The 57,528-nt window shown below is 39.9% G+C and overlaps 2 protein-coding genes across 4 annotated transcripts; one reads left to right on the plus strand and one right to left on the minus strand.

The window, feature by feature from the left end:
• Positions 1–27,599: 27,599 nt before the first annotated feature.
• Positions 27,600–35,256, plus strand: tbpl1 (TBP-like 1). Its single transcript, XM_058410232.1, has 7 exons — positions 27,600–27,799; positions 29,276–29,466; positions 31,050–31,132; positions 31,239–31,302; positions 31,404–31,507; positions 33,771–33,865; positions 34,747–35,256. The coding sequence occupies exons 2-7, from the start codon at positions 29,332–29,334 to the stop codon at positions 34,824–34,826; spliced, it is 561 nt and encodes a 186-aa protein (XP_058266215.1). The 5' UTR covers positions 27,600–27,799; positions 29,276–29,331; the 3' UTR covers positions 34,827–35,256.
• An 878-nt stretch (positions 35,257–36,134) lies between these two features.
• On the minus strand, positions 36,135–51,264 carry slc2a12 (solute carrier family 2 member 12). 3 transcript variants are annotated; one of them, XM_058410230.1, is made up of 6 exons: positions 50,939–51,264; positions 49,466–49,600; positions 44,947–46,320; positions 42,804–42,926; positions 39,076–39,208; positions 36,135–37,988 (listed from the first exon to the last, which is right to left on the minus strand). In XM_058410230.1, exons 2-6 carry the CDS (start codon positions 49,575–49,577, stop codon positions 37,895–37,897), a joined length of 1,836 nt encoding a protein of 611 aa, XP_058266213.1. In that variant the 5' UTR covers positions 49,578–49,600; positions 50,939–51,264; the 3' UTR covers positions 36,135–37,894. The 3 variants fall into 3 exon arrangements, with proteins under 3 accessions (XP_058266213.1, XP_058266214.1, XP_058266211.1); XM_058410231.1 differs by having other exon boundaries at positions 49,466–49,620; positions 50,932–51,264; XM_058410228.1 differs by having other exon boundaries at positions 50,932–51,262.
• Positions 51,265–57,528: the final 6,264 nt, after the last annotated feature.

The following is a 57,528-nucleotide window of genomic DNA, read 5'->3' on the forward strand; positions in this document are numbered from 1 at the left end:
ACAGATCTGTCCTAAAAAAGACCCTAAAGACCCTGATAACCCTGATAAATGAGTTCTTTTTTAGTGCCAGTATATTTGCTATTTGGCTCAGGCACAATAAGATGCTGAAGACAAGAAACAGCAACCTAGATACTAGATACTAGCTTTGTTGCTCACCCACAGTGACGTGAACAAACATTTTCACAACAAAGCGACTAAACCGAATCTCTGTTTTACTAACGTGATCTCCGCTCTCTCTTTCTCTTTCTCAAGGGTGGGCTTGTAAAAGGAAAATAAAAAGGAGAGATGAAAGATTAATAGTCGTAGTTCAGTGTTAAAGCAATAGCTTAAAATAGCCCCAGTATTCCCGGACCACAAATCCAGTCACAGATCTGGCTCACACTCATCTTCAACTCCAAATCCCTGTGAGAGAAAGAGCGGTCAGTTTATTAACTATGATCTTCGTAGTGCTTGACCCAATCTACACAAAGGTCACATCTTTCCAGCATCATCGCATGTAGGGATATGTGAAAGAGTTGGTCCATTTCTACATGACTGTAGCATCTAATATGAGGAAGATAGGCTGTCCTTCAGCGCTTCCTCTCACAGATAAAAGTCACAAGCAAGTAGCAAAAAGTCATTTATTTTTAAATTTTCCCTTTACCCCAAATGTCTGTTTTCTGACCTTTGCTTCGTTGGCAAAACATGGAACTCAGATAAGAACTAATGGAAGTCGGTCTCAAAACCCAAATCCATTCTGTAAACATAACGTACACCTCAAACAACATCCAGTCCTTAAAGCATCATCCCACAGATTTGCTAAAACAAAGCATGACTTACATGAGCAAAACTTTCCTGTGTAGCAAAATGCTGTAATGTTGTTGGGCAGCCATCTTGGATTCCATTTCCATCATTGGGGGTTGATTTTTATGCTAATGGCAAACATTTTTAAAACATCTGCTGAAATAATCAATTCATGTAGACCAAAAGGTGACAGTCACAACATCAAATGGACACATTTAGCTAGCGAAAATGCAAATTATACACCTCAAATTAGCAAAACTGCTATAACTACTGAAAAAGTCTGACACAAAACAACAACCTTAAAGTTATTAGCAAAAAAAAAATAAGACAATAATTAAACAAAACAGAAAGAGGTGACTAGCAAAATACTGACATTTCTGAGCTAAACTAATATTGCCGATTAGCAAAAAAAACTGACATGAATTAGCTAAACTGATAGAGCCGATTGACATAATTTAGCTAAACTGGAATGGCTGATTAGCACAAAACTGACTTAGATCGGGAAAACTAGTGTTGGTCAATTATCAAAAACCTGACATGAATTAGCAAAACTGATAGCATTGATTAGCAAAACAACAAACTGGCTTGAATTAGCAAAGCTGATATAGCTGATTAGCACAAAACTGACAGGAATCAACAAAGCTCCTGTAGTTGTTTAGTACTAACCTGATAGGAATTAGTTAACTAGTACAACTAACTAGCACAACAACTTAGTTTGTGGTGCTTATTTGCCTTGGAGTGGATTTGAGCTTTAGCTTTGTTTTTAGCACCAAATGTTTTGCCTTGATTCAGCGGAAAGGAAATTATGGAGTTTCCACTAATGATGATTTACACAGTGATGCTGTACTTGGCAACAGAAACGCATCAACACAACAAAAAGGTCTGCTCCAAGCTAGCTTTCGGTCAACAATAGCGAACAATCCATGACGGCTTTCTCTCCGTAATGGCAGCGTGTAGACGCAGAGGAACAGGTGAGGGGTGAAGCTGAGGTTAACATTCGAAATGAACGCAGCATGATGAAGGAACTCTTGGAGTAAACTTAAGCTTTAAGGGAATACTGCTAATTAGCCTGACAAGGTCAAAGGGTATTGAAACTAGACACTAACTAGCTAGCATCCGAAGAAGAGCTGAAACATGCCCACACACACTAAACGAGCAAGATGACAGACCGGGGCAACTGCTCACACACTCCATCTTAACACTGTCCAACCGTGATCACGTACTTTTAAGAAATGACTACGATTAATTTGTAATATTACAGCTGTGATGTTAAATCTTCTAAGGTCAGCTATTTCATAAACATCAGTCAGCTCTCAGCTGGATAAAGACTGATGGTAGTGTGTTGCATCACGTCTTCACTCCTACTTTAATGAGGAAGTTTGGTAAAGTGCACGTTGTCTGACCACAGCGGGTTTGTTCCTGACCTTCGAAGGCCGCAGAATTCTCCAGAAGGGACACTCGCTGACAGGGAGGAGAGGGCGAGCGCTGTGTGACGGGGTGATCGGTTGTTGGATATTACCGTGACGCCTCGCAGCTGTGCCCTGTGTGTTGAGTGTGTGTTTGTGTAGGGTACTCCTCTGCATAGGAACTGCTCATTGTCAAGGTCAGTGTCCACTCAAGGAATGTCTGAACGTCCTCAGGGAGGTGACAAAACACCGGATGGGATTGTTTTTTCAAGAAGTGTAAATGCTGCTTCATTAAAAGAACCTAATGAATCTTTTCATCTATCATGTCTGCATTGTATGCGTAATTTCTGATTAGAATTTCGACATGTTTTCCTGTGGAGAAAATCTCACTTAGAAGAAGAGTCTAAGGGCAATTGTTATGCAGCATCAAATGTTTATTTATGTTTAATTTCTTGAAATCCTGATGAACGAATCTCTAAATCTTCAACGAATAGAATTTAGTCGCCTCAAACCTCAGAGAAAGCACAAGTGTGCACAATTTTTTTACTAATCCAGTGTGTTAAAGGTTAATAAACATACACCAGCTTTGCTTCGAGATTCTCTAACGTCTGTCTCATCATAAGACGGATATATTATTATACAGCTGAATATTTTATGCGGCAGCTGCCCTTCCTCTATAAGCTGGTTTTGCGTTAAAGGGTTTTCTCTCCTTGCTCAGATTAGCTTTAACTTCTGAGAAAAATTTTTTTTAGCATTTAGCAAAATGTGTACCCTGAGTAGTATAAAACGAATAAGAAAACAGAAAAAAGCAAACCTAACATAGCTAGCAATAGTTAGCTAAACTGATAGAGTTGGCTAGCTAAATACTGACATGCCTGAGCTAAGCGAATATCGTTGATTAGCGTAAAACATCTTTTCTCTCCTTTTCTCAATACAATGAAAATCCTTGTCCATAGTAATCCCACTACAGTACAAATGTGATAGATAGCGCTCTGGTTGGAAAATACTGAGTAGCACTTTAATAAGGCCCGAATTTGCCCTTCTTTCCCTTTTCTCTTCTGAAAACACACTTGTCCGGCGTTTTCCCGTCTCCCTCAGGACCCTCTCCTTTAAGCGAGACAACGTTCACGACACTTGCGTCAAAGGTGTCTAGTCTTTCCCTTTCACTATGTCTCTCTCAAACACAGATGTGGGTTCATCCCAAAGTTGTGTTTATGTTCCGCGGTGTGCGAGATCCAGCTGAGCGTCTGATTAATCTATAATGAAAGGCTGAGATTATTTACACTCGAGCCTCACTCGTCCAGAAATAAACGACTCTCAGCTTCACTCACTCACCCTGCTGTACCTCTCTTCATCGGTCATACCCCTCAGACACACACACACACACACACACATATATATATATATATATATATATATATATATATATATATATATATATATATATATATATATATATATATACACACACAATCCAGGTGCATGAGACTATGAGACTATACACCACATGCAATTGTGAGACAGTGAGAGACCTAAAGTGTGCAGATGAGATGAGCTCATTAATGACTCACTTCTGGTTCCTATCAGTCTGCTTTCTCAGAGAAAAAGAGGAGGGATCCTATCAGTGTCTGTGTGCCGTGGGAGTCAATCACTCGAGACTTCATATCTACACACACACACAATGCCAGATTGGACTATTAAACAAAGTGATTACACTCCCATAGTGCAACTCCAAATTCATTTCCAGTTTAAGCCTGATGCACGTCCAACAGCATTTCTCATCTCCACAAACACTACGACTTTGCTGTCCCCTTTATGGCTAAAATGCAATGCTTGGTTAAATTTGGTTAAATTAGATCTGGTCCAGGTTTAATCTTTTTCTGTAATAGTGCCTTCATTATGCTACAGGGGCAGTGGTAGTTCAAGTGGTTATGGCTCTGGGTTGTTGATCGGGAGGTCAGGGTTCAAGCCAAGCTGTCGCTGTTGGACAATTGAGCAAGGCCCTTAACCCTCTCTGCTTTAGGGGTGCTGTATCATATCTGCCCCTGCGCTCTGACCTCAACTGGGATATGTCGAAGGAAAGAATTCCACTGCTCTGTAATGTATGTGTGGTGATAATAAAGGCTTCTTCATTAGCAGGACCAGACGTCAACATTTTAGGATCAGAAACATTCATTAAATGGTTTACTCAGTAAAAAAAAATAGTTTCCTGTATTCCATTGTTTCATGTATCACTTGGCATTCTGGATCCATTCCAGAAAATGTCACTTGATCATCATCAGTCTCCATCACTGGACGTTTGATAACGTCACCAGAAAAGACTTCATGTTAAAACTAGGTTGAATTCAGAAATTATGCCCATGCTTATATTGATAAGTTGCTCAAAAGCTCCTGGTTATACAGTTGCACTTGACTAAATATTGTGAAGCTATAGACAGGAAATTATATATATATATATATATATTATAATCACACTCTCCGGTGGGTGAGGATGGATTCAGGGCCACCAAGCTGGCTCTACAAGGCCCTAGAGCAAGGCCCTTAACCCCCAGTTGTTCATTTGTATAAAATGAGATAAAGTTGTTCTGAATAAGGATGTCTTACAAATGCTAGGAATGTAAATATAAGAAGAATATTGTGTGCTATATGAGATTATATGTGTGTGTGTGTGTGTGTATAATGAAGCACTTCTTCACATTAATCCCAGTTCAGAGTCAGTCTCATCCTTCAGTAATCTGTGATGCTGCATTATATCACTCTTTCCATCACCTGGTGACCAATACCAAAGTCTTTCAGGTCAGATCACAAACATTCACTAGACAGAGAATCCGGTGTATAAAACATGGCCCAAAATATTTTTTACAAATAGCGGCATATCAGGTGACTAACCATAAAACTTTTTTTTCCATACCCTGTTTATAAACGCTTGATTTCTTGTGAATCCCAATAAGGGTGCAAATTTGTCCGACTCTGTCTCTGACAGCAACACAAGCCAATCATGTGAATATATGAGTTCATGTATGTGGTAGAGGGCAGATAGCTCTTGCCTCCGAGTGTGTTACTCTGCCCTGTGATGCAGTTTGTATTGATGGGGATGTCTGGTGTCACATTTCTCTGTTGTGGAATGCTTAAACAACTCTACAGGGGGTTTGGAAAAGGTTTCACATAGCACTCTTCAAAACTAAGAAGCCATAACTATCCACTTTAAGATTTCAGGAGTTTAGTGTATTAAAAAGATAGGATGTTAAATTAATCTAGCACAATTAGTTCTCTTCATATAGAAGGCTACTTCTTAGAATTGCTAAAACCTACTGAATACAACAAAAAAACATGGAACAATTTGTTTCTTCGGCTGCTTTATACGGAGGCCAAGAAGTATTTTGTTTTCCAGGATTTGTTGTTTTTGTTTTCTGATATGTTATTTTGTTTACTGATATGTTTTGTTTATTGATATATTATTTTGTTTATTGATATGTTATTTTGTTTACTCATATGTTTTGTTTACTGATATGTTGTTTTGTTTTCTGATTTGTTATTTTGTTTTCTGATTTGTTTTGTTTACTGATATGTTGTTTTGTTTTCTGATATGTTGTTTTGTTTACTGATATGTTGTTTTGTTTTCTGATATGTTGTTTTGTTTACTGATATGTTGTTTTGTTTTCTGATTTGTTATTTTGTTTACTGATGTTTTGTTTATTGATATATTATTTTGTTTATTGATATGTTATTTTGTTTACTCATATGTTTTGTTTACTGATATGTTGTTTTGTTTTCTGATTTGTTATTTTGTTTTCTGATTTGTTAGTTTGTTTACTTATATGTTGTTTTGTTTTCTGATTTGTTATTTTGTTTACTGATGTTGTTTTGTTTACTGATATGTTGTTTTGTTTTCTGATATGTTGTTTTGTTTTCTGATATGTTGTTTTGTTTACTGATATGTTGTTTTGTTTTCTGATTTATTTTGTTTTCTGATTTGTTATTTTGTTGACTTATGTTGTTTTGTTTACTGATATGTTGTTTTGTTTACTGATGTTGTTTTGTTTTCTGATGTTTTGTTTACTGATATGTTATTTTGTTTACTGATATGTTTTGTTTTCTGATTTGTTCATTTGTTTCCAGATTTCTTTTTCTTGGGTTTTTGTTGTTATTTTATTTTTCGGGGCTTTGTTATTTTTGTTTTGGGGTTTTTGTTATTTTGTTTTCGGGGATTTATTTTGTTTTCTGATTTGTTATTTTGTTTTCTGATTTGTTGTTTTGTTTTTGGATTTGTTATTTTGTTTTTGAGCATGTTATTTTGTTTTGCACTTCTCTGCCATCATAGAGGCTTTATGTCCATTTGCATAAAAACCAAATGGCAAGTAAAAGTTTAATTACTTGTTGTTGTTCCCATTTACCTTTAACATTAACATTACATGAGCGAACTCTGCTCTCACAGGAGTGTGTACATGACCAGAAATGGACACAGTTCTCCATCAGGGTTCTGTATATCATACTGGTATTCTGTCCAAAGAGCAAGAGCTCGTAGATGCATGCATTCCTCATCCTTCATGCTGTACTTCATTTTTATTCATAAAAATTCAACTAAATTCCTGTTATTCTTCCTAACTGGCTTAACTCCACAATATAAATTTACACAAAAAACCCTCTGCATTTATGACTTTATTCAATTACTTAAATAAACAAACAAACAAACAAATAAATAAACAAATAAATAAAAATTATTTTGGGGTTTTTTTTGCCATTATAAATGCTAAACGCTTTTTTTAATAGCATATAATCAATTTCATTTTTATCTCGTTTTAAAATCTTACTGAAAAGTAATAACTTGTTACTGTGGAGCCAGGACATATAGGCTTCAAAGCTTCTTTTGTTGTTTATTTTTGTTGCGTCTTCATTTTGAAAATCCTTCCAAATAAACCATTTTTTAGGATGTTAAGAAACTTTTTTCTCCTGACTTTTAAAATCAAAATTTTATTTTGTACTTTTGTTCATTTTTTTTTATTCTAGAACACCCGTTTGGCCAGTCCAAAATATTCCATTTGGTTAAATCGGACAGATTAACATATTAAATAATAAATAAAGATTAATAAATTTAAAAATGTTAAGATATGCAGAAAGTGTGTTTAAATTCCAGGATTGCCCCAAAAAATTGGTATTGTTTTTTTTTTTCACTCCTAGAAAAGGAATCTGCTCTGAATTCTTAGACATTTTGGACATAAACATCTCTAAAAAAAATGGCTGTCCATCATAGAGGACACTACAGTCAGCGGTGTAACACACTCACTATCCTCAGTGGTAACTTTAGCGAAGCTTGCAGCAGTAGCCAGACTCCTGCCAGACAGCGCATTAGACAAATCATAAAAAGAAAAGAGCTGGCTGTGGGCTCGGGTGTCGTAACCCCACATCTGCGACACACACACACACACATACACATGTACACACAAAACTTCAACATTACACTCTCATCACTCTGTTTGACAAGGATGACACCAGTGTTTAAATCTAAAAACTGGAATTAAGATAGTTTTTAGGAGTGAGAGAGAAAAGGACAGGGTGTGAAGATTTTTTAGTTATTTCATACTCACACACACACACACACTTCTCCTAGCTCTTATCTTCAGCTATGTGTGTCCAATGTGAGAGGTAGGCGTTTGGCTATGATCTCCACCCAGGAAGCTTAGATACCGACTGGTCTCAGAAGACCATCTCTGGACCGCACCGAGTCCGAGGTCTGGAGCCGATAAGCAGGAGGATAAATGAAGCTGGAGCCTGAAACTGTGCATCCAGTTGGATAACCGAGACTGCAAAGGAACAGAGCAGGAGGAGAGGAATCCAGATAGCATGCAATCAGGGGACGCGATGACTGTCTGCAATCTCCAACTCCTGCAGTATGATATTACGCATGCCTTGACTCCCTGTTCGGGATGATGATGATGTCGTTCACAGCTCCCTAATATTCTCAGCAGTAAAGACACTTCGAAATCGCACATGCAGACACGTAAATACACACATTTATAAAGCAGAATATGAACAAACTGATTAGTAAATGGTTAAGAGCTTAGGAAATGTGTTGATTATGAAAATTAAACTTAAATATAATCATAACATGAACTTCTGTATTTATATAATTTATGTGACTAACAGCAATTTGACTACAGAAACTCAGTCGATTCAGATTGACGACTTGAGAGCAATGAATTAAACCTTTTGGTTCAATTAGGAGTGCTGTATGAAAGGAGGAAGAGTTATGCTGCATTCGATGTACCACAGAAGTAGGAAGTCTTGCAACAGACTTGGAATTTCGTTATGATGTCATGTGAGACCCATTCCCCAAAATTTATCATTTCTGAGCAACAAGCCAGGCAGCTATCTGTAATGAGTGATGTATATTAACCTCCTCAAAATGGTGAACTGTAGAGTCAGTATTATAGATGCTTCAGACTTGATCGAAAGCAAATACATGTACAGTGGAACCTGGAATTGGAATTGTTTCTTGAGGCGAGTTCTTAAGGTGAAAGTCTGTATTGCGAAATGAGTTTCCCCATAAGAAATAAAGTAAATGAAGATAATCCGTTCCAGCCGCCCAAAAATATGACCAATATTCTCAATACGAAGCGTATGGAAACTGTATAGCCGCTTACTAAGGACTGACCCAAGCCAAGCATTCCATGTCAAGGGTCCTAACAGGAAGTCATGCCACCAAGCTTGGGCTAAAAATAGAACAGATCATCCACGCCACCGATCGGTCAACAAAAAATAATCACCTAGCTTTTGAACGCATGTTGAAGGCAACATTGGTATCGTGGGTTGAATCTTTCCAAACAGCTTTCGCTGACTGAAAAAAAAATTGTACAATTCTCTTCACTTGGCTTTCCACTGATTTAGCATTGAGTTTGGTTCGTTCGGATGCTGGACATGCTTCATATGCCGATGCAAATTTCTTGCAAAATTTCAATTCTCAAGGTGGAAAATTCATAAGTGAGGGCATTCATATGCCGAGGTTCCGCTGTATATAGAGATCAAGTTCTACTGTTGTTTATGATGCCCTGAGCAGCCATTTTGAGCCGATTTTTAATTTTGTTCACTTACAGTTGAACATTTCATCCCCACTTTGGTAAAGTTACAAGATAATTCGAATGCACTATTAGATTTCGCTCAACAACGAGCCTATTTTTTTCCAAATAAGGCAATATTATGGTTAAAAAGGTCTCTATACAGAAACCCTCAGTATATTAATGATTATGCAGCTTTTTTGAGCACAACTTTTTTTAGCTAGCTGATGGACTTCACAATAATGTTAAATAATACATGTACATGATGTATGGAGGTGAGCTGCGGACTAAAAGTTTGCTTATGGCTGGATTCCATCGTCCAGACTTCATAGCTGACCTGTGCTGTTAGAATGAAAGACCATTTCTATACGTAAAATGCTTTCACACATATTAACCTTTTGGGGGAGTGCAGCCTGCATTAGGATGTGTCTCCAGGAAGGAACACAGGGGATAAGGAATGCTCCCTAGAGAGAGAGGGTGTGTGTGTGTGTGTGTGTGAGAAGGGATACTTCAGAGAGGTGTTGAGTTGTGCACTTGTGTATCAATCACTGCCATGCCTCATTATGTACTGACATGAACACTCAAAGATATTCTCTCTCTCTCTCTTTCTCTCTCGCTCTCTCTCTTTTTCTCTCTCTCTCTCTCTCTCTCTCTGTGTCTCTTTGTCTCTCTGTCTGTCTTTTCTGTTTGATGCCAAAGGCGTGAATGTGAATCTATCATAAATTTAGCTAACAAGTGGAAATTTTTCCACTCTTGTGGAAACAAACACAAATCCTTGTATACCTCCTCTAAATAACGGTGTTCAGCTTCATAATCTCAGCTTGACTGTGTCAAATAGCAGGATAGCCTTTTAGTTACAACAAATTAAGCTCCATGAGGAAATGTAGTATGATCGTTAGTAGTAGTACTGAGCTTCCTATACAAAAGGTGTGTAGTATGAGGACATAGTGCCACTTTTACTGTCTTACGACTTATAATAACAAGTCGTCTCAGAGAGCGATTCATTCATTTTGTATTGTATTGACCACACATGTGCAACATCCTATAGGTTCTGTATGGGAAACATCTCCCGTTCATCATGTGACAGCCTCATAGGCTTCGGCTATGTGATTTGTTCAACCTCGGAGTATTTGTGTCCTAGTTGTTCCACTTCCTTCCAGGGTTTTTAAGCTATGCAGTCTGTTAGTTTACCTCACCTTCCAGTCTTTCAGTCTGCAGTCACATTCTCATAGGCTGAAACCATGCGATTTGTATCAGAAAAAGAGATAAGTTCATCTCCTGAGTCTGATACGAACTGCATGGTTTCAGCCTATGAGAATGTGATGTAACAGAAGACCATAAGAAGGTGAGGTATACTAACAGACTGCATAGCTTAAAGACCCTGCCTAAGCAATGAATTCATCATTTCAATTTGGCCTTGGTTAATTTATACTTTTGCTTTTTCTAAATATGATCAACGTTTGCATAAGTAGAGGTTTCGAGGTAATTGGCTATTAACACTTAATTATATTGTCCCGAAATGACTCAAATATCCATCAGTAAAATGATCCGAACTTCCCATCACCTTCAATGTGACCAAATCCTGTCTCTTGTCTCTGTCCCTAACCTGGCTTCTCATCCAGGGCATATTCCTGCCTGGATTCATTATGTCCATGACCAGGATAAAATGTAAAGATTTTGTGAGGAAAAGAACGCTCCTTTAAAAGCAGTTTATTCAAATAATGTCATAGTGTGTATTTTTTGGCCTTGTAATTTTAATAATATCTTGTGTGCTGCACCTGGATATAATATGTCTGTATTTTCGGTGTATTTTTAACCGTATTACGACATTCCCGATTTGTCATAACAGTAAACCGTTCCATGAAACCCAGTGTGTAGTAAAGCAAATTCATTTTTCAAACTCAATTTGTCCTTGTGTTCACGGCTAAAGCAGAAAGCCACAGATTTCCTAAACAACTTCAGCATTCTCCAAACTCTGTGTGTGTGTTTGTGTAGTCTGGACCGAAGTATCTATAGGAAAGGAAAAACACAGAAGCTGTTTGTTTGCATTGGGGATCCTTTCACTGTTTCTTGCTTTCTCTTTTTCTAAGATAGACCTTTTCTTTTCTTATCACTTGTTTTCCCCCAGTATCTTTCTCCTGGTGTGTATGAAATTATCTTATCGCAGACATTTATATGACTGCAGTAAATATGAATGAAGTTTGGGTTTGAAAATGAAGTAGAAGGTTAGGGGGGTGAGAAATAGTGGTAAGGTGTGTGTGTGTGTGTGTGTGTGTGTGTCTTAGCGCAATCCATCACCTTAATGGTAGTAAGGTGGTCCTTATCTCTCCTCCTCTTAATTAAAGATAATAAACCTGCACACTCTCTTCTCTTTGCCTCTACACTTATACACTCTCATTCATTTCTCTCTCTCTCTCTCTCTCTCTCTCTCTCACACACACACACACTCAGAACAGTGGGCTTAATGCATATATGTATACTGACTCATAAGAAGTAGTTCACCAGTACATGCACAAACGCACGCACACACACACACAAAAGATGACCAACTTATACTGTATGTATTGTTTTACTTTAGCATACAACTATCAACTTTATGAGAAAGAAAGAAAGAAAGAAACAAAGACTAGGGATAAGGTCCAATCTTAATCATTACATTGAGAAAACAATGGCATCCAAGAATATATATATATATGTATTTTATTTTAAGAGAACACACACACATACACACACACACACACACACACACACACACACACACTACAAATCCAAAAACAGCATGAATTCTTCTAGGTACACTTGCACACAGTTTTCGAAGGAACTCGGCAGGCAGCTTGTTCCAAACATCTTGATGAACTAAGCACAGACCTTCTGTGGATGTAGGCTGCTTCAAATCCTCCTGTCTCCTCATGTAATCCCAGACAGACTTGATGATGTTGGGATCAGAGCTCTGTGGGGGTCTCTACGCTGAGGATAGTTCATTGGCTGTATGTTTGGGGTCATTGTCCTGCTGCAGAATACATTTGGGGATGCCTCTCTGATGGTATTGAACAATGGATAAGTATCTACCTGAATTTCTCAGCATTGAGGAATCCTGACCAAATCTCCAACACCATTTGGCAAAAAAATACAGCCCCAAACTTGCAAGGAACCTCCACCATGCTTCACCTTTGGCTGCAGACACCCAGCCTCCTGCTACAGCCAAATATTTCACATTTTGACTCATCAGTCCAGAGCATCTGCTGCCATTGTTCTGCACCCCAGTTCCTATGTTCCTATCATGCCACTTAAGTCTCTTAGCCTTGTTTCCACATCAGAGGTATGGCTTTTTAGTTGCAGTTCTTCCATGCAGACAGTCTCCGGACAGTATATGGGTGTACCTGGATCCTGCTGGTTTCCTCTAGTTCTTTGCTGAAGAAAACTGCTGGACATCTTCTGATGTCGAAGGGAAGTAAGCATGGTGTGCCTTTCATCTACTGAATTAAGTTTCCTTGGCTGACTGCTCGACTGATTCTCAAAATAGCTTGAAGAGAACATTTTTAAAACCCTTTGAAATCTTTGCCTGGGAGAGATGTTGCAGATGCAGTAGAACTACCTTGTGTCTTGGAGCTGTGGCTCAGTCTCGCCGTGGTGTATGACCTGTGACCTGGTCTTCCACAACCTCATCTTAGTAGCAGAGCTTGGCTGTTCCTCACCCAGGTTTAAGCTCCTACACAGCTATGTCTGTTTCAGTTAATGACTGTGTTTCAATGGACATATGAAATATGGTATAATTGGTTAATCATACACTTGACTCACTTATATATAAGTTTTTATAATTACAAAAAATATATATTTTCGAAGCATTCTTACTTTACAGCATTTCTTATCAGAATCAGAATCAAGAATTCAACAGTACTGTGGTCGATGAACATTCTTTTGATTGCCATCAGTATTTGCCATCTAAATGGATATAAAACATATAAAAACCATAATATATGAGTTAAAATAAATGACATTTTTATCCAAATATGTCAGCATCAAATACACAGACAGACACACCAGCCATTCTTTATTATAAACCAATACCTTAATGAATGACTTTTTGAGTTGGAGTAGCTGTAGCCGTTGCCATGGTAACACAAATATTTTATTACTGACTCCTAGCCTGTGCTGTCAATTGTTTTTTGGTTTCAAAGAAGATAAATGCTCCAGTTTAGGTGGAGTTTTGGCTTGTTGGGGAAAAAAAAGAGCTCAGACTCCTACTCACACATCCCATCTCTGAAGACGAACCGTCGCTTTAAAAAATAAATAAATAAATAAATAAATAAAGTAATCAAGCTCTGGGAACATTTAGGGTGCTCTTCCTTTTTGGAAAACAGCCCTAGTTTCAACTGCATGAGACAAACCTTCCTGAAAAGGACCTGTCTGTCCTCTAAACAATGGATATGATTCCTAGAAGGACGGCAGTAGAGTCATATAAACCTGACGGAGGGGAGGAAGACCTACTGATAAGATACCGTCTTTGACAGAAGTTTGACAAAATGGAAGAAGAGCTTGGCTGCAGCTATGAAAACATTTTACAATCAAAATCAGCAGAGTTTCCATTCACACAGCAAGATGGAGCACATAAACTTCTTCATCTGTCTATCTTTTATTCTCTCGACTACTCACACACTCAAAAATCATACTGTTTTTGCATTAATTCAATTCCATTTTATTTTTTTTTTGGACATTGTCTCAAAGCAGCTTTGCAGATCATAAGAAATATAGTACAAAAAGTTCAAGATTAATATTAGACTTACATTAAATTTATTTGTATTTATTCCTAAAAAGCAAGACTGAGGTGACTGTGGCGAGGAAAAACTCCCTTAGATAGTAAGAGGAAGAAACCTTGAAAGGAACCAGACTCAAAAGGGAACCTATCATCCCCATCTGGGTGACACCGGAGAGTGTGATTATAAATTATTATAAACTCCAGAGTGTGTGATTATGAATAATGTCCTTTCTACAGACATATACAGACAGTTGGAGTTGTGTAACCAGGAGCTCCTGAGCAACTCATACATTAGCTCACCATCTGAGTTCATTATAGATTCAACTCCAGCTCCTCCATGCTGAAGCTTTCAAATGCTCAACGATGCAGATACACCATATGCAGAAGGTTATTTTGTGTATTGATAAGAAGGTTGTTGTTCTCCTCCCTAAAGTCCATATAGGGTTGGCATTAACATGTGAATCTGTCTAACAGCTCATGTACTAATGAACACCCTTTTCTCCCATGTGAAATATTTGGACTATTCCAACTATTAAGTCACATGATCAACAGAAAAGATCATGAGAAGATGATCTAGAAGAAAAGTTTCCTTTTCTTTTCAGTGTTATTGTAAATTTGAGGTTCAGTGTCACCTTGAGTATGTAAACCTGTCACCCAAATGATAGATTAAATGCATGTTATTAATAAAAAATGAAGTAAGTCATAGATGGCTTGATGGAATTAGCATGGTTGCTAGAGATCGGCTGCTCCGTTTGGTGTCGAAACATCGGATCTGCACGTTTTTGACTTTGGCACAGGTTATACGTCGTATGACGCAACCGTCCCTTTTTTACCAGGTTTAGGGACCAGTGCTGAGTTTTAACCCATCAGTTGCTGGGTTGGTTTCCTGGCCGGGAATCAAACCCAGACCACGGTGGTGAGAGCACACAGGATCTCGTCACTGGAGCACCAAGGAGAACTTTTTTTGTATTGGTAAATAAAAGCTTCGTTAAAAAAATTTAAATGAAGCCAATTAAAACGAAATATTACTGTATAAAATGATTTCACATTTTTGAATGGGTGTTTAAATAAATGAATTTTAGATTGAAGTTTGTTTTTAAAATGTCATTTTTAGGCATTAAAATGCCAGCAGGGCAGCACTTTCATGAAAGATTTTCCAAAATATTAAAAGATTTTACACGTACAGATAAATCACATGCACCTCAGCAACAGAAGTGGTTTCATTTTTGATTAATGAATGGATAAATTGCGCTTTGTTTGAGAATGTCGTGGCAAATTATGACGCATTATGACATGTATGAAGTGTTTGGACTTTACCTTTATACCATCCAATGGGAAATACATCATTGTTAGTGGTTGCCACGGTGACAAAATTATATATATATATATATATATATATATATATATATATATATATATATATATATATATATATATATATATATATATATATATATATATATATAAATGTAAATTATAACCTGTAGTATCACTTTGTTGGATTCAGAGAAGTAAGATGGGTCCAGTTTAGGTGAAGTTTTAGCTTGCTGAAAGGAAAAAAGGGCTCAGATTGAAAAGATGGAGACTCAGAATGGAAGCCATTTTACATCGGATCATGCGATGTCTGCATGCTAAAATTAGTGATGAACTATTGTGTGTGTGTGTGTAAATATTCTGATTGCCAAGATTTTTTGCTTCATTTCCAATAATTCCTAAGAATATGACAAAAACTATCGAAGCCTATTTACTAGTTCTACCGGATGCTAGTCTGCTAGCAGCACCAGTTAGCAAATAATAGAGAACAAATTATTTCTTAATGAGAATGTCTTGATGTTTCTGATCAGATTTGTCTCTTAATCTCTGAGAATATGATAATAATCTAAGCTCCACTGAAATCCTTGGTGTAAGAAGTGCAAGCTAGTGTTCTAGCATTTAGTGCACTAGCTAGCTAGTATAAAGAATGTCAGAAGGCGATAGGAGCGTTTCCAAATCACACACATTCATACAGAGTGCCTTTTATAATAGAAAGTGTTTTTAATTTTAGTTTTTTAGGCACTCAAGCTTAAGGAACAACACATTAAACGATTTACTGCTGCTCATAGAATCTCCTAATGGTTTCAAAATGAAATCTTATTGCATGATTTGGTTTTTAATGGCTGAGTAGGAGTAAAATATGATTGTTCCTAACACACCGAAGCACACAGCCAGCGAGAGAGAGAGAGAAAAGGAGAAAGAGGGAGAAAGAGAGGGAGAGAGCAAGGGGGGTGCGAGAGAGAGAGTGAGACAGAGAGATGGAGAAAGAGAGAGAGAGTGAGGTAGAGAGAGAAGAGAGTGAGACAGAGAGAGGGAGAAAGAGAGAGAGATGGAGAGAGCGAGGGGGAGAGAGAGGAGAGAGAGAGATGGAGAAAGAGAGGGAGAGAGCAAGGGAGAGTGAGGGGGAGAGAGTGGGAGAAAGAGAGAATGGAACTAGAGGGAGAGAGAGGGAGGGAGGTGGGGGAGAGAGAGAGAGCGAGGGAGAGAGAGAGTAGTGAGTGAGAGAGAGAGAGAGAGAGAGAGGAATAGGGAGAAAGAGAGGGAGAGAGCAAGGGAGATAGAGGGGGAGAGCAAGGGAGAGAGACAGGAGAAAGAGACACTTGTAATGTTCTGAACAATGTAGGGAAGTAGGGAGTTCTCTGTACTGTAGATGTATAGATGAATCAGATCTGTGTGTGTGTGTGTGCATGTGTGTGTAGAAATAGGGAGAAATAGGGAGAAAGAGAGGGAGAGAACAATGGAGATAGACGGGGGAGAGCAAGGGAGAGAGACAGGAGGTAGACAGAGAGATGGGGTAGGGTGGGTTGAGAGTGAGAGAGACAGAGAAGACTGACCCATGCTTTCTAACAGGAAACTCCAGAGATTCTTCCACACTCGGGTCAGTTGTATATTTGACACGTCTCCACTGCTGTTTGTCGTGAGCTAATTAACGCTCTCAGGTTTGAGGAGCAGTGATGTTGTGCCAGTGATGAAAAGTCGGACGGAGAACATTACGTCTTTAAGCTCATGGCTCCTTCCTTCATCATGGTTACTAATGAGTGCTGCTGTGGTGATGATGAAGGATCTTTTCCTGGGAATCTTTTCCCCCCAGTGTCTAAACCTCTGGCTGACTCCCACAGAGCAGCAGCAGTACACACACACACACACTCACTCACTCTCACACACACACACACACACTCACAGAGTGTTCAAGGCTGAAAAAGGTCATATACTGGGATAGTGACCAAAAATAGTCGTATAAAAATGTAAGAAATTTCTCATGTTCAGCAGGCTATTAAAGACACAAGTTTTGGTAGAAATATATACTCCTTACATGCTCTCTCTCTCTCTCTCTCTCACTCACACCCACACACACAGATCTGATTCATCTATATATCTACAGTACAGAGAACTCCCTACTTCCCTACATTGTTCAGAACATTACAAGTGTCCATAAGACATGGAGGACTAATTCTCCACAGAGTCTTAAATCACAAAGAATTATTTTCTCTCCAAACATGAAATGCGTCAGTCTGTTGAGTGTGTAATAGTACTCACTTTCCTAACACTTACTTACACACACACACACACACACACACACACACACTGGCCAGTTCACCACCGACAGTGACGCATGTGCATGAGGTCAAAACCTCATCTACTATCTTTATCTGACAGAGGATCTCATCTTTATCTGTGCACACACACACACACACACACACACTGGTTGTTGGTTTCTACATTTAAGTGGTCGAAGAGGAATTAAACACTACTGTTATTTAAAAAAATATATAAAAATGATCAACTTTAGGGCTTCATGGTCTATAACAGTAAAGTTTGTATTTATTTTCCTCTGAGAGGGTTTTATTGCTTAACTACTGACTCTGGTGTAAAGTCTATGTAGAATTTCTTTTACAATAAACTAAAAAATATAAACATATTTCCTAAGCATGTTTTTCTTATTTCAAGCTTCTACACTGTTTCTATAGCAACAGCTCACACACTCGAAGACTAATAAAGGAGTGCATTGTGATTGTTGCAGCCAAAAATGCTTGATTTTTTTGGGAAAAACTACTCAAATTAGTGAAATTGCAAGCACAGGATACTTCTTTGACACGTACTGGTGAAGATACATATTTAATGACTTTCTGTACTCATCTTCCACACATGTGAATGGAAGAGATCTTTGGCTGAATTTGTGTTGTGATGACATGACATGACACGTCTCGGCCCAAATCAGCAGAAAACTTGTGCAAGTTTTGAAAACTTGAGTTTGCTTCATTCTGTGTGAAATCCTGGGGGATTTCAAGGATTTTGAGTACAGAGTAAAACAGTGAACTATTGAAGTGGTGACGTTTTTTAGTGTAAGAGACATTTACACCAATCAGGCACAACATTATGACCACCTGCCTAATATTGTGTTGTTCCCCCTTATGCAGCCAAACCAGCCCTGACCTGTCGAGGCATGGACTCCACTAGATCCCTGAAGGTGTGCTGTGGTATCTGGCACCAAGATGTTGCTCAGATACCTACTGGACTCAAAGGACACTTAAAGGAAACTTTTGCAGACCGGGAACACCCCACAAGAGCTGCAGTTTTGGAGATGCTCTGATCCAGTGGTCTAGACATCACAATTTGGCCCTTCATCAAACTCACTCAAATCCTTACGCTTGTCCATTTTTCCTGCTTCTAATCAACTTTGAGGACAAAATGTTCACTTGCTGCCTAATATATCCCACCCACTAACAGGTGCCATGATGAGGAGATCATCAGTCTTATTCACTTCACCTCTCGGTGGTCATAATGTTATGGCTGATCGTTGTATAGAAGGATAGAGGTCTGTGCTTTATGTAACAGTCACGGTGCTTCGCCAAGTTTCCCAGAGAAAGATAAAGGAGTTAACTGTGGGTTTTTGAGAGAGAGAGAGAGAGAGAGAGAGAGAGTGGCTATAGCGTAAGTGAGTACATAAAGTACCTTGTCTCATGGATGTTCCACAACATTAAATTAGACTATACTGTATAACTCACTTCAGACTGTGTTGCATCGTCTGTTGTGTGATATTCCTTACTGAGAATGATCTAATAATAAGAAATATAGTTTCACTTTAAAAAATAGATTATTTATTATTACAGAAATATTGTTTTAAATGTCCCATTGCCCACTGATATTTTCGCACTCTCCAGTGTCACCCAGATGAGGATGATAGGAAATAGGGATAAATACAAATTATTTATTTAAATATTCTAATATTAATATTAATATTAGAATATATAATATAATATAATATAATATAATATAATATAATATAATATAATATAATATAATATAATATAATATAATATAATATATATCAATATTAATATTAATTAAGTCTAATATTAATCTTGAACTTTTTGTACTATATTTCTTATCCTCTCTAAAGCTGCTGTCAGACAATGTCCATTGTTAAAAGTGAATAAAATTAAATAAATATAAATTACAAATTGAATTGAATTTAATTGATTTTCTTTTTATTGTCTGGACCTTGCACATTACACATGTTCTTGTATTAAACTTTTTTGTATTTAACTTCCTGTCTAATTCATACATTTAGCGAATTCTGATTCTGACATCTTACGGAAAGTCCTCGATCTGAGCTTTAATGCACTTCAGTGTACACAAAAAACAAATACAAACACAAACACATACTCTTTACTCTGGAGACAGGAAGTGCTGTGACATCACTGTGTGGTCCAGCTGACATCACCAGCACAGATACACTACTACAGGATCTGCCATCCTCCCTCCTGCTATCAGCTTATTTATCTGAGCAGTGGAGATAAGAGAGAGAGAGAGAGAGAGAGAGACAGAGAGAGAGAGGTGTTTGTGAGGACAAAGATTCATCTCTATAAACATTGCTCTCTCTCTCTCTCTCTCTCTCTCTCTCTCTTTCTCTCTATCTCTCTGTGTCTCTCTTTACATCCTGACATTGCTCAGACTTACTGCCGTGTGTGTGTGTGTGTGTGTGTGTGGTTTTGTCACAGGCTTCATCACCGTAAGGTGCTTTGTAAAGTCAAGTTGTATGTGTGTTTGAGGAGGTGGGTGTGTGAGAGTGTGTAAATCCTGTGATTATTTTTGGTTGAAGTGTGTGGGCATAATGCTAGAATTAGGTGTGTGTGTGTGTGTGTGTGTTTGTGTTGGGTGGCAGGGTTTGTTTGTCTGTTTGGAATTTGGTTAGTTAGTTGGTGTGTGTATATGGGTGTAACGTGTGTGTGTGTGTGTGTGTGGTAGATTATAAGTGACGGAGGTGCTGCTGACTGCTCGGGGAAGAATGGCTGATGTAAACACATGGAGGTTCCCAGTTCTATGTTTATGAATATAAGTGAGTCTGCTCTCTCAACACAGACACACACACACACACACACATTTATCGTAAACATACACACATAATTCCTTATCTCTCACATATCCCTGTTTACCATAATACACGCACACACACACACACGCGCGCACACACACACACACGCGCACACACGCACACACACACACAGTTAAACTGAGTGCACTGAGAGGCCTCCAGACTTTGCCACCATAAATCTTCAGCTTCTAAATCAGACAGAGAGGAAACCATTACACACACACTGCAGGTGTGTATATTACTGCTGTCAAATTCCTTTAAACGCGAATTCAACTGCTAATTGCTTCAAAACGTTAGCATTTAAATGCTTTAATTATTAAACTGGAAGAGACAGAATGAAGAGTAACAGCAGCTACACTGTGAATTCATCTCACACAAAAACCACTGGAGATCTATCCAGGGTGTATTCCAACCTCACACCCAGCGGCTCCGGATCCACTCTGACGCTAACCAGGATAACACGCTTACTGAAGGAATATTTACACACAGATTTGATGCATGAATCATTTTTAAACTCCAAATCAAGTCACACCACTTTGTCATTCAACAAAGAATAAAGATATCCAGATATTTCCATTCTTTTCAAATATAAATTTGAGGAGTAATACGTTTGATAGATTGCTGTCTGCCCCATACAGCTCCATAGAGTTATGGAGGATGTGGGGTGGGGTGGACCAGTTGGTGCTACTGACCAGAAGGTTGTGAGTTTGAATCCCAGGTCCACCAAGCTGCCACTGCTGGGCAAATATCAATTGCTCAGTTGTGTAAAATAAGATAAGTTGTAAGTCAGTCTCTGAATAAGGATGTATGCCAAATGCCAGAAATGTAAATGTGACTGCCTCTAGTGGCCAACAATGGGAACTGCATCAAGAGTTAACAGAAGCCCATCGGGAAAAGACTCACGCTGCCCCAAGCTCTGTGGAATAACAGTGAACAGGAGGGGTAATAACAAGGGTACGAAAAAAATACTGTAAGGATTTGGTTGAAAATTGTAAACGCTGGTTAATGATATGATCTCATCCACACTTAAAGATCTAAACCTGAGCTGCAGGAGCGTCTTCTTATCTGCAAATTGCTGGTGCAGGTTTTTATTTCAAAGGAACATCTGATTCCTCCTGTTTAATCAGCTGATCTTGGATTTCAGGGGTGGCTTCTGCTTGGCTCCCAAACCAACACCGGCCCTTTCTGTTCATCTTCTAGTTAGCTTTGTTTGATGTCATTGTTAATATCATCCTGCTCTTGCTAACAAAATAAAAGCTTTGGTCATGAGCCACTGCTGATGAATATATTCTCTCTCTCTCTCTCTCTCTCTCTCTCTCTCTATCTATCTATCTATCTATGCATATACACTATATTGCCAAAAGTATTCGCTCACCCATCCAAATAATCAGAATCAGGTGTTCCAATCACTTCCATGGCCACAGGTGTATAAAATCAAGCACCTAGGCATGCAGACTGTTTTTACAAACATTTGTGAAAGAATGGGTCGCTCTCAGGAGCTCAGTGAATTCCAGCGTGGAACTGTGATAGGATGCCACCTGTGCAACAAATCCAGTCGTGAAATTTCCTCGCTCCTAAATATTCCACAGTCAACTGTCAGCTGTATTATAAGAACGTGGAAGTGTTTGGGAACGACAGCAACTCAGCCACGAAGTGGTAGGCCACGTAAACTGACGGAGCGGGGTCAGCGGATGCTGAGGCGCATAGTGCGAAGAGGTCGCCAACTTTCTGCAGAGTCATTCGCTACAGAACTCCAAAATTCATGTGGCCTTCAGATTAGCTCAAGAACAGTGCGCAGAGAGCTTCATGGAATGGGTTTCCATGGCCGAGCAGCTGCATCCAAGCCGTACATCACCAAGTGCAATGCAAAGCGTCGGATGCAGTGGTGTAAAGCACGCCGCCACTGGACTCTAGAGCAGTGGAGACGCGTTCTCTGGAGTGACGAATCGTGCTTCTCCATCTGGCAATCTGATGGACGAGTCTGGGTTTGGCGGTTGCCAGGAGAACGGTACTTGTCTGACTGCATTGTGCCAAGTGTAAAGTTTGGTGGAGGGGGGATTATGGTGTGGGGTTGTTTTTCAGGAGCTGGGCTTGGCCCCTTAGTTCCAGTGAAAGGAACTCTGAATGCTTCAGCATACCAAGACATTTTGGACAATTCCATGTTCCCAACTTTGTGGGAACAGTTTGGAGCTGGCCCCTTCCTCTTCCAACATGACTGTACACCAGTGCACAAAGCAAGGTCCATAAAGACATGGATGACAGAGTCTGGTGTGGATGAACTTGACTGGCCTGCACAGAGTCCTGACCTCAACCCGATAGAACACCTTTGGGATGAATTAGAGCGGAGACTGAGAGCCAGGCCTTCTCGTCCAACATCAGTGTGTGACCTCACAAATGCGCTTCTGGAAGAATGGTCAAAAATTCCCATAAACACACTCCTAAACCTTGTGGACAGCCTTCCCAGAAGAGTTGAAGCTGTTATAGCTGCAAAGGGTGGACCGACGTCATATTGAACCCTATGGATTAGGAATGGGATGTCACTTAAGTTCATATGCGAGTCAAGGCAGGTGAGCGAATACTTTTGGCAATATAGTGTATATATATATATATATATATATATATATATATATATATATATATATATATATATATATATATAAGTTACATGTGTGTTTCACTTTTAGGAAAGTCTATGTCCTCTCTCTCTCTCTCTCTCTCTCTCTCAAACACACACACACACACACACACAGTGTCTCAACGTCTCTGTCACACACTATCTCACTCATTGGCTTACTTGCTGACTCAAACTTTTCCTCCTTATCTTGCTCTCTTTCCTCTTTCCCAGATGTAAGAAAGACAAGATGCAGAGCTCTGAAACTCCCCTGCACTGCTGCGCTGTGTCCCTTTTTTTTTTCCACCGCTGCCTGCAATCCTGAGACAGTCGAGTTTTCATGTATTAAGACTTGTATAAAAACCACATATAAACAATGGACGGCTCTTCAGTACTAATACGTTCCCAGAATGCACTATTGCTGTTTTCCCAGCATTGGAGTTTTGTGTGATGTCTGACCAAAGTAAACATGATGGCCATGTCGTGCTCCGCCTTTCTCTGTTTACAGCTCGTGCCATTACCTCAGAACACGTTTATCAGACCAAACAACCTTTAATACGTCATGGCATCTAAACGTCTCCGCTCTCATGCTGGATATCAGGACGTCCAGATGCAAATGATTTTGCTTTTAAAAAAGGGTTCAAAGCGTTTTTCCTGAAACTCAAACGCTCCTCTCTGAGAGCTGCCAAGTACTCGTTTCTCCTGCGCCTCTCCGCTAACCCTAAACACTCCTCTCCAAGTGCGGGATTGTAAGACCTCTGCTTCCAGCCTGGATTGACCCCATGCCCCTCTTTACAAGAATGGTATGCACACAGAGCAGTTTCCAGATGATGATATATGTTTGTTTTCTTGCAAAGTGAGTAACAGCTCCAGAACTTCCTTATTCTGACCCGCAAAATGACTCAACTAACCAGCACTCAACATGAGAGGAGAGACGACAAGAGGAGGGGAAGAGAGAAAAAAGAAAAGGAGTTGAGACTAGAGATTAAATGAGATGATATTAGCTGGAGTGAAGAGAAGAGAAGAGAAGAGAAGAGAAGAGAAGAGAAGAGAAGAGAAGAGAAGAGAAGAGAAGAGAAGAGAAGAGAAGATGAAATGAGATTCATAAGAAGAAGTGAGAGGAGAAAGAAAGAAACATAGCGAAGTGAAGAGAAGAGAAGAGAAGAGAAGAGAAGAGAAGAGAAGAGAAGAGAAGAGAAGAGAAGATGAAATGAGATTCATAAGAAGAAGTGAAAGGAGATAGAAATAAATAAAGAAAGAAAGATAGCGAAGAGTGGAGAAGAGAAGAGACGAGACGAGACGAAGACATGTTCTCAGGCTGACCTCTCTCAGGACTAAAGGGAGTGATGGAGAATGTGTTTATTCTCTCTGCTGCCTGTTTATGTATCTTCTATCTCAATGAGCACTGCATTATTTCTCTCAGGAAGAGAATTTCAATGACATTAAGTTCTATTTTATAGTCTATAAACACACTTAAGTCTCTGAAGGCTGCAGCGGTGGGGAGGAGAAGGAGGGAGATGGGGGGTATCGGGGGGTTGGTGGGGGACGTCGCTTGTGGTCCGACACTGGCCTAACCTGCTTTAAATCTCATGCTTTATAGTAAACAGCTTGGGACATCTCTACAGGCCTTTTCCAAGCAGAATTTATTTTATTTACATCAGTATATTTCTGCCAGAGTGGCCCTCAAGATCTCACAAAGCCTATCTGGTAACCAAGGAAGAGCAAACAACAGCACTGAATCACTCGAAAGCTATTGTGTTGTTGTGCTTGGGAGAGGTCCAGTTGAGAGAGAGAGAGGGAGAGAGAGAGAGAGAGAGAGAGAGAGAGAGTGGGGGCATAAGGAGTACAAAAGTCCAAATAAGTGAACTTCAGATGCCTCTGTAAACACATTCTTATAAAAAAAGAAGAGAGAGCGCCAGATAAAAGCAATATCACATATCTCTTGGGAGCCTCACTGATAATATCCTCATAAAAGGACGCATTCTCTTACCATCTGTTTAAAGGATAGTACATGACCAGCGAGGTACAGGACGCACCATCCCATCATCCCTGTTCATTCACTAAAGCGCTCCTGTACTCCACTCTCATTCATGGACCACTAAAACAGCTGAGAACCCTCAGCACCCGGCTCTCGTCTCGGCCACGTCAAAATCGCCACTTCCAATTCGGCTGTCACCTTTCCAAAAACCACAAACCACAAACAACGCACTCGGACCAGATGTGTCCACTTCGGACCAAAAAAAAAAAAAGCTGATGACCTTCAAAACTGGACATGAGACAGGACAAAATAAACACAGCCGTAGAAAGCTGTGAATAAAGAGGATCTTACAGCTACGGCCGATCACAGAAACGGTGTCAGAGACAAACCCCTAAGTGGTGTTCTGGAACAGTGTTGGATTTAGGGATGCGTGGAGAAAGCCCGAATTTCACTTGAGTGTATGTGAAAATGGTGCAGTTAAAGCTGGATTCCAGGCACTGCACTTTGTAAACATCTCTAAGCAAAACACAAGGGGTGTGCAATCCATCAAGAAAAGCCATTTATTTTTTCATTCGTGATCTTAAATAATACAAAAGAAAACAGACACTCTGATGTGTTCTCCAACACTTAGGTGTGTCCCTTGTTTTTTAATTACATGAAATGGAAATCATTATCAGATGAGTGAGTGAGTGAGTGAGTGAGTGAGTGAGTGAGTGAGTGATGGAGAGAGAGAGAGAGTGAGTGATGGAGAGAGAGAGAAAGAGTGAGTGAGTGATGGAGAGAGAGAGAGAGAGAGAGAGAGAGAGTGAGTGAGTGATGGAGAGAGAGAGAGAGAGAGAGAGAGAAAGAGAGAGAGTGAGTGAGTGAGTGAGTGAGTGATGGAGAGAGAGAGAGAGAGAGAGAGAGTGAGTGAGTGATGGAGAGAGAGAGAGTGAGTGAGTGAGTGAGTGAGTGAGTGAGTGAGTGATGGAGAGAGAGAGAGAGTGAGTGAGTGATGGAGAGAGAGAGAGAGAGAGAGAGAGAGAGAGAGAGAGAGAGAGAGAGTGAGTGAGTGATGGAGAGAGAGAGAGAGAGAGAGAGAGTGAGTGAGTGAGTGAGTGATGGAGAGAGAGAGAGTGAGTGATGGAGAGAGAGAGAGAGAGAGAGTGAGTGAGTGAGTATGTGATGGAGAGAGAGAGACACAGAGACAAAGAGAGACAAAGTGAGATGGAGAGAGGTGAGAAGAGGAAGAGAGAGTTAAAGAGAGAGAGACAAATGGAGAGAGTGAGGGAGAGAGAGAGAGAGAAATTGAGTGAGTGAGTGATAGAGAGAGAGACACAGAGACAAAGAGAGGTGAGAAGAGTAAGAGAGAGGTAGTTAGAGCGACAAATGGAGAGAGAGTGGGGGGTAAAGAAAGAGAGAGAGACTAAGAGAGTGAGTGAGTGCGAGAGTGATGGAGAGAGAAAGAGAGAGGTAAAGTCATATCTATTCATTGATGCACTGATCCAGATCATATCCCCGGTACACCAGATATAACAGAGAAGGTGTTTTGTAAGCACTGGACCTTGTAAGTTGTCCACACGATTCACATACTTTCATGTTCACTTTTCACATCTGTCATGCGAGAGTTTATTATTCACATGATTTGTATTTATTTTCATTTATACTGTAAATGGAAAGGTCAGAAGTAAAAAGCTTTAACGGCAACGATAAATAAACATAATGGGAGACATTTGCAAAGAGTGCTCAGGAGTGGAAAATACCTCAGTAATTGTAATTCTTGTTACTGTACTTCACTCAGGTACATTGAAAGTATTATTGAAATTGTATTTTTACTCAAGTACTCGTGACTTCTTCTTCTTTCGGCTTTTCCCTTCAGGGGTCGCCACAGAGAATCGTCTCTCTCCACCTATCCCTGTCTTCTGTATCCTCAACACTTGCACCCACTAGCTTCATATCCTCATTTATTCCATCCATATACCTCCTCTTTGGCCTTCCACTTTGCCTCCTGCCTGGCAGCTCCATGTCCAACATTCTCCTACCAATATACTCACTCTCCCTCCTCTGAACATGTCCAAACCATCTTAATCTGTCCTCCCTAACTCTGTCCCCCAAACGTCCAACATGAGCGGTCCCTCTGATGTACTCCTGTCCAACCTCAGAGAACCTCAACATCTTCAGCTCTGCTACCTCCAGTCTCTTCCTCAGTCACACTGCCTCTAAACTGTACAGCGTGGCCGGTCTCACCACTGTCTTGTACACCTTCCCCTTGATTCTCGCCCACATTTTTCCTTTTCTTCACCCATTCCTCGCAAAAACTGGTCAGTGTGCTAATGTCGTGATGCTAACGCCACCTTAGCACTCCTCCTTCCCACAAATTGTGAGGTAGCAAAATATTTATTTATTTGTTGTTGTTGCTTCACAGGGTGGGGTGGGGGGAAACATGATTACGTAATTTGTATGTCATTATTATATTTAGGTACAGTTTGGGTGTTTTAGGCTCATTGTCTGAACCTGTACTGTAAGACATGGCCATCAGCTAAGCGCCGCTTCGTCCTCCGAATCCACTGAGCGGCGTGAAAGCGTTAGGCAGCCATACTTACTCCTACCACCATAGCAACGGGAAGTGACGTCACCGACACCAATGGCCGCTAGTCTGTTGCTATGTATAAGCCAGTACGGAAAAGCCTTTGTTTAGTTTTGTGTAGCAGAAGCGCAGTGTAGCTGTTTTATTCATCTCCTCACACCGAGAGCCGCGTTTCCCACAGACACGATTTTATAATAGTTCTGCAAAAATAAAACTTCTCGGTTTCCCCCCCCCCCAAGTAAGTTGTTTATTTATTTTTTTTTTGGCTGCGCTTCGTTGTTATGCGATTTGTAATAACAACCTGGTGAAGTTAGTAACGCGTTAGTAGCGGAGTGATTGCGACTCGTAATAACAGACCAGACTGTTTATAACGTGTTAATAGAAAGCGATGTTTTATTCAGTTCATTTTGATGGCTGGTGAAGATATCTAAGTCTGCATTAAGAACAAGGAACCCGGTTGCCAGTTTAAAGTATAAATCAGTATTTAGGAGGTCTTGTTTTAGCTTATTAACACATTACCACGGGTTTTATGCAAAGCCTTAATTATACTTTGCTATATATATAAAAAAAAATACTGCAGGTCTGGTTAGCTAGCAGAGCTAATGCTAACCACTCCTTATCTCGTTATGTTCCGTGCTACAAACATCCCTTGATGCTTTGTGCATGCTAAAAAAAAAAATAAACTGCATCATATGGTCACAGGTATGCACATGGCTGACCATTACATACATATGTGCCTTGTCAGATTTATTTCCCCATTTTCTGTTATACAAAGCTCCACTCTTCAGGGAAGGCGTTCCACCAGATGTTGGAGCGTGGCTGTGGGGATTAGTGATCATTCAGCTATGAGAGATTTAGGGAGATCAGACACCGATGGTGTGAGAGTGAGGAGGTCTGGGGTTCAGTCGGTGCTCCATGTTCAGTGGGGTTGAGTCCGAGTCAGAGCTCTGTGCAGGACACTCCGGTTCAACCTTCACACATCATGTCTTCATGGAGCTGTGTGCTTTGTGCACAGGGGCATTGTCATGCTGGAGCAGGGTTGAAGGGAAACTGTAACACTACAGCATACTGAGGCCTTCTAGACAATTGTGGGCTTCCAATATTGTGAACAGTTTGGTGAAGAGACACGTATGGGTGTGATGGTCAGGTGTGCGCTTAGGGATACGTTCTTTCATCCCAAAATTGAATACTCTTTCAGGTTGTAAGAGTTACTCCGCTTTACATCGGGCTTCATTACACCAACCTGTCCTTTATTATTTTCCTATACCTGCATGCATTGTGTTTTATTCCTTACTTAAAGCTAAAACTGATGGCAGGTCAGACCCCTAACATGTCTTAACGATAATCGCATTCTCTCTAAAGAAAAAAACCTGTAATTATTATTTATGACCAATTTATTTCTCTCATTTTGATGGAGAGCTTTGACTGATTGTGTGTAAAAACTATAAGATAAAACGGAAAAAGCAGACATTATAGGGACACCGTTTTTATGAAATGGCTTCAATACTAGTCACACACAGCACACACATGTTCCCAGCTGCTGAATCATATATTTTGTGTCACAGACTAACTTAATATCGGCAGTTCTGGGGTTAGAGATGAGAAATGTTGTCATTTGGAAGCCTACATTCACAGGATATCTTCCCTAATAAACATCAAGTGCACTATATATCTAATATCTGATATATAACTGTATGCCTTTGGTTTTCTTTAGGCTCCTCCTGGAACGTGACATGTATCTGTAAAGCTCCCTCCGTCCAAAGAGGCCTCATGGAACCGAGTAACGATGTGGCGCTGGATATTATCATCACAAACGTGGTTTCTGTCTTCAGGACCAGGTGTCATTTAAACCTGCGCACTATCGGCCTGGAAGGGAACAACGTCATCTACAGACCGGAAGTCGGGGTGCGTGACGAATTCCAAGAGTCAAACTGCTGTAGAGTTAAAATAGAAACATGGCAGCAGATGGGAGTGGAATTAGGTAGAAGTGTAACTTAGTGGACAGTAGAGTTCTCAAATCTGATTGGTTAGAAGGTAGGACAGACCGGTCACTCAACAATATATCAGAAGAGTAATATTTTTGAATGAAATCATGAATCAATCGACATATTAATCTGGAATGACTGACAGCCATGCAGATGTTTTGAACTGTCTGATATTAACTCACACTGCCGTCCCCCTCCTCTGTTTCTTATGTGTTAAGTTTAAGTTTTGCTCTCATGTCTTAAATCCGACATGGCACCCTCGCGTCTCATTAAACAGAGAAGGGTTTAAGTTCATTACCGTGAAATAAAACCTACCAGTATATGTTTGACTTGGATAAAATTAGACAGGTATATGGTTAGTGGTCATGGTGGCTACTAGGTTTGCCTCACATCTCCGAGGTTCAGGGTTCGACTCTTGCCTCTGGCCTGCATACACTGTATTGCCAAAAGTTTTGGGACACCCCTCCAAATCATTAAATTCAAGTGCTGCTTTTCAGGGGTTGGGTTCGGCCCCTTAGTTTGAGTGAAAGGAACTCAATTTCATGCTCCCAACTTTGTGGGAACAGTTTGGGGATGACCCCTTCCTGTTCTAACATGACTGCACACCAGTGCACAAAGCAAGGTCCATAAAGTCATGGATGAGCGAGTTTGGTGTGGAGGAACTGACCTCAATTTGATAGAACACCTTTGAGATGAATTAGAGCAGAGACTGAGAGCCAGGCCAAAACTGGGACGCCTGCCTTTACATGCACATGAATGTAATATGGAGTTGTCCCGCCCTTTGCAGCTATAACAGCTTCAACTCTTCTGGGAAGGCTTTAAACAAGGGTTAGGAGTGTGTTTATGAGAATGTGAACAGAGCACTGTTTCATCTCTGAATTGTCCATACTGTGTGAGCATGTGCGCAATTGTGCCCTGCTGGGTTGGCAGTCTGTCCAAGGGTTCTCTGTCTCCCTGTGTAGGATAGGATGGATGGAAATTATATATATATATATATTTAACATCATCTATATACAGTACATATTAGTCATGACAATGATGTGTTCAGCTTAAAAAATGCCACATTTTTGGCTAAAAGTATAAAAAGGCCTCAAATTCTGATGATACTTTGATAATGATGATTACAAAATAATTAAAACCACAATTTTCTCTCTTGGGTCAGTCCACACAAGTGCATTGAGATAATGTTGTCTAAGATGTGCTGCAGAAACTGGAGTGTGAGTGTATACAGGGTTTTACTAGACATTAAAAATGTTTACATGCACACTTACTTTCTTCCTGAAATAATATTTCAAGTACAGCAAGTAGTGAGAAAGCGTGCATGTAAAACTTTATAGTGTCTCAACTAAAACAGACTCTCAAGCACCTGGTGGCGATTTGTGAAAAGGACTACATGGAAACTGTACTGTGTTTACAACATAGCATGCCACATCCTGTTTTATTCTTTACAAATGGGCCTGATCCTCCTGACTGTAATGCTGCTTGTATTCCGTCTCCTTCCAGAAAGTGCTGATGAAGCTCCGCAAACCTCGCATCACTGCCTCCATATGGTCATCAGGGAAAATCATTTGCACTGGAGCAACAAGGTCTTAATGACAGAAACCTCTTTCGTTCTTTTACTCATACGCGTCTAACCTAATCAGTCCCCTAGCTAATAAGCTCCATGTCACTTCTCCATCTTTCTCTCCGTAGTGAGGACGAGGCTAAACTGGGTGCCAGGCGGTTAGCTCGCTGCCTCCAGAAGATAGGATTCAAGGTTGACATTCAGTTTTGGAGCTTGTTTACATTCCTATTGATTATTCTTTATTGAATTAAATCACTAATTGTGTGTGTGTGTGTGTGTACACTCTCCTGCAGGTCAGGTTTTCAGATTTTAAGATAGTAAACGTCCTGGCAGTGTGCTCCATGCCTTTTCAGATCCGTCTTATCGAGTTCACCAAGAACAACCGTCCCATAGCCAGGTACGATCTTCATTTTCATTTGGAATCAGAAGTTTTCAAAATCTATAAAGTCTAGTATTTGTATAGTGCTTTTAACAGTGGAAATTGTCTCAAAGCAGCTTTACAGAACATAAGAAATATACTACAGAATATTAGACTAAAAGTTCAAGATCAATATTAGACTTATATTTCATTTTGTTTGTATTAATCCCTAATGAGCAAGGCTGAGGCGACTGGCGAGGAAAACCTCCCTTAGATGGCTTGATCATTTGAACGTATCACTGTTTTACTTTTTGTTTCTACTATAGCACTGTTAATTCTCAAATCTGACTGGTCAGAAGGATTCGTTTTCCAATAACAGCAGTTCTGACTGCAAGACTAATCACACGTTCGTTCTGATACGTTATTGTTCCTTAGTGGCATCTTGTACATGGATTCAAAAAAAGGATGTACAATGCTGGATGTACAAAGATGGACACCTGACCATCACACGCCCATGTGGTTCTTCCTCAAAGTTGGAAGCTCACAATACTACAGAATGATATTGCTTTGCATGCTCTAGTGTTACACTTTCCCTTCCCTAGAATTAAGAGGCACAAGCATGACAATGCCCCTGTGCACAAAGCACAGAGCTCCATGAAGACATGGTGTGTGAGGGTTAGAGTGGAAGAACTGTCCTGCACTGAGCCCTGACTCTGACTCAACCCCATTAATGAACTGGAACACTTGACTGAACCCCAGACCTCCTCACTTTTACAACATCAATGTCTGATCTCACGAACGCTCTTGAATGATCACTAATCCCCACAGCTACACTCCAACATCTAAATTGCAGGAAGAAGCTGAGTTGTCATTTGAATTTGTTACTTCAATTTCCAAACCAATTTGCAAAAAATTGAGGAAATTCGGTCTGTGGCAGAAGCACGGCCGTGTGTCAGGTTTAAGAGGAAATGTGATACACAGTGAGAAACACTTTTACATCCCTTTATTCAGCGGATACCGTCATCCAACACAGCTTCTGAGTACAGCTGAGCCGTTCAGATACTCCATTTATTCATAGTGAGACAGAATATAATACAAGCGAAGTCCTGAGCACTTGCGGGTTAAAGGATCAGAGGCCCAACAGTAGCTCCTTTGACAACACTGAGGTTTAAAAGTCCTAACCCAAAACAATTCATTTATTGTATGTTTGAGATCGCTACAGAAAAAAGTGTTACAGCGCCCTCTAGTGGTGAGAACGCTGCAGAGACGCTCAGGCTCCAGCATTTTGACAGAGATTACTGATTCCATTCTAGTTTGTTTCCAGGTTTATGGAGTGTGTTAGAGCTCAGAAAATCTTCAAACCCTCAGGACTACAGTTCTAAATACAATATGCAAATATAAAAAAATACAAAATTTCCTGTAAATTTGTGCCCAAGACCTAACTCTGTAGTCATAAACACTGTCGTGATTAAAGCTGTGTAAAAGAAGAAGGTTTGCAATCACTTCATCCGTTGTCACTCAGAAGATTCTGTTCTTTCTCGTGTTATTTCAAAATGTCTGTCTTGCCACTGAGACTGATCTCGGGTTTGCTCGTTAGGGATCTGATTTACCAATTTCTAAATTAAAGCTAAAGCTTAGTTCCTAGCAAAACAGAACTGCTCTTCATCCCCATGTAAACTCGCTGATCTCCCCTTCAGCCACTGCATGCAACCTTGGGGCAACCATGGACAATCAACTGTCCTTTTACTAGGATCTTGCTTTATTCGGCAGTTTTTATCCACACAGGCCACTCAGGTGCACGCTCAGTCGAGACTTGGCTACTGCGCAATTCTGAGCGCAATTCGATTTCTACAAAGGATCCAAAATGCAGCTGCATGACAACCTTCTGAAGTTCTCCTTCACTCCTTACACTGGGTTCATCCAGCATCAGATATAAAACGCTTGCCTACAGAGCCAAAAACAGACCAGTGACTTATCACTTATCACACCCCGATCTGCACTCAGATCTTCTAGCACTGCTTGACTATTCCCACCATCTCTCAGGTTGGATACGCATCAAGACTCTCTCTCTCTGTCCCTGCTCCTAGGAATGAACCTCCCCATGATGTCAGAACAGTCACTGGTTGCTTGTTACTACAACCTAGTGAACGGTGAACCAGTATTAATGCATCATTGACAATGAATTCAAACCACGTCAGTCTGGATAAGGGCGTGTGCCAAATGCCACAGATGTAAATGTCAATGTAAATGCAGTGAAAATGTCTAATAAAAAGTTTGTTTTGGTTTTGTTTTGTTCGTACAGCTATGAGCCTGAGATTCACCCAGCTGCTTCATACAGAATTAAAACCCTTAGGAGCACAGTGCAGGTGTTCTCCACGGGCAGCATCACAGTTACAGGTACACACCACACACAATTCCTCTACAAAGAGCCTTTGTATGATTTCCACCAAGCACATTAAGTGCTACTAAAAAGTAGGAATGATGACCACAGAGTTCCGAGAGAGCTACAGAGAAATCGAATTAACATAAATGGGAAATATCTGAGGGATGCATTTTCTGTCAGAGAAATAATCCGCTTAGAGCATTAAAAGTATACAACTTACTTGATTTAGTGAGTTGAACGCAGCTTGAAGGTCGTGATCATCAAGCAGTCAAATTTCACCCAGTGCCAGTGAAATGGTGGAACAGAATTTTTTTTAGTAAGATCTTCGGCTTCATCTGCACCTCAGCATTCCTTCCCACACGTCCCTGGAAGTCTGTCCAACTGAGGTTTAGCTGTAGCATGTACAGTTCCTGTTCCGACTACACAGGAACCGCCTGCTCTCGCAGCAGTCAAAATAAATGCAAATAATACTCAAGCTAATTTATTGATGCAGAAAAGACGTAGAAATAAATAAATAAATGGGATGTTTATTATTAAGTATCGGTGGTCAAACCAAACCTTTGCCTACGGCCGCTTATATCTGGAAAAAAATCTGAAACATTTAGTGAGCCCTCATGCACCGTAGATGAGGGAGGAGTCATCCTGGAACAGGCCACACCCATCAGGATTGAAGTGTTTCATCATAGTGGTGATTTTTTTTAGAGCGAGAGAGAATGAGCAAAGCTTTCTTTACTGTGTCTCTATTAAGAAAAGAAATCAATCTTACTTAAAATCGATATCCCAAATAGTCAGATATTCATTATACCAGTTTATATACTTCTAAATTGATGATATAAAATGTGCAAGATGCTTATGATGATCCCTGATGTTTTTGAAATGCTTTGTTTCTTCCCAGGACCAAATGTTCAGAGTGTTGCCTCAGCTGTGGAACAGATATATCCTCTATTGTTCGAGTGTCAGAAAAAACTGGCGTAAAACACACACACACACACACACACACACACAGTCTGGAAAAACTGAAGAAGCACCTTATAAATGAATGTGTTTTAAGACTTTAAACTGTTGGCCTCATCGTCGTGTAGTAATCGACCATTTTAATCAAACGTTATTTTAGTGCATGGACACCAAAGTCGACGAAAAGCTGTTGCTGTTTTTTCCGAAACGTTGGGAGTTTTACAGAGAAATGCAAAAACAAAAACTGAAGCTGGCTTTAGTAGAGCAACACCGAGGACGGACGATAAAAAATAACGAGAGCGGCCGCACTAAAGAGGACGTGATGTGATATTTACTTACCTGCTGCATTCTGTCGAACAAAAACACTCTGCTTTATGAGGCAGTGTACAGGTTACGTGTTTATGTAATATGTTCCCATTTGGTATTTTGTAATAAAGACTGAATAAAATCATCATCGTGCTGCATCTCACTTATTTGTGAGAGTAAATAGGTAGAAACTGCTTGAATCTATGCTTCTTGAAACAGAGAGATATAAATGATAAAGTGTCACACGTGCACGCTCCACACACTGTCTGAGATTATATTACAGAAATGAACGATGAAATAATTCGCAATGCCATTCTGCCGAGAATCCGAGTGTAATCCAGCCTGCCTGTTAAACGAGATGAACAGCCGTCTGCTCGAGGAGTGGAAGAGCATGGATGTCACCGGTTGTGAAACAGAAAGATGGATAAACCTGTTTGAGAGAAAAAAAATATCTCCTCCGAAAAGTCCTGAGAACAGCTGGAGTGAGTTTCTGATGAAAACATATTTCTTAAACAATACACTACACCGAACAGGCATAACATTATGACTACCTGCTTAATATTGTGTTGGTCCCCCTTTTGCTGCCCTGACCCGTCCTGCACTGTGTATTCTGACACCTTTCTATCAGAACCAGCATTAACTTCTTCAGCAGTTTCAGCAACAGTAGCTCGTCTGTTGGATCGGATCACACGGGCCAGCCTTCACTCCCCACGTGCATCAATGAGCCTTGGCCGCCCATGACCCCGTCACCGGTTCACCACTGTTCCTTCCTTGGACCACTTTTGATAGATACTGACCACTGCAGACCGGGAACACCCCAGAAGAGCTGCAGTTTTGGAGATGCTCTGATCCAGTGGTCTAGCCATCACAATTTGGTCCTTCATCAAACTCGCTCAAATCCTTACGCTTGTCCATTTTTCCTGCTTCTAACATCAACTTTGAGGACAAAATGTTCCTAATATATCCCACCCACTAACAGGTGCCATGATGAGATCATCAGTGTGAATGAAAATAACTTCACGATTAGTGTTAGACTGCTTTATTTTTCACAGTTCAATCCGAATCATGACATCAAGGTAGTGTGCACTTGAATCAAAAGTGCAGTGTAAATACAGTAGTGGCACAGCTAGCATCAGATCTCTGCAAAAGTAAACCCACTGCAAAAAAAAAAAATTCTTAAACAAATATTTCTCAGTATAAGATTATATTAAAAATGTACTTATTTTAGGTTTACATTCTTCAATGGATTGTTATTATATTAGAAATACATTTTATGTGTAATTAATAAAACATTATTAAAATATTGAATACTGGATATAAAAAGTATTACACACCCCTATAAAAGCTAAATCATTAGATCTTACATCCAATCCCACCTTTAATATGATCTAGCCTCCTACAAAACTGAAGTGCAAAACAAACAAACAGGGATGTGTAGATTATTTTTATCTCCACTGTATTCGACAAGTAAGGAATAAAACACCACAATGTGTTCGGTCATAGAAAAATCCTCAACAGCGTGTCATGGCGTCGATCCTTTTTTCCTTTACGATGTCTCAAAGTGTTTTATTTATTCATCTTATACCACAGCCATCTGCCAACACAAACCACTTACCTCTGATGTCTTGCTGTGGAACGTCTGCGAAGTCAGGAACTCAGCTCCTGTAGCTATTCCGTTAGAACGGTTTGTTCCCTCGCCAAAACATCAGACACTGGAGACTCCTTCTACGTTATAAATGCTAATCATGCTAAACATCTCACACACACACAGACAAATCAATCACTGTTTTAAAGCTGGTTATCAAAAGCGCCATTTTAAAAGCCCCTGTGATCGAGCTGTTGCCATAGAAACGCTAATATATAAATCAGAAGAACCAGCGATCATATCATCAACACCTTCTGACCAATCCGATTCGAGAACACTGCTGCGGTATAAGGACAAACACTTGGCTATAATGGAGACATTTTTAACTTACTAATTTTGAAAAGAAAGCCTATCATAGTATAAAAGGATATATTTGTTGATCACTAATGTAACCACGGTAACGAGTAAACAAACAAGATTGACAAGAGTTTCAGCCATTGCCTGAAGTTTTCACAACAAATAAGTTAAGGTCCGTTTTTCTTTCTTCCTGTTCCCAACGATATTTACATATAAAATATATCGCGGTCCAATCGTGCGTATAGTCGCGATGTGACGTGATCATACTACACACTGCTTTAGGAGTGAGGTTTAGCAGGGGTAATATGCCCAAGACGATGCCGTTGACTCAAAGTGCATCGCCGCTGATATTTCTTTACATGATACTCGTCTTCCAACTGCTGAAGGAAGTCCGAAAGTGCGTTTCCTGGAGGAGGTTCCAGCCAGCGGTAGGATGAATCCCTGATGTGTTGATGATGTGTAACAACGAGCGAAAGCAGAAAACATCTTCACATATGAAATACTATTTCGTAAAACGTTACGAGACAAACGTATAAATCTATTCAGCTTTTTCACATTACAGATATGGCCGAAAACAATTCATGTTAAGAGTCACGTTTTAAAAGGATTAAGACAAATAAAAATAATAAACGGCTACATTTCAGATTTGCGGTACCCGAGTCTGCGTGTGCTGCTCACAGATACGGCAGGACACCACTTTAGCCATTTTACTGATCAGGGTAGGCTCAGCCTTTGTCACCTAATTTGTGTTGATTAGGTTGTGTATCCAGCGTTCACGTCCATCTCTGATTAACAAACTCTTCTTTTTCATACTTTATCCTTGTTCCTCGTTGGTTTGGGATCAGACTGATGTGAAGGATTTCTCATCCTGTGACAGCTCAGACTTGGGTTTCTTTCGCCACGGGTGGCACAGCATTGTGCTGTCGAGATGGTTCCTGCGGAAATATGAGAGCGTGTGAGATCCGTAAAAAATGGTAGCTTATAGTTATGTAATGTAAAGCAAGGAATAAAACATGCTGTTATAGGAAATCTATCTATCCATCCATCCATCCATCCATCCATCTATCTATCTATCTATCTATCTATCTATCTATCTATCTATCTATCTATCTATCTATCTATCTATCTATCCATCTATCCATCTATCCATCTATCCATCTATCCATCATTAGATTTTATTCATAAGCCTCTTGGTGGTCCAATGGCAGGATTCCACGCTCTCACTGCCGTGGCCCGGGTTCGGTTCCTGTGCAGGGTGCTAACCCAGTCACTGAAGAGTGGCTCTCAGTAACTCTCAGTGTCGGTCCCAAGCCCAGATTTAATGGGAGGGTTGCGTCAGGAAGGGCATCTAGTGTAAAACCTGTGCCAAATCAAAGCATGTGAACCAAATGATCTGCCGTGGTGACCCCAAAACAGGGAGCAGCCGAAAGAACAACAACTTATAATGTATTTGTAGTTACGTTAAAGCTGTGGGACATTTGATGTAAGTCACATTATAGCAGATAGAAAAGTCCTGGTATTTCCCCCTTAAAGTTAATACAACAAAAAAAGCAGCTTGTTATGTTCAGTGGCTGAGTTAGCTCCCTGCCCAGGTATCGAACCTAGGCCACGGCAATGAGAGCGCAGGATCCTGCCGCTTGACCACTAGGAGGCATTGCATAGCTGTGATTTATAAACTAATTCATATGATGAAAATGACTCAACACCTTCTGACCAATCAAGAACTCAACTGCAGACTCTGTGTGGAACCAGCCTGATAGAAGTTCTCCTGACTGCAGAACAAAAAGGCCATGGATGGATAAGTGATATAACTCCTCCTCTGTGGGTGGAGTCGAGTCGAAAGTCCATGGGATGGAGGCAATGTATAGTGTTGTCTGGGTTAGTGTAAGGCTTTACAGGAGTTACAGGACTCTCTGGACTTTTGGTTCAGCAGCAAGGATCATTCTGCAAGGTCACCTGATCTGACCACCAGTAAGTGAAAGAGGACAATGCAGTCTGTGTAATATGTGTGTTTTTCCTCACTTCATGGCGAGCTCTTTGGAGATCTGCTCCAGTGATCTGCCCTTCGTTTCCGGCACGAACACGATGACGAAAATCAGCAGCACGAAGCTCATAGCAGCATATGAGAAGATCACGCTGGGGAGGCCGATCTTTTCTGTAACGAGTCGTAAACACAGAACACGCGATTAATATTTTGGTCAACATCCTACAAGGTGCTATATGTCTCTAACGATTTCACACTATGTGCCACACCTCATATACATTTCAATAATCAATGCATCACGCTTATGTGAAAATGTGTGCATATTTAACAGTTTCCTCTATTTATTTATTTTATATAAAATCATATATATTTCATCTTTTCAATTTCTGTCATGATATTTGAGAGCTGTCACATTAAATTTCGTTGCATTGTACACAAGGACATTAAAGTACATATATTACCTTAACTCACATTGATAACGATCATGTGACGCTCAGGAATAATTACTAAATATAGTTAAACGTGGGATTTTTTAACACATAGTATTAAACACATTAAAAATACAGAGTGGTCATGGTAAGCCCCGCCTCCTCTCTCTGTTTATTTGCTGATGGATCTGCAATCCTGTTCAAAGCTGCAGTCTCTACTGTTAGCTGTAGTTCAGGGGGATGTGATAGCTTAATAGTTGGACTACTGATCAGATCTACCAATCTGCCACTGCTGGGCCCCTGAGCAAGGCCCTTAACCCTTAACTGCTCAGTTGTATAAAATGAGATAAAATGTCAGTCGCTCTGGATAAGGGTGTCTGCTAAATACCAGAAATGTAAATGTAGGTAGATGATACTTGAATAGAAACATCTGGTGATCATTGCTCTGTCCATCCTTCTCCCACCTCACACTCAAAAAACGATCAATTTGATTTATATACATGTTAATTATCATTTCTATACACAATTTGGCAGTCATGTGATCAGTCGTAAATTGCCTTTATTTATTATTGCATATACTTTTCTATATGCACTACATTCAGCAAGTATATGCATGTTTTATGGCACGTTCACATATGACTTTTTGACCTGGAGTGTTTGCCCCCTCTGTGCTGGTTGTTTGGGCAGGTGTGCACTCAGCGATCACGCTCAAGTGCACATTAAAGCCATCATGTCCACATTAAAGCAATTCATAACCTCCAGTAAGCTCTAGCGCAATGAGAACACAGGATCCAATCCTGACTTCTTAGTGGGAAAGTGAGGGAGGGAAGGGGGAAACTGGAAAAGGTGGGGGATTGGATTGGGAGTACATGGATTGTAGCACGTTTTTTTTTTAATATGTATTGCCATCTTTATACATGTTTACCCCGGCGACGTCTACCGACCGAGTAAACCGACACCGATGACAGCTTCGGAAACATCCCGAGCCCTCTCTCTCCTTCATTGAGCAAGAGCCAGCCAGATACACCATGCATCAGAAGGAACTGTACAACCTGTCCCTGACCAACGTCCTCTGATTTCACATTTCATTCAGTCCAGCTGTCTCATCATCATTGTGCAACTGTTTCAAAGCACTTCGGGAAGGTTGTTATGGTTAGTCATGGTTAGTCACGGTGACTTTTTCACACACAGATTTAACATTACCGTCTTTCTGTGAATACTAAATGATCAAGCAGCTTTCTTTACTGGCTATCAGACTTCTCTGGACTAGCTCCATTGCTCTTCTGGACAACCTTTGTTTCACAGAGCGGTGAACCCATTGGCTGTGTAATCTGCTACTGTTGTAAACACGTTATAGGGCTACCTCTGCTGCTCCAACCTTATCGTACATGACCGCTATCAAAATCACAGAAGAACACAGCACTGCTGACCAGAACACAATGAAACTTTAACGCTAGGTCCATGTTTTTTGTTTTTTTTGGCTCAGCCTGCCATTTTCCCTTATATCCATTCTCTTTTTCTTATAACTTATAACAACAATGTGATTCCCCTTTTTCTGGATACACAAGCATGTCCAATGACAAATTTCACCAGAAGCTTCTGGGATATTAAACAAATGACGCTTCCTCCAGGATTGTGGTCAAAAATGCTGGATTTCAAAATTAATATTCATTAGTCACATAAACAATATGTAGTGAAATGCTTTTCACGGTTAAAAATTATTTTTTAAAAACAGAATTTAAAAATAGTTAAAATAAAAATCGAAATAGAATTATCTGTACAAGTGAAGGGAAAAATAATATAGAAAATATAAAAATATATTGTACATACAAAGATGGCTCAGTTGCAGAACAGTATGACTGTTTTCAAAATTTGCGATGCAACTTGCAGACACTTTTATGGGGATTTTTGTTGAAAACTAGTCGAAATTTCGCACAGGACTCTTCGTTTCAACTCTGGCTTGAATGCATATTGTTTGCAAAAAAATCTGCGGAAAAGCTGTACATTTTGATAAATTCCAAGCTCCTCCAAATCCAGGTAATGATACAGGATGCACTGTTAGAACTGTGAATCCGTGCTGAAAGCTATGCAACTGAATAAAAGTTTACAGAATTATAGCATAATCTCCTTCATCACTTCTATCATCTCTTTCACTTAAATTTTTCAACTATTATATTTCAAAAATGTAATGTAATTTAGAATAGGTCATGCATTTTGACCTGAACAGAATATAATAAAGGTTAACATGACTTTAACCTTAAGATATATAAACACACTGTCATCTGCTCTTTTTTATATATTTCCTGATAGGTTTTCTGAGTAGCCCGCCTCGTTCTAATTAAGCAGCAGCCATTAATAATTGCAGTATATATTACCGTTATGATTATTTAATGACAGCCATTGCTCATGCACTTATGTAACGTGAGTCATTAGATAATGTTCAACCTTGAGCTCCTAGTATTACTGATAAAAAATGTTCTTAACGTCGTCACGTGCTAATATTTGAACATTTCTAAGCAATCTGTGGTTTCTAAACAACACAAGAAATGATTTAAAGTAATTCATGGCCTCCAAATGAGACAGTGGATCACCTATCATGTGCTTCTTCTTCTGCAGGAGGATGATGGATGCTTTGGAAATCGTTTAAAATTCAGTTGCTAAGATTTACACCCAGGCTTTCTATAGAAACTGTTAACATGGAGTAGAGAGGAATCTGTCCAGTTGAGCTGCTATAGCCTGGATAAAGCCTTACTATATAACCACAATATCATAAGTACCAATAGATTCATGATACAATAGTGCAAAAACCTGCTGTGGTAAGAACTGAGAAACGAGCAGAATGAATAGAGCTAAAGTGGTGTGTTATAAAGCTTCTGGATCAGTTTCTGACATGATCAGTTATATAAAATATTAACAATCTTGTGGAGATGAAACCAGTCACAACAAAAAATGCTCCAGCTTCAGGTCCAGTAGAGAGAAACAGTAGCTTTTAAAGCCAAATAGCTATACATACAATTTATATAACACACTAATTAGTGTAATAATAATTGCTTGATTGATTTATACGTTCGCTTAAATACGCTTAATGCAAGGTCATACCTGACAAGATAACACCAATGGTTAACAGTGATTTGTGGACTAATTGCAAGCAAGAGCTAAAGTTGTGAAAGGGGGAACTGAAGAAAAGGCAGTCCACAAGCACCACTGGACTGGTCTGAGGAGTCATTTCAGTAAATGGTTTGGATTTGCTGCAGCATTACTCCTGCTGAATCAGCATGTTATTATTGATCAGTTCATTAATCAGCAATATATCAGCAGCTGTAGATAACGTGGCTTGCCTGTGAGTGTGAGGAAGGTCATTGATATGAGCAGGTTCATGACCCAGTTGAAGGCAGACACCACGGACACGGCTTTTCCTCGGATCCCGGTGGGAAAAATCTCGCTCAAAACCACATAGACCACTGAAATAAACAGACACACAGTCAGAATGTGATAAAAACTTTTACATTTAAATACGTTAAAATTATTCACATTTAATTTGACCATAGTGTGTTAATCTCTCAGCACAAGTAAGCCCATGTGGCTCTCATCAAATCTCTTATTGCTGCTTTATTACATATGACATCATTAATGATAGCAAGAAAAATGAAATTATTTCTTATATATATATAAATATATTACTAGCTGATTAGTGGAAAAATTTTACCTGAGTGCTCTAGACTGATATAGCGCACTGACTGAGCTCAATTATACAGTGGAACCTTTGCATACAAATTTCATTCGTTCTGGAGGCACATTCTTAAGGCGAAAATTTGTATTACGAAACAAATTTTCCCATAAGAAATAAAGTAAATGCAGATAATCCGTTCCAGGCTCGCAAAAAATGTTCAATATTACCAATTTCCAAGGGTCAAGGGTCCTCACAGGAAGTCGTGCCACCAAGCTTGGGCTAAAAATAGACAGACCACCCACACGAATCTGTCAACAAAAAAACACCCGAAAAATCACCTAGCTTTTGAACGCATGCCGAAGGCAATGTTGGTATCGTGGGTTGATCCTTTCGAAACAGCTTTTGGTGAATGAAAAAATAATTCCAAACATTCGTAAACGTGCTTCGGTTGCCTTTGCTTGGCTGTTCACTCACGCAAACAAATTTTGATGTCCTGGATGTACGCGCAACTTAGCCGGCATTCGGTTCGTTCGTATGCCAATGCAAATTTCATGCAACGTTTCAATTCTTAAGGCGAAAATTCATAAGGGACGGCATTTGTATGCCGATGTTCCACTGTAATATACAATTATAGTGAATGTGTTGCAACTATGCATGTTTTGACAAAAGCTCTTATGAGTTAATTTGAAACTGCTGCATGCTAAGCTAAAAAAACACCGTAAATTGAGTGGCATTTTCAGATATGGCTATACAAGTGGCACTTATCAACCAATAGTGAGGTTTGTATCAGTGCTCTAGTATTAAAGCCTGTGGTAAACAGCACATCACCACATAGCCTTAATTCCCTCAAACCAATGTTAGTCATTGGTTAAGCTACAGAACTCACTGACTCAAAGCGTTTAGTCTGTCTAAAGAGGCTTTCACACTGGCAGTATAGTCCATAACGGAACATCACTTGCATGAAAAATTGGTAATATGGAAGCTGTCATGTGGAACCGAAGCCAAGGCTTCCTGTAGGAGGTGGTGTGGTGGTGTGAGTTCGGTTGCACTGGAACCGTGCCACGATACCCATGAATGTGAACGCAAATTAACTGGCATGTGTCTTTTATCTAACGCCATCATCATTACCTAATTTTATCTAATGACATCATTAGTTTCCACAACACACCTGTACCATGAGTGGCCTGCTGCAAGTGATAGCACCAAAATAAAAATATGGCGAGACACATGGAGCTGTGTTCATCATCTGTGTTTGTGGTGACATAAGATAAACACAAATGCTCCAGGATTCAGTCATATTAAGTGGGTCTGAAACCAGACCAATGGTGTGAGGGGCTCTGGGAGCAATCCCACTCAGATTCGGACCAGTGTGAAAATCAATAATACCCCATAATATCACATCCCTGTTTCCTGGCTGGCATTACATCTGCCCCACACCCTTTTTCTTGCAGGTGGTGAACCCACTACAATAACACTATGTTTTGGGCTGAGCCAGACGTGTGTTATGTGGGTCCCTGTCACCAGACACTGGTCCAAGTGTGGGTTCCGGTAACCTTAACTGGAGCAGTGTTTGTTTCTTTGGACCTTGAATCCGAACTCTAAATAAAACCATTTCTAAAATAAAATATTGTAGTCTTACCTCCTGAAACTCTAAATATCTACCATATGGTTAGAGAGATCAGCTACACAGTGAACTTTTAGGGTCACACTGTGTCCTGAACAACATCAGCCCTACAGCAACAACCGTGTAAAGCTAAAGCTAGCCTCAGAACTCAAAATGTTTCCATTATATAAAGTGTTGCTGCACTTACTTGGTCCCAGACTGAAGGAGAAAGCTGCCACATAGATAAGCAGACTGACCAGAGAGATCCATTTCAGGGAAGGAGACACCTCACTCTCCGACATGGATTCTAATGAAATCTCAGTTCTCTCTTTCCAAGAATCTTCTGCTGGTGTCGCAGAGTTCATTACTACTGCTCTGTGGTCCTTGGTGTAGTTTAAAATCCAGGGTACCTGAGTGTGTTTAAAAGGGTTTAATGGAAGATGAGTGTTATTCTGTTCAGACAAAAAATCAGCATGATTTGCGTTTGTCCTAATGCTAGCATCATGTCCCCTCCACGCTGGGGTTTGGTTTAGCTGGCCTGGGCTCTGGCACAGGCTAGCCACTTGTGTTTGGCTATGTAGTGTTATGCCTCCCAAAGCTGCCGTCGACAGTGTCATGACAACAGCGCCCACGCAAAGAAAAGCTTTGGGCCCGACGCGGTCCACGAGTAAAATTGCTGGGACAGTACCGACTAGTTTAACCACCCCGAGGCCGGTGGAGGCGAGTGTAGCAGCCTCGTTACTGTGGAATCCAACTCCGCGCAGCACTGTGGAGGCGTAAGCCAGGAGGTTAGGCTGTCCTGTTGCCTGCTGAAGAAACACCAGCGCCATTCCAACAAACATCCTCCTGCGCATGTTGGCCTGAGAGCGGAATAGGTCCAGAAAGCCCTGCTGATGCTCAGCACCCAGAGCTGCCATAATGACCTTCATCTCTTCCTCCACGCCGTCTGGGACAGTCCCTCGTAAACGGGCGAGAGTTTTCCGTGCCTCCTTCTGCCTGTGCCTGGTCAGGAGAAAGCGTGGGCTTTGGGGCAACACAGGCATGATGGCCATTTGCAGGAATGCAGGCAGCAGAACTCCACTCAAAGTAAACCTCCAACCGTCCACCGTTCCTGCAAATGCCCAACTCAGCCCGAATCCCAGCAGGACACCCAGGACCACCATCAGCTCGTACACACACACGCACCTCCCACGCCAGGCAGCAGGCGCAACCTCCGCTATGTACAGGCACGCCGCCGTGCCAGACAGTGCCACGGCCATTCCCACCAATACACGGCCCACAACCAGCGTCCAGAAGGAGGGAGCGCAGACGCTCAGCAGCGTGCCACATGCACACAGCGCCGCCGTAAGGATAATGGAGAAACGGCGTCCATAACGATCCACGATGGTGCCTCCTGCCACTGAGAGCATGAACGCCCCGAGCAGCAGGGCGCCCACGGCTTGTTCCTGCTGCGGGCATGAGAGAGACAGTACCTCCCTGAGCTGGAGCAGCACTCCAGAGATCAGACCCATCTCATAGCCCAGCATGAGACCACTGAGGGAGGCCACGGACACGGCGCCCAGCACCAGCACTGCTCCACAACCTGGACACACGATAAAACAGCAATGTTAACATCCTCTAGAACTGACACGCAAATTAGAATGTTTAGATCATAAATAAATAAATACGGATAATATACATGCAAAGGATACATTTGACTGGGAATTTCTTCTCTCTGTACCAGTTTTTAGGCTGATGGTATCCTAAGTCTGTGACCTATTAAACCAGTGTTAATGTATTCACTGATAGAGACTTTAAAGTACATCGCTCTGGATAAAAGCTTCTGCCAAATGCCAGAAATGTAAATGTTAATGTAGCAGGGTTGTTATAGTGTCATGCTGTATGAGTGGATGGCTACCTTAGTGATGACTGATCTTTTCCCCCCAAACACATTTCTCTTCTGTTACTGTCTACTCAATAATTTATTTTTCCCAACCTATCTATTGTCCAATTATGATTACTCAGAGCCCAAATGTTCATTGTTCATTCGCTTCGTCATACAAATCCTATTGAAAACAAATTCTGACCATCAACAATAAAGAAAAAACAGAGTCAGGTGAAGTGTGGGGCCATTTGTGTCCAACACACACACATACACACACAAAAATGAGTGCGCTTATAAAAGAACAGAAATCAGGACAAGACTCTACTGTGCATGTGTCTACCACATAGAAAAACCTTCTTTCTTTAAAAAATCCATATGCATGTATCATATACGAGATGAGAAGAGATTAAATGAGATATTCATTTTTAAATATTATTCAGATATTAGAGATATTTTTTAATATTTATTTATAAATATTTATTAAAAATTTTAAATTTATTTTTAATTAATAACATTTATTATTATTATTTTTTATTGTTTATATTTATATTAAATATGTATGTTTATTACTTTTAATATATAATAATATATTAATAAATCAGTGTGTATATATATGGAGCATATGCAAATACACACTGATTTATTTTAATGTATATTAAATTATATATTATAGTATATTAAAGATATATATATATTCTTGCTATTTATATTATTATACCCTCAACTAACCACTATATCCACTATTATCTTCTGCTGCTAATCGTAGCATGTTTGTAACTTTAACATACTCAGTGGCTACTAAACACACAGACGAGCACGGCGTTGCTGACCGTTTGGCTGACCATTTGACCATTTGTCCCCTCACAGCCTCTCTTCAGCTTACTACAACCACAGACAGCGTATTTCATGGATTTCATGGAAAAGTGGCTCTCAAATGCATCTTTTTAAGAAAGAATTGCATAATAATTGCAAGAGTGATATTTTTAGACTGGGTAATCATAGTGGGATTATTTCAAAGCCCTTTAATCCATACTGATAAATGTAAAATTGTAGCTATTCAGAATGACAGACAGGTCCAACCTGACAGTATTATCTCATGTATAGTCACACTGTATATTCACATAGCTGTGATTTTAAACACAATGCACCTGCAGTACTTATAGATTTACCGCCATATTTGTTTTGCACTAGGTGTGTCTTAGGTGGAACAATCTTCTGAGTCTAGTGTTTGTACAAGTCAAGAAAACACTTCTTCTGGATACTTTAGGTACGGCATTAACAGTGCATTTAGACTCTTTCTTTTAGATATAGACTCGTTCTTATTTCTTACATTTCTTTTTGCCTGAAAGTTCATTACTTTATATCTTCATACTATACGTTTTACTTAGTGCTTCATTGTAACTCATGGGCGGTCAAGGCTCATTGATGCACGTGGGGAGCGAAGATGGTCCGTGTGATCCAATCCAACAGACGAGCTACTGTTGCTCAAACTGTTGAAGAAGTTAATGCTGGTTCTGATAGAAAGGTGTCAGAATACACAGTGCAGGGCTGTTCTGGCAGCAATAGGGGGACCAACACAGTATCAGAGAAGTGGTCATAATGTTATGCCTGATCGATGTATATATTATTTAAATATATATATATATATATATAAACACAAACATATACACACTTCAACAGTTGTTATCTATGCCCTTTTTAAAACTCGGATACAATTATGGCAGCAATGTGCAGTATTACGTTTCCTCTAAAGATGTCAGTAGTTGCACCCAAGTTGATGCTATCATGCGACCGTCAGAAGAGAGCCAAAGAAAATGGCAGAGACACGCTTGACTTTCAACGCAAGATCATTTTGAAGAGTTATTTAAAAATGTGTATAAAGTTCATTGACAAAGGGCGAGGTGTGTTTGGAACAGGATCACCAACACGACTAACAATCGCACAAATTCCTGATGTTGTTCTTATAGAAGTTCACCAAAATCAAATTTATATATATATAAATATATATATATATATATATATATATATATATATATATATATATATATATATATATATATATATATAAATAACCAAACCAACCAAAATTATCAGGATTTTTATTGTTTCTGTTGCCTAAAAACTCATCCTGTCCAAATACTGCTGAAAACTGAAGACCCACGAGTCTGTTGTTTTGTTTTGCAATTCAGGACTTTTGTTTTTGTTGTCTGATTAAATCTTTCTTTGTGCCTCAACATGAACGTACCTGGAAATTCAGCACTAAATATGCAAATATTCACATATACAATTTAATGCAGTTTAACAAAAGGTTCTTTTATCGTTATGTTTACCAAAGTTGTTGTAATATAGCAGTGTGGACCTCTAGCTTCTTCAGGGATGTCTGGTCAATATACATGGTCAAGAACTGCATACATAAAGAAGCTATTTGACGGACATGATGGAGCTGATGACCGGCTACAGATCTTTTCCCACAGCTAGTCGGCAAACACACAAGCTTATCTCACTTATTCACCAGCAAGTGCTTCACACAACAGTTGTGCCTTTGACTCTATAGTCATTAAGTCCATAGCGGCAAATATTATAATATTATTTAATTTTTAGTCATACTCCTGTATTATTTATTACAGTTCTAACCCTAAATAACAACTCACCTAACGTGGCCTTCCTCAAAATCTAATAATGACGCACGCTAGCATAGCGTGACATATTTGAACAGATGGATTGTATTCAAAAAATAAACATGTGCTGGATCATGTGTTGAGTCACTGATGGCACAAAAATGACAAACCCCTGCGAAACCTGCTCTGGATCTTTCACACAGAGGAGGTAAATGACTGACAGTGTACCATGACACAAACCGTACCTGTGTGTGCAGGTGCAGCTTTCTCAGTGGTTGTGTGCACATCCTGAGCACGCAGGTCCGTTCGGTTCAGCAGGTCAGAAGTCGCTCGGTCTGTCTCAGCCAGAGGGTCCATGCTCTCCCACCAGGGCAGTGCAGCTGCAGGGTAAAGAGAAATGCTGCAGTGAGAGAAGGAATTCGACCCATTTGGATTAGATTCGTTTTTCACAGACTGAAAGATTACTCCATGCTTCAGTAGAAAGATCCCTATTTAATATATACTCACTGTCCACTTTAATAGGAACACCTGCTCACTATGTAGTTATCCAATTCAGCCAATCATGTGGCAGCAAATGCATAAACTCATAGTAGCTTCACGTCATGGTCATATCAAGCATCAAAATGGGGAAAAACTGTTATGTCTCAAGTTTCACCATGGCATGGCTTTCGGCACCATGTGGACAGGTTGAAGTATTTCAAAAACAACTGATTAACTTGGATTTTTACAGAAAGCCATCTCTAGAGTGGTGCGAAAACAAAAATCAACCCCTGACCGACAGTCCTGTAGGTGGAATGGCCTCATTGACACAGATGTTCCTTATAAAGTGGACAATGAAGTGTGCATGTCCAAACTGAGATGGCTGTAAAGCTTCCATAATGTCCTGTAGTGTTTGTTTTCTCCTCTGTATACTAACAGACCAGGAAGCAGTCTCTCGCCGCAAGCAAAACAAAGCTATATCAAGGCAGTTTCCAATGCAAAACACTCCAGTATAGCCCTCAGGTAAAGCCCACATACATGTTTTCAGTCTTGTAATAATCCAGCACAACCTGTTTGTCACAGCCTATACCAAGGGCTCATGATACACAGGAAAAACATTTAATGTGTACAAAAACAAGGTGTGTGTGTGTGTGTGTGTGTGGTTCATCATGAAGTCCAGTCTCTGTAGTTTGCTTATTCTGTCCATAACTTATCACCATCACTGCAGACATCCTAAACAGACATATGTCCAGGACACTAATCCCGCTTTCCCGAAAACTAATCCCGTCCAAATAGTACCGGAGACCAAAAATCTTGTTGTTTTGCCATTCAAGGTATTTGTTTTTGTTGTTTGGTTAAAGCTTTCAATCTTTCTCCAGGCATCTTTGTCAATCCCGTGGAAATATTGCAAATATATGCAAATAATGGAAAAAAGAAAAAGTTTAATGCATTTTTTAACAGAAAGCAAAACACACTTGTGATCAGAGGAGCCGCAACATAACACACAAACTTGGGACAAAACTGCCAAGGTCAGTTCAACTTTAATGGACTTTCCTGCCTGAAACATTATTAAACAAAACAAACCTCTTATCATTTTACTTTATAGCCACCAGTTGCAGAAATAAGTCACAGCATTGTGAACAAAGCTGCTCTCTTCTCACACTCCCTTAAAGGAAGTACACATAAAATCTAGACTCTTAGATCTGCATAAATAAAAGAGTCTGGATCTTACCTGTTACCTTTGTTTAGGTGGTTCAGGATACTTTCCCCTCCTAAGGCTTACGAGATCATTGCGAGAACCTCTTCTATTCCAGCCCTAATGTCGGCACACGGTCCTAATGGCTACGTCCAGAATCCGCATACTAGCTTACTATATAGTGTGTCCAAAAAAGGGCGCCACCAAGCGTTACCCCTTACTTCCCTATCACTGTTCAATAACACTCTTTAGTATGCTAGTACACGGGTTTATCGGTAACCCTGGCGACCCGTCCCGACGCACCCGTTAATTCGACTGTCTTCTCATGTACTATGTAGTAGGCTAGTATGGACTACTGCCTGTTTTGGCCCGCGTTGTGAGCATGAGTCCCCGCCCACTCCAGCACGCGCAGAAAAATAGCAGACCCCAAGTTAGGACCTCGCGCGCAGAGAGCAGGGTTGCCATGTTGAACGTTTATAAATTCACGTTAGGCCCTGGAGTAACACGAACTAAAATTTGTTATAGTTTTGGTATTAAAAGTTCCATATGGTACTGTTTTGTCGTTCAGTTACAGTGTGAAACACATTATATAACTTTATATGGAAACATTCAGGTGTATATTTTGTATATTAGAAGTTAGTGGTTACCTTTTGCACAGGGTTCATTTGGCCATTACTAGGTGAAAACGTGTAACATTCCTAAATGTAAAAGCTTAGTCACTAGTTTGTTTTTTTTTCCACTATTTTCCCTCCATCCATCCATTTTCTATACCCGCTTTATTCCTAATTAGGGTCACAGGGATCTGCTGGAGCACACATTGGGCGAAAGGCAGGGGTACACCCTGGACAGGTTGCCAGTCCATCACAGGGCCACACATATAGACAGACAACCACACACACTCATGGGCAATTTAGAATTACCAATCAACCTAATGTACATGTTAGACTGTGGGAGGAAACCAGAGTAAATGGGGAGAACATGCAAACTCCACACAGAAAGGTCCCCGTCTGTTTGAACCCGGGATTCAAACCCAAGACCTTCTCGCTGTGAGGCAACAGTGCTACTCACTAAGCCTTCTGCCCTCACTATTTTCCACAAATGTTTAATTCCATCCAGAAGTAGTGCAAAAGCTACGACTATTCAGTTCAATCTTATTTGGATCATATATTTGGCTCATACTTAACATTAGCTATCTACAAGATAGTGCACCAGAATTGATGGTGGTATTAGCGTTAAAGTTAAAGAGTGTGCACTTGGAAAAAGCAAGAGTGCTGAACAGACTAAAAGACTGCTGTAAATCACCAGTGCGCCACTATCAGCAGTTATCAGTATTGTTATTTTTAACATAAAACTGCTGAAGTGCTGAAGTAATATGCCTTCTGTGGCCTCCACAATCACCTGAGGTTAACCTTAAAGGTTTAAAGAAAGGTCTGAAGTACAGACTGTTAGGCTGATCTCCATCTCCTTCATCCGTCAAAGAACTGGAACATTTTCTTCACGGACATTCCACCAAAAACACCTCAGAAGTTCCAAGAAGGATTAAAGCTTTTCTGGGACTGCTCAAAGTCTTTCACAATAATATATTGTTATGGGTTTCCATATAGTCAGACAATTTTTTTTTTATTTGATCAACAGTTCTCTAGGTAACAATATGTCTTCATTGATATATATTAGAATATTTTACACCAATATTCTCCAGTAGATATCACCACGCTGCCCTGACTCCCACTCAAACATCACTTTTATGTTAAAATCCCATAAAGTGTGTGCCATAAGGCAGCGAATTGTCATACCCCACATTCCCTGAGCAATTATTTTTTTTCTTGTTATGAAATGCCTCATATGCTTCAATCAAAAGGAGCAGAATTTCATTCCAATCAAGCACAAGACACACCTGAGTCTATTAAAAAACAAAGATCAGCTACAGGTGTGGCTCTTGCTTGATTGCAATGAGACCTCCGCCCTACCCCAGCCATTTTGAAGGTAAGATTAGACACCCCTGATCTAGAACAATGACCCTGAATCCAAAACCAACCTCTACCTGCCTCACAATTATTGAATAAAGATCCAAATATTGTTTGGGACTCAAATACCATCTTAGTTTTCATGCATATGCTTAAAACCTGGACTAGACAACGCATTTGGGATTGCACAAACAAGCTACAGTTCAGAAAGAACTGTAATGTGATGTTGAAAGCAAACCTGTAATTATGAGTCCCTGGGTGAGTCCATTCATTTTTGCATTCATTTACTGTCACTCCTGACACAAATAGAGTTTAATTGAATTTTTCCAGACTGTCTACATAGCACATAGAGAAGGTCAGTCAGTGCAGTATTGAGAAAGCAGCTAGATGATAGAAAAATAACTCATAGGTCTCTTTGGATATATTCCTTCAAAATCAAAGCTGTGTTTTTGAATCAATGCAGCGCGATCTAAATGACCGCAGCTCGGACTTCTTATATAACGTGTCATTCCCGCCTATTGTTATATATTTTGTTTAAATAATTTCCGGTCGAATCTTTATAAAGATATGTTAACGCAACATTAATTATATTATTACCATTAATTACATTATTAACATTATTCTAACATTATTAATATGAAAAGTTTGGTGGTAACAAATTCGTGTCACACCACTGTTACTGTCATCTGGCCTGTATGCGAAATAACCGCACAAGCAAGTCACAAACGCCCATTTAATTATACGCCCTGGATTATTACAAAAGCCAAAAATAACCTGGTATTCATAGATTTTTACTTATGCTACAGAACTACTGTCAATTCTGGATAACAGGGGAAAAAATGAAGCAGACGTTGTTTACCTGTATATTTCCCAAGTTCTTGTGGGACAAGTCTGTGGGGCGATTTGTGTTTGACCAACATGCATTAGAAAGAAGGACAGTCAGCAGAATGAACATAAGCTTAGCCACAGTTTCACTCTTCAGGGTCAACCTGTAGAACATGCTGAGTACACAGAAACCTTATAGAGCATATGTAGTGTCAGTGAGGGTTGTAAGGTGTGGTTTGGGGAGAAAGGAAAAGGCCTGTCAGTGTTTACATGGCAGATTTTCTCGACAGGCAGCAGACAGCTTGAAAGACGAGCGGCACTTTAAGCTGTAATTTTATGTTGTTTGTTTGTGCTTCTTCTTCGTGAAAATGAGTTATTTAATGCATTATGTAGGTTACAGGAAATATGTTGCATTATATAGGTTATTGTTATCTGCATGTATTCGAAAAAATAAATGTTTTTCAGACATTTATAACCCTTGAACATATACACCTATAGAAAAGTTTAACACAATAATCCTTCTATCCTTTAGGAGGTCTTAAACTTTGATTGAGCCCTTAACTTTGAGGAGTTTGGAATTGTTGTATTTATGTCTATACTTAAACGACAGACTGGACTGGAGGACCCACGCTGATGCTGTATACAAGAAGGAAATGAGCAGACTCTGTTGTCTGAAGAAGCTCAGATCGTTCAGTGCTCGTAACAATGTTCTTTAACCATCTGTGTTGGTGAGGAACAGGAGGTCACTGAACAAACTGCTCTCCATCATGGACAATCCGTCTCACCGGCTCTACAACAAACTACAGAGTCAGCGGAGCTCATTCTCCAAAAGACTCATTCAGATTCGTGTTACAGAGAACATCACAGGAGATCATTCATATCATTCACAATAACACTGTACAGCAGATCACCTGTGTGTGACAGTGACAGGTGATAACATCTATCTATTTATCTATCTATCTATCTATCTATCTATCTATCTATCTATCTATCTATCTATCTATCTATCTATCTATCTATCTATCTATTTTTCCATCCATCTATCTATCTATCTATCTATCTATCTATCTATCTATCTATCTATCTATCTATCTACCTATCTATCTATCTATCTATCTATCTATCTATCTATCTATCTATCTATCTATCTATCTATCTATTTTTCCATCCATCTATCCATCTATCTATCTATCTATCTATCTATCTATCTATCTATCTATCTATCTATCTATCTATCTATCTATCTATTTTTCCATCCATCTATCCATCTATCTATCTATCTATCTATCTATCTATCTATCTATCTATCTATCTATCTATCTATTTTTCCATCCATCCATCCATCCATCCATCTATCTATCTATCTATCTATCTATCTATCTATCTATCTATCTATCTATCTATCTATCTATCTATCTATCTATCTATATACAGGGGTTGGACAATGAAACTGAAACTCCTGGTTTTAGACCACAATAATTCATTAGTATGGTGTAGGGCCATACAGCATCAATTCGTCTTGGGAATGACAGATACAAGTCCTGCACAGTGGCCAGAGGGATTTTGAGCCATTCTTCTTGCAGAATAGTGGTCAGGTCACTACGTGATGCTGGTGGAGGAAAACGTTTCCTGACTCGCTCCTCCAAAACACCCCAAAGTGGCTCAATAATATTTAGATCTGGTGACTGTGCAGGCCATGGGAGATGTTCAACTTCACTTTCATGTTCATCAAACCACTCTGTCACCAGTCTTGCTGTGTGTATTGGTGCATTATCATCCTGATACACGGCACCGCCTTCAGGATACAATGTTTGAACCATTGGGTGCACATGGTCCTCCAGAATGGTTCGGTAGTCCTTGGCAGTGACGCGCCCATCTAGCACAAGTATTGGGCCTAGGGAACGCCATGATATTGCAGCCCAAACCATCACTGATCCATCCCCATGCTTCACTCTGGGCATGCAACAGTCTGGGTGGTACACTTCTTTGGGGCTTCTACCACATCGTAACTCTCCCGGATGAGGGAAAGACAGTGAAGGTGGACTCATCAGAGAACAATACATGTTTCACATTGTCCACAGCCCAGATTTTCGCTGCTGGCACCATTGAAACCGACGTTTGGCATTGGCACGAGTGACCAAAGGTTTGGGTATAGCAGCCCGGCCATGTACATTGACCCTGTGGAGCTCCCGACGGACAGTTTTGGTGGAAACAGGAGAGTTGAGGTGCACATTTAATTCTGCAGTGAGTTGGGCAGCTGTGGTTTTATGTTTTTTGGATACAATCCGGGTTAGCACCCGGACATCCCTTTCAGACAGCTTCCTCTTGCGTCCACAGTTACTCCTGTTGGATGTGGTTCGTCCTTCTTGGTGTTATGCTGACATTACCCTGGATACCGTGGCTCTTGATACATCACAAGACTTGCTGTCTTAGTCACAGATGCGCCAGCGAGACGTGCACCAACAATTTGTCCTCTTTTGAACTCTGATATGTCGCCCATAATGTTGTGTGCATTGCAATATTTTAAGCAAAACTGTGCTATTACTCTGCTAATTAAACCTTCACACTCTGCTCTTACTGGTGGAATGTGCAATCAATGAAGATTGGCCACCAGGCTGGTCAAATTTAGCCATGAAACCTCCAACACTAAATTGGCCAGTGTTTCAGTTTCATTGTCCAACACTTGTATCTATCTATCTATCTATCTATCTATCTATCTATCTATCTATCTATCTATCTATCTATCTATCTATCTATCTATCTTCAACAACAAACACAAATTTCATTACCTATCCTTGTCACAGAAACTCCAGAGGCTGATAATCAGCGAAATACAGAGAAATAATTCACACAGATTTTGTTTACAAGCCAAAATTGGGAATTAAGGAACATGTGAGACTTTTTAACAAACCTAACCTAGATGTCTTGCTAACTTGTTAACACTAGGGGGCGCTGAATAACTAAATGATATCACAATGAGATTACAGGGAGCCTGTCTGTCTGAAAACACACCACTCTTTCATCCCTAACATTCTGCATCCTGGTTATAGATCATTTTACTAGTTAAAGATTAGATGCCGGGTTAAATATTAGCATGCAAAGTGCAAGACAAAGGGACAACACACTGATAAAACCAGTAGCGGTCGTGTTTAGCGGTTAATTTCCGTTTTAGGATGTGTTTGAAAAACATTTAGAGATGGAATCGTATTGGGAAAGTTATTGGGATGATGATGATACCTGATAATGTACTGTATTTATTATATAGTTTTTAATTTAGTTTTTAAGCTTATATTAATACACTTATTTTAATATGCTGTTGTTTCTATAGTAACAACTCACACAGGAACAATGTGTTGATTTAATGAATAATATACAGTAAGTAATAACAGAAACTTATAGATGGAGATCTAGCCAGATAGATAGATAGATAGATAGATAGATAGATAGATGGATGGATGGATGGATGGATGGATGGATGGATGGATGGATGGATGGAAAAATAGATAGATAGATAGATAGATAGATAGATAGATAGATAGACTAACAGAGAGCCAGACAGACAGACAGACAGATAGATAGATAGATAGATAGATAGATAGATAGATAGATAGATAGATAGATAGATAGATAGATAGATAGATAGATAGATAGATAGATAGATAGATAGATAGATAGACTAACAGAGAGCCAGACAGACAGACAGATAGATAGATAGATAGATAGATAGATAGATAGATAGATAGATAGATAGATAGATAGATAGATAGATAGACAAGCTAACAGAGAGTCAGTGGGCAACACAGACAGACAAACTTACAGAGAGCTGGATAGCTAGCCAGGCGGA

Source organism: Hemibagrus wyckioides, linkage group LG15 (assembly GCF_019097595.1).
Source record: "Hemibagrus wyckioides isolate EC202008001 linkage group LG15, SWU_Hwy_1.0, whole genome shotgun sequence".
Classification (NCBI taxonomy): Eukaryota; Metazoa; Chordata; class Actinopteri; order Siluriformes; family Bagridae; genus Hemibagrus; species Hemibagrus wyckioides.

What these genes read in the sequence shown, in the direction of transcription:
- tbpl1 (XM_058410232.1), top strand. Translation starts at nt 29,332, where the DNA reads ATGGAACCGAGTAACGATGTGGCGCTGGATATTATCATCACAAACGTG. An exon ending in TCTACAGACCGGAAGTCGGG is followed by an intron (nt 29,467 to 31,049) that starts GTGCGTGACGAA and finishes GTCTCCTTCCAG; the next exon opens with AAAGTGCTGATGAAGCTCCG. An exon ending in ATTTGCACTGGAGCAACAAG is followed by an intron (nt 31,133 to 31,238) that starts GTCTTAATGACA and finishes TTCTCTCCGTAG; the next exon opens with TGAGGACGAGGCTAAACTGG.
- slc2a12 (XM_058410230.1), bottom strand. Translation starts at nt 49,577, where the DNA reads ATGGACCCTCTGGCTGAGACAGACCGAGCGACTTCTGACCTGCTGAAC. An exon ending in AGCTGCACCTGCACACACAG is followed by an intron (nt 46,321 to 49,465) that starts GTACGGTTTGTG and finishes TCGTGTGTCCAG; the next exon opens with GTTGTGGAGCAGTGCTGGTG. An exon ending in CTCCTTCAGTCTGGGACCAA is followed by an intron (nt 42,927 to 44,946) that starts GTAAGTGCAGCA and finishes TGTTTATTTCAG; the next exon opens with TGGTCTATGTGGTTTTGAGC.